This window comes from Brachyistius frenatus, unplaced genomic scaffold (genome assembly GCF_029030835.1).
Source record: "Brachyistius frenatus isolate BFR_SWC_R1_liver_20210118 unplaced genomic scaffold, ASM2903083v1 Contig_116, whole genome shotgun sequence".
In the NCBI taxonomy this organism is placed as follows: Eukaryota; Metazoa; Chordata; class Actinopteri; family Embiotocidae; genus Brachyistius; species Brachyistius frenatus.
The window spans coordinates 20807-81754 of record NW_027210715.1 but is presented as its reverse complement, the minus strand read 5'-3'; the positions used below and the strand labels follow the sequence as shown (position 1 = coordinate 81754).

At 42.7% G+C, this 60948-nt stretch overlaps 2 protein-coding genes across 2 annotated transcripts; one reads left to right on the top strand and one right to left on the bottom strand.

The window, feature by feature from the left end:
• Window positions 1–1859: 1859 nt before the first annotated feature.
• Window positions 1860–35617, top strand: zdhhc17 (zinc finger DHHC-type palmitoyltransferase 17). The gene is made up of 17 exons (XM_069713160.1): window positions 1860–1957; window positions 9577–9680; window positions 10180–10302; window positions 13608–13685; window positions 15345–15489; window positions 15726–15790; window positions 16801–16963; window positions 17213–17338; window positions 19321–19463; window positions 21976–22078; window positions 29361–29483; window positions 31784–31846; window positions 31936–32029; window positions 33777–33860; window positions 33969–34126; window positions 34237–34331; window positions 34917–35617. Exons 1-17 carry the CDS (start codon window positions 1895–1897, stop codon window positions 35053–35055), a joined length of 1869 nt encoding a protein of 622 aa, XP_069569261.1. The 5' UTR covers window positions 1860–1894; the 3' UTR covers window positions 35056–35617.
• A 2324-nt stretch (window positions 35618–37941) lies between these two features.
• On the bottom strand, window positions 37942–50669 carry csrp2 (cysteine and glycine-rich protein 2). Its single transcript, XM_069713184.1, has 5 exons — window positions 50552–50669; window positions 46748–46916; window positions 44760–44889; window positions 41678–41771; window positions 37942–38505 (listed from the first exon to the last, which is right to left on the bottom strand). The coding sequence occupies exons 1-5, from the start codon at window positions 50661–50663 to the stop codon at window positions 38429–38431; spliced, it is 582 nt and encodes a 193-aa protein (XP_069569285.1). The 5' UTR covers window positions 50664–50669; the 3' UTR covers window positions 37942–38428.
• Window positions 50670–60948: the final 10279 nt, after the last annotated feature.

Sequence of the window (60948 nt, the reverse complement as noted above, 5' to 3'; positions counted from 1 at the left end):
TGCATGTGTGTGTGTGTGTGTTGGAGGAGGCGGGGGGGGGGGGGCAATTATTAAACGAGTATATTACCCTACATTGCATGACATTGTCTTATAGGCTTTTATGATATATATGGAATTATCTTATTGCAGGTGTATATTTTATAATCTCCTAAAAGTTTCATAATATTGGAACTACAACGCCTAAATCTGTAGATTTGTAAACCCCATAGGATTATTTTAGCTGGTATGATTAGAGGAACTCTGCATGTTTGGGTAAACGATGACATCTGGTGGCTATTTGAGGTTTTGATTTGGTAGAAATGTGCCTGATGGGACATGGAGAATATTCAGAGGCACAAATGAGTAACTGCAGTGTTGTCCATATTTTCCTTTGAATCAAACAGTCAATTTCTGTAATTATGAGGGTTTCCTTGTGACAATATGGTGGGAGAACCTTCAGAAACTGTATTTCTGCTTTGATGTATTCCTACAACCAGTATTACTATCACTACATATTACTTCTACAATTATTTCTTTGTCTTGTGGAAAATACAAAAATACTTTGAACCTTTTCCAACTTGCTAAAAGGAAAATCACAAACTTGCACACACCCTGCACATATAGCCTACAGTGTGGTGCACTTCCGTATGAGTGATATCTTTATTTTTAGCACACTTTTGTGTGGCCGTGTGAATATGCATATTCAATTCAAACAGTTTCTCAGAGATGTTTCAGATTTGATGGAAAAAATGAATAAAGGATGAGTCGATAGCAGAAATTGTATTACTTAAACTGCAACTCAAATGAGTGGAACCAGATCATGTTTCTGATTTCAATCAGTGCGTCTGAAAATTGTTCTTTAAAAGCAAAAATCCAAATAGTTCTAAATAGAAAATTGTCTGTGCACTTCATGTAAAATGTGAGCATGAGTTAGCCTTATTGCATCATAAATAATGTAAGACTGACATGTCTTTCGACTTTATTCAATAGAAAATAATGAATAATGAACGAAAGACATCAAAGATGTATTATTGCTCATAGGTAATACCAGTATGGCCCTCAATTGATTATAAGGCAAAATCAGATTAAGAATGGAGACACATCAACCACACACAACATCTACAAAACAGAGGATGTGAGGCAACACTTGAGCTGTTCAGATTGAGTGTGCTTTGGTCAAACAAATCAACTACAGAGGAGAAAAAAAATAAAGACCCTTTTGACTCCCCTCTTGCCTTCTTTGTACCGAGTCTCCTTCACATATCCTGAGTGTGTAGACTGTGTTTTGTGTAAATTAACCAGTTCTCGAGCCATTTGTGATTAATGGGTCCCGGTGTAGTCGGCTAATTTACCCCAAGGGAACTAGTCCAAGTGTTACCCAGATACTAATATTCAAATGTTATTATAATGACTGTATAGCTAACCTTACCCAAGTTTTCCTTATGGGAAACAAGAGTGGGTTAAAATGAAGAGGGATACGATATATCTAATGTTTTATTCCGTAATCTGAGAAACAAACAATCATAACAAAGATCTAATAATGTCGTTTTTAGGGTTGTTACGCATGAAGCTGATGGAAAATCTATTTTTTCCATATCCTCTTTGCCTGTCTGTGACCTCATCGTGGCAAGAGACAATAGTCTAAGAAAAAAACCTGAGAGAAAATATATGCAAAAATGATCCATTTATATGTACTTGATAGGAGCACATGTTTTTGGCTACATAGCCATATAGACCCCCCCCCCCCCCCCTCCCAATATGATACGATGACGTGACCTTGTGAGTGACGTGTGCCCATCACCAGTGGTTTTGACAGCTCCTCCTCTCCTCCTCCTCCCCCCCTCTCCCCCTCCGTTTGTTTCCCCCCTACACAGCCTCTTGTTTCCCACAATGCTCAGCGATCATCACCACCAAGATGGCCGACGCTATGGAGGAATATGAGAAAGAAGCTGGCTGCGTCCCTATTCTCCATCCTGAGGTATGGTCCGCGGACATGACGCCTTCGCGCAGACACATGAACACACTCCAAACGCGTTACACCGGTCTGCGTGCGGGGGGCTGCGTGCTTTAGCCGCGGTTTTTGGGGGGAACTCCGATGCCCCCTGCAAAAGCACCGGTGGGGGGAGGAGGAGGAGGTGGAGGAGGAGGTGGTGGGGAGGCAGCCAGCTAACGATGCTAAAGGTGCTACCGCTAGCCCCCCCCCACCTCCTCCTGCTGCAGTCAGTAACCGCTGGGCAGATGTCGGTGTCAGGCTGATGTGGGTCGTGTTGTCCACCGCGGTGACGCCGTCGCCTCTTCAACGGGACGGAACCGGTTCAGTCTGTGACGGAACCGATGTCGTTCAACGGGACCCTGACGGTCCTGCGACGCTAGCTTCGGAGCTAAAGTGGCAGAGCTGCAGCGCCAGCTGCGGTCATGCAAATAGGCGGCGAGTGTTTGTGGTTTTATTATGTTATTAAGTTGATATTAACAGAAGGAAGCGCAGACACAAATATCCACATGTCGAAAACTGCATTGTTGTTTTTTTGTTGTTGTTTTTTTTTAGAATAAACCCTTGTAGTCTCTCAGCTAGCTAACACAGCAGCATCTCATAGCATTGTTAATGCTTTGTTATTTTGGGTTTAAATGATCTAATGGATTAAGATAAACCACGTGGTTGTTTTGGTTCATAATAAAGGACCATTTCTGTCAAATAACCCCAATAATCATCGAGGAACTATGACAACATGTAAACATTACTCGGCCGAGATAACTTGAAGTTACAAACCGTATTAACCATCAGCCATTTATCTTTGCCATGGTAATCTCAGGAAGTAGCTGTCCTACCACAGTCAGATAAAACCGAGTCTATACTGGTGGTTTTTATGCATTCAATGTGTGCACCTATGAATTTCACCCCTCCACCACCTGGCTACCAGTTCTTATCTTTACCTGATGGATAATCTATCCATGAGGAGGCGATCCATCTCATACATACTATAGTTTGCCTCCACATGACTTACTTGTCTCTTTGCACTCCTGCGTTATTTGCTGGTTTGTAGCCAGCAGGTCAAGCGGGTTAATTTACCTCCAGGCATTGGTCAGTAAATGTGAAACCTGGCAGTGTGCGGTTAAAAGGATTCGTGTCTTTAATGTCCAGTCGGTCCCCAAGATGCAGGAGAGTGTTAATGTACTTAGTGAAAATGGGTTGAAATGCATCCAGTGATTTATAATGTAATCTTGGCAATTATAAGGTGAGAGTTTCTTGAAATTATAGTTGGTATTTTAGCTGGGAAGCCAAAGAGTTATATTGAGGCATTGGACGGAACAGACTTCACATATTATGCCAGTAAAGTGCTTCATTGGTAACGTTGATACATCTTGAGCAGCCAAATTGCATCCATCGTGGTGTTTGGATCCCAAAACAATGAATGAATTAACCACCACGGCTGAATTTATGAAGACACAGTCCGTATAATATCACTGTGTTCTCGTCAGATTTGTTTTGGTTTGCACAAATGAAGGACGACTGCGTAAAGGGAGATGATGATTTGTACATGTTATTGTTATTCCTAAGGCTTTTGGTTCTGACTTGTGATTGAGGCGTGTTTCATTCTGATATCGTGAGAGCCTTTTAGATGCTGCAGTGAAACTTAACACCACTTCAGGTATTAAAGTTATACCCGCGTTGACAGTTGGTCTGATTCGCTCAACATATGTCATCTAACACACCTCCATTGTCCCTGCCGAGATTGCATGCAGTCGGACATGACATGGCTTTGGTGAACCATTGTCTGTGTTTGCAATGGTCATTTGATATCATGATATTATTGACAAATGTAATTTAACCTCTGACTTGACTTGTCTAAAAAAGAATAAAAGAGAGCAGCGAGCGGGCAAGTGAGAGTGATTGTGTAAAGAGAACTAAGAAGTACATGTAGTTGGTATTTATATGATTGTTAGACACGAGTTGAACATTAGTAGCATATGAAGTAGACTACTATCATGTGCACATTTTCCTTATGGAAGCTCTATGGACTAAAAGGTTTATTTCAAAGCAGGATTAACTGTCTTAAGATCCATCACCTCAAATTTCACATGGTGCTCTGAGGACTATAAATTCACATATTTAAATAAATTCTAGACATTAGGTTTTCTTGAAAGGATGAAATGCAAATCTGACTTTTCGTTCAACAATGATTGGTCCAGAACACTGTTTTGTTCCTCTCTCCCTCTTGTGTAATAGATAATATACTTCCTCTTGGTGACACTGGAACAATGAGGCCTTCTATGCCACTATTGGATTACTGTTAGTCTGCGCTGATAAATATCAGGGTTATAATAACAGGGAGGGTTCTCCTCATTAATATAAATGTAATGAGGAGAACCGTCTGGACACAGTTATTTGTTGTTGATTTCTTCCTGTTTGTTTGAGTTGATGTCACTTGACCTGACTGAAGTCAGAGAGGCTTCCAACATTGTATGCAAATACAAGAGTACAGGAAGAGAAAGGTGTGTGACGGTTGTCAGCTTATGTTTGATAGACACAGTGGCACAAGAAGTCAAATGTGCCCAATGCCACTTTGGGGTGGAGCTGAGAAAGTTTTTCAACAATACAGTTCAGACAAGAATATGAATATGCTTTCTGTTTATCCAAAGGTTATTTTTTTTCTCCAGTCTTAAAAAAGATGCCATGAATTTAGAGGCACCACAACTTCCAGCTCCATTAAGTCGTACTCCAGAAATTTGCCGGACAGTAGCAGCTTCATCAGTAATGCTGTTAATTTCCTGCATGCTGCCCATACAGGCTTGGTTTTAAAGTTGCTCCTCTTTGCAGCAGGGGGCTGCTCTGAATCTGGGTCATCCCTCAAACTGTAGTGAAGCTAAATGTAAGAGGCACCTGAATTCGAGCATCAGAAGTTTAGATGCACATTCAGAAAGGCTGTTCACCTTTTTGCTTTTCTTTTGAACCGGTTCGGCATCTCAAATTCAAACGTTTCCTCTTTCGAGGATGAATGAATGTCCTTGTCCTATAATCTTATTGGGAAATGCTCATTTTATGTTCTGTCATAAAATGCACATGAAAACAGAGGAAATGATCGGTCACTTGATTTGATGGTTAACTTGACGAGCTAACTGGAAAACTCACATTCTATTTGCGTGAAGCATTGTGATTATTTCCTGGTATTTCTCCTCTGCTTCTTCCTGATCCACTGATTTAAACTGTCCTTTGAATATTGAATTAGCCCTTTCGAAATGGCTCTAATTTCACATCGAATCAGACTGTTGGTTATGGCTACAGCCAGCGAGCAGAGAACAATAACAGTGCAAATTAGTCTTTGCAACGACAGTGAGAAAAGCATTACTATTTTTGCTGCATGTATTCCAGATTAAAGTCTTAAATTTTGGTGTGAAACTGAGAATTAGTGACTCTTATTGCATTATTACCAGGCCTATATCCTCTGCTACTGTAATCCAATAAACATGCATTTTCTGTGGTCCTGTCAGGCACTTTTAGCCCAAAGCATGTGACCTCCGCCCCATGGGGAGTAGTTGCCATATGTCTCACTGACCATCTCCATTGACGAAAGCCAAGCCTGCTGCCTCAGTGAAAAGATGCGGTTCCAACCTAAAATCGATGGCTCGTGTAAAATGGATAATATGCTTAATTGGTCATTTAATCACAGCTTACTCACCTAATTGTCGTATTCTTCACCAGACAGCTGTTACATAATAAAGAGGCTTAAAAATGCACAGGCAGCAATTGTCGCTGCAGTTATAAATGCCATCGTCGGCTGTTTAGATGGCGAGAGACCGAGAGAGAGACTGCAGTGAGTGGCAAGGGGTCAAAGGTTAGAAGGGCATGGTGATTGGAGGCCGTGCTTTAACATCTGCTGTCTGAGGGTGCAGCGCTGAGCCCTCTTCCTCTTGTCCCTCGACTGAAGCACTTTCCCTGCCAGAGAATTGTGCGCACTTTCCCCCAATTGAATATCCAGATGAAGGAAGAGGCTTTGAGTTTCACATTTTTTCCGGGGCTTTTATTTGTCAGCCGGTGGGAGGAAAAAAAGAAAAGCTCGGTCACAGTCACGATCAGAACGGAGTGAGTAGCTTCATGTTTCTGCAGAGTTTGACACTAAAGGTTTGTACATTGATCTGCTTTAGGGAGGAAGGTTCCCGTCGCCCACCGAACATCTGCTTATAAGAAGCAGGCCTCCGAGCTTGATTTGTGACATCACAAATAGTTTGGAAGCCGATGTTAGTCCAATTTTCAACTTGTGTAAGTGTGATGTGAACACTTGAAACCTGCAGTTCATATACAGAGAAGGGATTTTACAGTTGAGTAAGAGATGCCTCATGTCAAACAATTTCAACTTTACAACTGAACTATATTGGCATATTTATAGATTCTGCAATTTGTTTGTCGCAGGAAAAAGAAGTTTCAAGAAGTTTAACGAGAGGCTATAACTTTTTTTTGTGGAAAAATTCTATCAGACACACGTCTCCTCTGCTTCTTCCTGATCCACTGATTTAAACTGTGCCTTGAATATTGAATTAGCCCCTTCGAAATGGCTCTAATTTCACATCGAATCAGTCATTGTTCCAGGCAGAGTGTTTTTTATATTTCTGGGTGTGTGTCGGGGGGGCTGTCGGTCCTACCTTTACCTCAACCATGGAGGACAGTGGAGTCTTTCTCGCTTTCCTCTCTTGTCTGCACTTCACACAACCTAAGAGAAAGGACGCGAGGAGCTTTTTCACCAACATTAGTAATTGGTAGTAAACTGACCAGGCAGTGGATTAAAAACTGAAACCTGCTTCTTAACACAACCTGCTTTTCCACTGTGTAAAATAATGTCAACTGATGTTAGTTTACCGTATTGCCTAGCAACAAGCCAACCGTTGCTTCTGTCACCTCGCCATCAGGAGTAAACATAATAGCATATGTCATGAGTTGAATTTTCAGTCTAGAAACCTCATGAAAATGTCACCCTTAATGAATTATTTTGTATTGAAGAAACACAGAAGCAGGTTAGAGAAGAAGAGCCGGCCGATGAGGAATCGGGTGCATCGTGAGGTCCTAATTATGAGTTATAGTTTGGATTTTAGGCAGGCATCAGCATTAAAGTTAGTCTAAGGATATTCAGCAAACATGTACCTTTGAAAGTCCACAAACTTGGTCATAAGTTTAATTTGAAAAATGATCTTACATTAGTTGGTTTTACAGGATCCTATTCACTCAGCATTTAAAACCCCAATTAAACCTTATATTTGTATACATATTATTCCTCATGGAAGTATTTTATTACGCATAGATAGCTAACTCAAGCAAAACTGCAGCAGGGCAGGTTGAGGGAGAAGCAGCTGGACCTTCAGGGATTCAGGTGGGATGGGGGGCGGAGGGGGGGGGGGTAATGTCAGCTGTCAATTTATGTAGCTTCAGCTGTTTTACATTTGCTCTGTAAGCAAAACAAAATTAGAAATATTGGCTGTTGTGTGCTAAATGATTTCTACATGCCAGTGTCTGTATTTTCTCTCTGAGCCAAAGATTGCTTTGTAGAAAAAGAAACTCCACTCTGTATCATTTTTTCCAAAAAAACAAAAATAGCAATCTGTGTGTTTTTCCTCGAATCAGCCCCACCAAGAGTTTCCATCTAACTGCGAAACCTGTCTGTTAGTTTTTTTTCCACATTCACCTTCTCCATTCTGTTTCTCCTCCACCGTTCCCTGATGGCGGCTGAGACGCCGACGTCCCCTCTGTGCTCTGCAGGGAAGCCTAAGGTAAACCCTGTGGCGACATGCTGCAGCTCGTAGACGCCGGGGCCCCCGAGCTCTCACCTCGGGCTCCCAGCAGCTCCACACGGGCCTGCCGTCCTCAGACCTCCGGAGGCGGCCTCGGTACTCCTCGCCGTTACACGCAGGCTGCAGCAGCGCATTAAAAAGCCTTCAACGGCTGCTTGAAAATTCAATAAAACACTGGGGATGTTTTTAGGTAGTAATGATATTGAAATACTGCAGAGTCATGTTTACAGTTTTGAATCAAAGTTCAATGCAAAATTTCTAAAGTTTTGGCCACGTCTACATTTCACGGGTTCATTCTGGTCATTACAAATAGAACCACCGGTGTTTCTTTGTAACAATAAATTGGAAGCGACTTAACTCGATTTCACATTTGCATCTCGCATTCGTTCACAAAGTTTGGAGTCAGAACAGCCGAAGGCGTTGTGGTTGCCCTGTGTTTACCAGATGCAGCTCTTGTTTCCGGGTGATGGAGCCTAATTGTGGTTTCCATGGTGTTGCTATAGGGGCTAATTGAATGTGAGTAGCACAGTCACCACATCTGTGTGACAGATCAGATCTTCAGCAGATGCAGGACTCAGCAAGCCTCTCTCCTGCTGCCTTTATTCTCCTGTTTTTAAATGTCATACTTGGATCAGCTTTTCATATGAAGGCTGCCATGTTCTCTCTCTCTCTCTCTCTCTCTCTCTCTCTCTCTCTCTCTCTCTCTGTGTGTGTGTGTGTGTGTGTGTGTGTGTGTGTGTGTGTGTTTGCATATTTACAACCCTGTTTTGGTGCACAGCAGCTAATGATATTTGCAACTAAGTAGTCAAGACCAAACCAGACTTTCCTTTAAGAAGTGGTAGTACAGTGTTTTGAGGTTTTTCCAGGATGCCATGGTACGCTTGTCATGTTTGACCGTGTTAAATTCCCCCGACATACAATAGAAAACTCTGAGATATGAAATTACTTTGATCTCGCACACAGAATTTTCTAATCTCTCCTTCAGATATGAATAGAGTATTTAATTAGCTGATCAATGGAAAATATGTTTTTGTCATTTGTTGTCATGGAAGTCCTTTTTCAAGCTAAAATACCCCCAAAAAAGCTTTTTCCTGCTCCTTCATTGTGAGGACTTTCTGTTTTTCTCTGACTGAAGACTCGGCATCTTTGGGTTTTACACCACTGATTGAACAAACAATAACGTGTCAGTTTAGGCCGGTCATAGACATTTCATAGACATTTCATGGACTAAACAAGCTATGAATTCATTAAGAAAAAATGTGTACGTTTCATGATTAAACTGATAAACTGTTGTAAGTTCCTTATATACCAAATATAAATTAGTCTGTTGTCATTGAATTTGTCATACTGTGTTTCTGTATTGAGAATGCTCAAAATCTCTGGGTGGGAAAAGTTGCACATCAAACAACAGGTCTGCTTATTAGCATTATTGCACTCATTAGATTTTTTTTATTCATACTTTACAATTGAATGTCTGAGAGCTGTCCCCTAAAGGGGGGACACTGCAGATTGCTTGCTTTTCTGCAGATTGTGTGATTGCTGAAAAGCCTAAATGAAAAAAAAAATAAAAGTAAAAAGTTGTGGAAACTTTATGTTCCACTTCAAATGAGAAAACTCCGAGTCGGTCACTGCCCGAGAATTTCCACAAAACACATCAGTGTGATGATGCGATCGAAGATTTTATCCATTTCGCCCACCACTTTTCTGTATTACGAATATATGCTGCACCCCCTGTGATCCCAGCACTCCCTACAGCGTACCGACCACCTCGTAAAGCAGCACAACTTATCTGTACCTCTGTTTCCGTCTGGTTCCTTTCAGGAAATCAAACCCCAGAGTCATTACAACCACGGCTACAGCGAGACCGTCAGCCGTAAAAACCATGTGGACGACTACAGCACCTGGGACATCGTCAAAGCCACACAGTGAGTGGATATATTGTGTGTGTGTGTGTGTGTGTGTGTGACTGTTTTGACTTACAAAGATGACATTGCAGCATGTTTACTTGTTTACTGCTGTGTTTTTTTGCGTTATCAAGATGCCACAGGTTTTTAAATCCGGAACGGACACCGCCATGTTTTCAACTGTGGTTTACCAAGTTAACGAATGCTGAAAGAAATCATTCGCAAGGTCAGGAAATGTTGAGAGAATTTATTGTCGGGAAGAGAAGGAGATTGGAAACGTCTCCCTGATGAGATAATGAAGGTTTTGTCTGAGCCGTTGTTGCATTTGACAACAGATTTATATTGTTTTGATTTGAGGTCGGGAACGTCCGCCCGCCGAGTGCTGTCCCAGCGCGGGCGTCTCGTTCGGGTCGCGGGTATCTGCGTCTGCACGTCTTGGTTTTACGTATTCAAGCGTGCGTTTGTTGACGTGTGCGTGTACGTGAGGAGACTTTAACGCCTCCCCGCTCCTCTTCCTCAGGTACGGCATCTTCGAGCGCTGCAGGGAGCTGGTGGAGGCGGGCTTCGACGTCCGGCAGCCAGACAAAGAAAACGTAACGCTCCTCCACTGGGCCGCCATCAACAACAGGATAGACCTGGTCAAGTGAGTCCGCTCAGATCATCTCTGTAGGAAGATGAGGATCGAGGTTAGCTTAGCTTCCCCCAAATAACTAATACATAGACAAAAATACACTTTTTATTTTTTTTTATTTTATCTTCTTACACGGGGTTTGTATTCAATCCCTCCAAGAGTTTTTTTTGGGGGGGGATTGATGCAATTATAAAAAAAAGAAAAAAAAGATTAAAAAAAAAGCTTGATTTTGCTGCGTTTATTTCTCAGTGTAACACAATGTAACTTGCGGAGTTATTTGAAAATCGTGTCCCATCCCTACTATACAGCTATTGTAAAGTATTTACATTAATATGTTCATGAAACCAGCCGATCGTTGAATTTGCTCCGACCTCACTTCAGCACCGTTTGACGTGAATGCAGTAACAGACTCCTGGACTTTACTTTTTGAGTATGCAGTCACTGTTGCTGATCAATTTAACTGTGAATTTATTTCACCTCGGCTGCGGCAGACTCCCATATATGAAGAGATTCATAGCCTATCACACTGCAGTTGACCTCCTTTCATGAACATACGGAGCGATCTGCCTGCTGCTTCATGAGTCCTCCTCTGTAGCCGCGCCGGCACAGCGGTGACTCAAACCCGGCGCACTTCCCCTCACAGATAAGGCACTGGATGCTTGAGTCGCCGTGGTTACCCTTCAGCTGTGAAGGTGGAACTTATTCAGTCTCAGAGTCTGAACATGGTGATGACAGACTTCAGAAAAAAGGTTTGCGATAAAAATCGACAACTTCTCGCACTGTAATCAGATGAAATGTCTCGTTCGCGGTAAGAACGGCGTGAAATACCTGAAAGTGTCGACAGCAGACGTTCTGTCACCACTCTGGATTCTAATGCGAGAATTTAATGGAGATTAATAGAAATGAAATGAACTTAACTTTTGTACTTTGGAATATCTGATATCGACCTGGGTGTAAGTTTTTTTTTTTTTTAACTTTGGTAGAGACATTTGTTTGACAAATGTTTTGCGCACGCTCTTAAACTCTTTGAATTTATCATTCAAATGCACACACATGCACACATCTGCACACACATATACACACAAGAATAGACTGACTACAAAATGTATACTCAATATGTATTTGCTCTTATAATTACTGAAAACGTTTGTAACTTGAATTCGCATTGATTGAATTTTCTTTAAATCAATATAAATTTGAGACTAAAATCTTTTACAAAACAGATTTTCTCTGTAAATGTTACACATAAATAGCCTTTGGGTAATGAGCTACTCGGTTTAGACCACCTGTCTGCTGCAAACCAGCTTCACACCTGACAGTGTTACAGAGTTTCTATAGAAACTGTCCTCTTTCCATCTGTCGGTGACACAACTCGCACGTTTCCTGAACGAATATACTTGCGCCACAAAAATGAGTAACATAATCACGATTTTGCTGTGAGCTTTTGTAAAGCTCTTAAAAACCTTCATTTATATTATGGTTTTTCCCCGTTTATTACTTCACTGTGACACCGGAGCTCACACGAGAGTCTGTGGAGCTCGAGCCACACATTAAATGTTTTACAGCGGGTAAAATAAGTATTGAACACGTCACCATTTTTCTCAGTGAATGTATTTCCAAAGGTGCTATTGGCAGGACGTTTTCAAGTAATCCATACATACAAAGAAACCAAAACAAATAAGTTCAGAAATTAAGTTATTTGTAATAATGTGAAATGACACAGGGAAAAAGTATTGAACACGCTTACTGATATTTCTTTAATACTTTGTACAAAAGCCTTTGTTGGTAACGACAGCTTCAAAACTCGTCGTATTCATTGCTCAGGTGTGATGTTGGCTGATTCTTCCACACAAACAGTCTTCAAATCTTGAAGGTTCAGTGGGCCTCTTCTATGAACTCTGATCTCCAGTTCTTTCCATAGATTTTCAATTGGATTGAAGTCAGGTGATCGGCTCGGCCGTTCTAGCGGCTTTATTTTCTTTCTCTGAAATCAATTGAGTTTCCTTGGCTTTGTGTTTGGGATCATTGTCCTGCTGAAATGTCCCCCCTCGTTTCTTCTTCATCATTCTGGTAGATGGCAGCAGATTTTGATCAAGAATGTCTCGGTACATGTTTCAATTCATCCTTCCTTCAATTCTGTGAAGTTTTCCAGTAGCGTATGCTGAAAGCAGCTCACACCATGATGTTCCCACCTCCAAACTTCACTGTTGGTCTGGTGTTTTTAGGGTGATGTCCAGTGCCGTTTGTCCTCCAAACATGGTGTATTATGGCATCCAAAGAGTTCAATTTTGCTCTCATCTGACCAGACTATATTCTCCCAGTATTTCACAGGCGTGTCCAAATGTTGTGCAGCAAACTTTAAACGAGCTTCAACATGCTTTGTCTTCAGCGATGGAGTCTTGCGTGGTGAACGTGCAGACAGGACGTGGAGGTTCAGTGCATTACTTATTGTTTTCTTTGAAACAATTGTACCTGCTAATTCCAGGTCTTTCTGAACAAGTGGTCCTTGGTTCTTGGACAACTCTTCTGATAATTCTTTTCACTCATCTGTCAGAAATCTTGCGAGGAGCACCTGGTCGTGGCCAGTTTATGGTGAAATGATGTTCTTTCCACTTCTGGATTACGGCCCCAACAGGGCTCACTGGAACATTCAGAAGTTTAGAAATGCGTCTGTAACCAACGCCATCAGTTTGTTTTGCAACAATAAGGTTGTGAAGGTCTTGAGAGAGCTCTTTGTTTTCACCCATCATGAGATGTTTCTTGTGTGACATCTTGGTAATGAGACACATTTTTACTGGCCATCAGTTGGGACTGAACCAGCTGATATTCATTTGCACTGACAAGAGGCCGGATTGTTTTCTATTTACTGATAGATTTCAGCTGTTGTCTTGGCGTTCGATATCTTTTTGCACCTCCCTTTCTTCATATGTTCAATACTTTTTCCCTGTGTCATTTCACATTATTACACATAAGTTAATTTCTGAATTCATTTGTTTTGGTTTCTTTGTATGTATGGATTACTTGGGTTGTTACCAACATCTGGTGAAAATTCCATGTCAATAGCACCTTTGGAAATATATTTACTGAGAAAAATGGTGACGTGTTCAATACTTATTTTAGCCGCTGTATAGTTTAGCGCGACAGCAGTTTGTGTGTCTGGTGATTTGTAACGGTTGTTCTGCTTCATTTCCTTCTCAGAAGAACGGCTAAACTCTCTGTCAGTTGTTGTTCGTACGAGCCCACCCCTCGATCACACTAACAGAAAGAGGTCGGACTCACGGGGAGACAAAGTGTTCACATGATGATTGTATGTGCAGGTTCTACATATCAAAGGGAGCCATAGTCGACCAGCTGGGAGGAGACCTCAACTCCACACCTCTGCACTGGGCCACCAGGTAACAAAAACAAACAAACAAACAAACACACACACACACACACACACACACACACACACACACACACACACACACACACACACACACACACAGACACACACACAGACCTTTTCTGACCTTAGGTCTCCCAAGAGCTCATTTATTTCTCTTCAGACTCAAATATAATATATTCATTCATCCCATTTACTTTTAAAGTCCACTTTATTACAGTGTATAAGTAATTGAATCTAAAGCTATATCTCGAATTGCATACTTCCCCCCCAGTGCAGTCAGGTCTAGTGCTCCTACATGCGAGGACTCTGACTTGTGTAGTGTTTGGAGGTCGACAGGGTTGCGTTGTCTCAAACACCTGCCAACATAAAACAGAAATCAACGTGTTTTCGTGCCCTCTGTTTCACACGCGCGACAATCAATACCGATGGTTTCTATCTCACAGCAGTGTGGTGGTACTCGGTGCACGATAAACACTTTTGTGTTGTGAGGTGTTCCACGACAGCTGCAGCTTTCATCCAACGCTGCCATTTAAAAACTCTTCAGGTCGTTGGTCCCTTTCTACGACGCAGCGATAAAGGTGACCACTGAAGATGAGAAGACTTTAATGTTTCATGTGGACTGTTTTTAGTACAACGCATGTTTTCATACTTGTCCATGTGAACTCACTTATTCTTTCAATATAAAATCCGTGTTGGTGCGTAAGTACGTGATTTGGAATGTAGAATAAGAGGCAGGCTTTGTTTCGGGGTTTTTTTTAACTTTTTTTTTTTTTGAAGATTTTAGTAAATTTTAGAACAATTGTTTTTATATTTCTCAGCATTGCAGTGTCTTTTGTAACAAAGTCGAGGATTGCTTTAAGAGATCAGAGCAGCTTCCAGAGTGTCTCTTTGCAGTGACCCATCACTATAAAGTGGTGGAAAGGGTCAGTTTACATGAGGTCCAGCCCCCCCACGTTTTACCCACCCGGACGGGTCGTGAATCCATCTCCTCCTGAATTATTGATGGGTTTGACAACAAGCATCATCGCTGCTCCGCAGACACTCAGGAGTCCTGTGTCGCCCTCCACTTCAACCCCAAACACCCCCCCCTTCCTCCTCCATTTGCCAATGACCTTTAAAAGGCCTCTGGCCTTCTGTGTGTGGAGGAACTCAGCCAGTCACACACATGCCGCAGAAAAGTGTTTTGTTTACTCTCAGCAAATAGCTGTCATGTTTTGTGCAGTCAAAGTGACAACACACAGTTTAGCTGACTCGGGGAATAAAATAAAACTAAAATCTTCATTGGCTTTTGGGGGGAAGTTTACTTTGTAGAGTTAATCAAAAACAAAAACACAGTTAAAAAATCCAATATAGTGTCTGCAATAAAAGCATGAAGACAGTCGCCTCGCTTCACCATGGGGACACAATTATAAGAAGAGACAGGGAGTCCGTCTGTCAGGGATACATCACTTCATGTGCATTTAATAGCAGTGTGAGACTCTGATCCTTGGACTGCTGAGTTTAGCTCGGTCACCCACTCAGCATCTCAGTGGGCGATCAAGTGTTTTTATCCAAACCTCTAAAACACTGGAGGTGTTTTCTCCTCCGTGCTGCTGGCGGTTTTCATTCGTCAGTTGCGGAATAAGATGTCAAGATAAGTTTGTGTTGTGTGTTTACCTTCTCTTAGACAAGGCCATCTATCCATGGTGGTGCAGCTCATGAAATATGGCGCCGACCCGTCTTTGATCGATGGCGAGGGCTGCAGCTGCGGGCATCTGGCCGCCCAGTTCGGCCACACCTCCATCGTAGCCTACCTTATCGCCAAAGGACAGGTAGGAAGAGGAGAGAACATAACTCTGAAAGGCAACGCTTTTCCCTCCTCTGCTTTATGATCTCTTGTTCCCGTGTGTGTCTGTTATTGTTTTTTTTATTTTGAAGCAGATAGTCTGTGTTTTGGTTCCGGTGCTCTCCATCAGGGGGAGCCCTGTTGCTTCTCCTCCCTCCTGTCAGCTCTCCACCGCTTCCTCAGCTCCTGCACTTGTGTTAATGTGTCGTTCCTCTGTAACAGGATGTGGACATGATGGATCAGAACGGCATGACTCCTCTGATGTGGGCAGCTTACAGGACACACAGGTGTGTGTGTGTGTGTGTGTGTGTGTGTGTGTGTGTGTGTGTGTGTGTGTGTGTGTGTGTGTGTGTGTGTGTACACGTACAGTAGATATGTAGCAGTTTACATGTACCCGACAGTAACTGTACTGTGGCAAGACAAAGCAAGCAAACCCTTTGGAATTACATGCGTCTGTATGTCAATTTGTCTTTATCCAAGTTACAATTATGTACAAACACAAACTATATTATTTTCTAACACACAAATTATTAGTTTAAATTGAGTTTTTCAAGGTATCTTACCTGATCCTCTGCATTGGTTCAGTCAAAGCCTAGAACTTAAACTAAAAGAGATGTCGTGGAATTATCTAAGAAATACTGATCAGAAACACTTGTTATTGCTGCCGAAGGAGCTTTAATCAGGTAATACATCCAAGTAGAATAAAGATGTTAAAGATTATAATTTTTGTGTGTTATTAGCCTGAACACAGTGTTTGTTTGTTGTTGTAAACTTGGGACCGAAAAGAAGATCAGATCAGATTTTACAACCAATAAATGCAGAAAATTAGGTGATTACTTTTTCTGCCACTGTAGCTATGACATAATTAAAGTGGGAGTAAATGTAAACCTTAAATGAAGAAGCTGATGCCCGTGGAACATGTGCAGCCTCGTGTTTCTGCTGACAGCAGCCACACACATTAACGTCTTCATGTTTAAATGAGCAGCCATTCATCAGACAAACTGCTGACTCGGGTAAACATGTCACCACTCAGATTCATATGAATATTCCCTGATAAGCAGTTTTTCTGAGGGATCATTTCTGTTTATGACTTAGTAATTGAACTCATTAATCCCCGAAGGGATAGACGTTATTAGTAGGGAAACATAAAGATGTAGCACGGTAATGGGAGTGATGATCAAGGATTATGTCACGATAAAGTTTTGCGTGCCATGCTTTGCGACAAGCCTGTTTATAAGACGGGATTCACTGTAGTGTGACTCAGCTGAACTTTCATTTCTCTTCTCTGTGTGGACAGCGTGGATCCCACCCGCCTGCTACTGACCTTCAACGTCTCGGTCAACCTGGGCGACAAATATCACAAGAACACAGCGCTGCACTGGGCCGTGCTGGCCGGCAACACCACCGTCATCAGCCTGCTGCTGGACGCCAACGCCAACGTCGACGCGCAGAACATCAAGGTAACGTCCTCGTCGTGGTTTAACGTGCCGTCCTCGGGAACCGGCACGTCCTGCTCATTTCTTGGTAAAAGTGAACACCGCTGGAAACAAATGAGACCGTTGCACTGAATGTCCTCAGTAATGTGTGAAAGCAGAGTGATTGAAAACTTTCTTCATCATCGGAAACTAAATGTTCAAGATGGGTTGTTTTTTTTGTGACGTCAGATGTGTGCAATGGGATGTCTTTTTTTTTATTGTGTCATTTTTCAGGGAGAAACACCGCTGGACCTCGCCAAGCAAAGGAAGAATGTTTGGATGATCAATCACTTACAGGAAGCACGGCAGGCTAAAGGCTACGACAGCCCGTCCTACCTGAAAAGACTGAAGATGGACAAGGTACAAACACATACACGGTTGATCTAGACAAACACCAGGAAGAAAGGCAGAGGCTTTGTGGATAAATTAAACTGATACTGCACTCAAAAACACACATTCATCAAGCAGACGGGACGCTGCAGACTTTTCAGTCCCTTTCAACGGTCTGAAGTTTGCTGCAAGGACACGTCGGCGTCTCCTCTTTTCAGACATGTTCAGGCCGAACTTGTTTCTGCACCGATGTGCCGTCACAGCATGTCTGAGGTAGTGATTACTTTCAGTCTAGTCAGTGTGACGGGAAGACGAGTTTTCAGAAAGGACCTCCTGCTTTTCACAAGACAGCTGCCGGAAAACAGAACAGAGCCGGGAGCTTACCTCTGTGTTTTTCTTTCCAGTCGACTGTGTTTACTCTGAGCAGGGAACTCACCTAATCCTCATAATGAACATTTTCTGCTCGTACTTTGATTGAACATGAATAGTGGGATGTGGGATGTTCAGATATTCACTTGGTTTCCTGTCAGAGTGGGTGATACAGGAAAGACACACCTTCATCAGTGGTTGGACATTTTCACACTCTGATAGATGATGTCCACTTTTTTATGTTTCTGTTTCTATCTCTGAATGTTTCTACACTGATTTAGTAATTTACAATTTGTATTAACTGTGCTACTTCTAACTCTGTTTTAATCCTCCTTAAATGTCTTGTCATCTCTCCACTCGTCTGCTGGGACATTATTAGTTAATTAAGGTAAATTAGATATAAACTATTTATCAAATATCTACCAAAATGCCTATTCTTTGCATAGAAGGTAAAACAGTGTGTCGCTATGTTTCTAGATTTGGCGAGTAGATTGTCGACTTTAGTTTGCATCAATGAGGGTGTGAGGTTTGCCCTCAGTAGTCCAGATCCCTGGTGTCAGGTCCAGCGTAGTGAGCAGAGCTTCACAGGCTGTTCATCCAATACATTCAACCTGCTTCATCCGCTGCTTACATTCCTCTTCATGCCTCCAGAGCTAATGACAGGTTCAGACTACACAATATTTGGGTCTCATTAAAGTGTCACTCTGTCAGATTAGGTGATTATAGAGTTGCAAAGAGACCTGACAGAATCCACCTTAGTTTTCCGACCAGTTGTCGTTTGCCATCTTTCTCCAGCTGCGTGATGTCATGAGGGAGTTTCCATTGACGCAAACAAGAATATAAACAAACAGTGGAGTTCGAAGTTACGTGTATGATTCTGAAAAGTTTTAAAAAGTCAGAAAAAAAGCCTTTGAACAGGCAGAGTAACTTTTTTTCCATTAGTTTATCTTTCCCTTCACAAGTTTACAGTTATGTGTGGAAGAGCGATCAGTGCTCCTATTGGTCAACGCCACAGCGATATTATTGAAGTTGTCAAACAAGGGGGGCGGGGGCGGGAGAGGGGGCGGACAGGCTTGCGAGGCATCCAGAATAGATACATCACACTGGATAAAACATTCATTCATTTAGACAGTTTCAGTCTAAACAGCCGATGTGTTTTGGATCAGTCTCATCAGTCATGTAGTCTGAACTCGCCATTCCAAGATAATTCAACTTACTCATGGCCATAAAAGCCATCATGCTTGGTTAAATCTCATACAGAGGCACATAAACCTAAATAAAACATGAATGAGTCCCGCCTGCTGTTTATTGTGGAGTATAAACTATAGTTCAAATCACATGTTATTTAACCCTGTAATTCTGTCATTTAGAACATACTACTGTTGGTGGGACAGCTTTGAACTAAAACTACTGAGAATGTACCTCATAGATCCTTAAAGTTCAGGTCAACATTCCCCTGATTATATATATATTAAGTATTAAAAACAGATTTTCAAACAAAATGCAAACAGTTTGACTGACCTGCCTTCTCCCCCGTTACTTTCTCCTGCTTTTCTGTCCATCAATTCCTCTTCTTTTTCACCACTTATCTCCTCTCTCTCCTCCTCCTCCTCCTCCTGCTCCTCCTCCTCTTCCTCCCGCAGGAGTTCAGGCAGAAGGTGATGCTGGGAACGCCTTTCGTGGTCATCTGGCTGGTCGGTTTCATCGCTGACCTGGACATCGACTCCTGGCTGATGAAGGGCATCATGTACGCCGGCGTCTGGGTTGCTGTGCAGTTCCTCTCCAAGTACGTCTCCATCACACAACTACACACAGAGTCATATCCAGATTACCAGCGAGTGCTGAGTGAACCATGTTTCTCTTCCCCCACGGCTTAGGGAATTTCAGGGAATATCAGGGAATTTTCAAAACTCTTTTCCAGACAGGGAATTTTGTAATTTTTTCGGTCAAGTTGTGGAATATCAGGGAATTTTGTTTGTTTGCCATTTCTCAAAATGTAATATTGTCCATCTATGTGGCTATAACGTTAGTTAGCTCGTTATTGTCAGTGTGTATGTTTGTTAATATTAGTGGTCACTGACCATAAAGTTGAAAATGTAGCTTATTAGGTTGCGAGATCATGACTGTCACTGTTAGATAAATCCTTTCCAGTATTTGGACATGTATTCAGTTTCTTTATATATCGGTGAAACAGAGGGGCATGTGCCACCCGTTTCTAACAGAAATGTCGCAGTGTTTTGTCACGACAGCCTTTTTTTCTGTTCATTATAGGTCAGGGAATCTGATATTTGACTTAGTGGGAACCCTAGCTACATCCAAACTTTGAGTTTATTTATAGTCTTCTACTGGCAATGTATTGGCTAAATAGTGAAGTTCTTTGGGTCATAGGCCGGTTTTGTCTGTTGAAGCTTCATTTAATGGTTAAACTGGATTTTCTTTCACTTCAGATTGAGATAAAAAGCAATTAGAAAGAAGTTAAACTGAGATGTCAAAGTCAGATTTCGATGTCTAGACACCACATACACACACACACACATACATACACACACATGCACATAAATTAAAAGGATTTTCTGGACCGTTTTTCTGAACAAACATCTGAATGTGTTTCACCAACAAATCGGTTGTACAAAAGTAATTTCCAGCATTCCTCATCAAGCAGTGACAAACAGTCATTCTCTTCCTCTGTCATCCTCAAACACACACACACACACACACACACACACACACACACACACACACACACACACACACACACACACACACACACACACACACACACACACACACACACACACACACACACACACACACACACACACACACTCTGTATTGCTTGCTTAGGCCCCATTAGCTCTGCCATCTGGTCCTGTTGCTGGAGTTTGTTGTGCCTCTCACTACTGTTAGCTGTCCGACTACAATAACACTCATCAGTAACTGCGTTAGCTTCATATTTCCGGACATTCTTGGAATACTTACTTGGTGAAAAAAAAACAATTGTGAGAGTGAGCACTGTTGAGTGCAGCTGCTGTGTGTCATCAGGTAACGGTTTGGTTTATTTGTGCTGCTGTTTGACTGCAGGGGTCAGATCAAAGCCTCAGGCTTGCATTAGTCAATATGTGCTCCGTCAGCAGGTTCACATCTGCAGGAAGAATGCTTTGATGTATGTAGTGGACACAGAAGTCATGAGTTGAGCAGCGTTTGTAGTAGGAATGATACACGATAAAGGAAAATGCTTATTACAGTTCCAAAACTAAGACGTTGTAATTAGCTTTCATGATCCTGAACAGCAGCAGTGAGATGGTTAATGCCTCCTAGAAAGTATGACAGTGGGTCAGTGGGATGCAGATTGTCTTAAATGTGCAGCTGTGGTTGGTGGCTGTGGCTCCTGTTCATAGTGCCCTTAGGCAAGACACTGAACCTGAAGCTACCTCCGATTAAAGGCGAGTGCCTTGGTTGCTGTGTGTGTGTGTGTGTGTGTGTGTGTGTGTGTGTGTGTGTGTGTGTGTGTGTGTGTGTGTGTGTGTGTGTGTGTGTGTGTGTGTGTGTGTGTGTGTGTGATAAATAACATGATATATCTGGGTATTTTTGTATTCTTGACAATATGACAAAAAAATTTAAACATATTTGATGATTAACTTTAACAACATACAATTTGAACAAAATAACATAACGTAATATTATACCTTCAAATATTCATTAAGAAAATAAACCAAAATGACCTCAGTTCTTGAGCTTGTAAACATCAAAGCCAGACTCAAGGCAAGGCAAGTTTGTTTGTACAGCACTTTATAACAACAAGGCAATTCAAAGTGTTTCACATAAAACCATTAAAAGTATCAAAACATAAAGCAAAAGAAAAGGACATTTTAAAAACAATTAAGAACAGTGATTCAAACATTACAAACAGTCAATAAAACATTAAAACAGCTAAAAAATAGAATAGAAGACTCAGAGTCTGCACGTGGGGGGCAGAGGGGGGATTTGGAGGTGCAGCCGTTCAGGAGAGACGTCGACAGGTTGTAAAATTGCCTTCATCACGATATGAATTTTTTCTATCGTCTTTTAAATTGTACCGTTATTATCATGAACGATATGATATGGCGCACTGCTAGTGTGTGAGAGTGAATGGGAGGCAAAGTGTAAAGGTACTATATAAGTTCAGACCCTTTTAATATTGAGCTCGACCTTAAATTGACAGGAAGCGTGGGGAAGTAAAGCCCACAGAACTAAACACATTACTACGCTAGGAAACTGCTGATGAGTAAAAACCTCTTCCTCTTCCTCTCTCTCTACAGGGCTTTTTTCGACCACTCCATGCACAGCGCTCTGCCTCTGGGAATCTACCTGGCAACCAAGTTCTGGATGTACACCACCTGGTTTTACTGGTTCTGGAATGATATCCTTTTTTTTTTTGTCGTACTGGGAATCCACGTTAAAACCCGAGCGTGAAGGCGACGCGTGAGTAGCACATCAGTAGGGCAGCAGCTAACGGGGCTCTGTTCGTACAGCAGGTCTGTGAGGATGCAGTGGAACTGCTCGTAAAGCGTTCGGTCCAGTGAATCCACACCAAGTGTCTGTCTGTCACACGGACACAGAGGAGCTGAAGGGAAACCAGCCTGTCAGTCAAACTGTCTCCACCAGGCTGACTGACAGCACACATTTACTGAGCACAAAGGGTTTTTATGTTTGTACAGAAGGAAAATACCAGCAGTGTTGTTACGTATGATTCAATGATTTTACCGATTTCACGCTGCCTGCTACAGAGGGAGGGGAAATGTGTAAAATCAGAAAGCTCACAATGACCCTGGCAGCGTGATTGCTCATTAAATATAGATACCAAGAGAGTAGTAGATGTATGTGAGAGAAACAGCTGTTGGCGTAAAAACCTCTGTGTGGATCGGTCTTAAACCACACCAGTTTGACATTGTTCTCTTAAAGGGGCAGTTCGAAGAGCTCACAGATTAACATGTCATAATTCATTTGTCATATCTGTAGAAAAAGAAAATATAGAGAGGTTTTGTGCCAGACTCCAAGAAGTTGTTACTCCCAGATAAATACGAGGATTTTGCAAGTTTTCAACTATTCTTTTAAAAAGTGTTAATCTCATGATGGTCTCGGATATAAAAACAGTCCTATTTAGTGGGACTGAGGCCGGAGATGTTCTGACGTTCGCGTTTACAACTGTTACTGGAGGGCTCCACCAGAAAACTCTGACGCCATTAGAACTTCCTGATTTTTCTGATATAAACATGGTGACAATCGAGGGGATCACTACTTTGCTCATTCGGAGATCACAGGGGGCCAAAACACGCTATCGGTGCCGTCCACTCTCCATATTTAAAGCATTTCCCGCCTTGCACGGACGTAACGGTCTCTGACTTCTGTATATTGCGTCTTGCGTACACGTCGCCTTCATTTCTGAGGACGTGCACAGCCAACACCCCAAACAGATGCAGGATACGCACGGACATCCGTCATGCAAACGCGTAGTTTACTGGAAGTAAATCTCCGGCCTCAGTGTGAGAGACTGCTTACTGCTGCTGAAGTTGTGTTTTGGCTGAAGATGAGGAAAGATTGGGACAAAACGTACTTGCATTGGCAGATGGGAGTTACAGGCCAGTTTCAGTGGATTAAAGGTGTGACCATGTATGTGAAGAGCAGAAAGACTTGGTGGAAATCACGTTAAATGCGTCACAACTCCCAGTACCAGTGTAAACATGTACGTCCTTAAATGAATATGCTCCCCAGTTTTCTGTCCGTTTCTGTGTTGATATCGCGAACAGGGAGTTGAGTGTGTAACAGCTGCTGGCTGAAACTCAACGGAGGCGCTCCGGAGAGTTCCTGTTGGCCTTCGCGTGGCTGCGCTCATGTTTTTTGTTGTTGTTGTTCATGAAAGAATTGGCTGTCTGTTCAGAGGCTGCTAATTGCAGGAGGTGAGAGCGCGGTTCTCGCTTGTGGAAGGCATTTCATTTTCCGCCTCATCGTTCCACTAATGGGAAGGTAGAGTACGAATCCTTTGACCCGAGCTTATTGAAGAAGAAAACAGCGCTCTGAAGATCGTTTCAGAAATTTGGAAGCCCCGCTGGTGCATTTTTTTTAAGCATGTTTTTCAGGGTTAATGTGTGTCTACAACACTTTAACATTAAACCTATGGCAGGCATCTCCCATAGTGACACGCATGCTCTTGAACTGCTACGTTTGCACGCATGCATTCATCTTCAAAGAGCAAAGGTTTGCAGACGTTGCGTCCCCCGTGCTGCTAAATGTTCGTACGAGGATCATTTACCGAGTTGAAATTTGCTCCTCAGGCAGGTCTTTCCTTGTGTGAAGTTAATCGCTTGGTCTTTCAGGCTTCTTCTTCGTCCTGCAGCTATGAAGTTTGTCATTAAGTCTGTGTGTCTGCCGTGAATCTCTGCGCAGTAGTGGTGTCCGTCTCCTGCGTGCCGTTTCATGTCCCTGAGAGCGCAGGGAGGTTCAGCTGGTCTCCTGCAGAGCTGCAGGCCGCCGGCTTATCTCTTTCAAACTGGGGTCACTCTCTCTCTCTCTCGCTCTCTCTCTCTCAGGTGGACAGCTGGTTCTTGTGAAGTCAACTATCAGTCTGTGGTGGCGGTCTGGTTCTAATCACATGTATTCATGTAAATCAAGCACGAGTTTCTGCTTGTTTTAAGTTAATAATAAATTCAGCAACTTTAATGTTAACAAATGAGGTCATGCTGTTGCATAACAACACCAGGAGTCACAACCAGGTTTTACCACAAACGTCTCTTTCAAACTGCTGCCTACAAAAGAAATTCATAGTTAAGAATGAACTCGTTTGTTTGAGCACATCTGAAGGCAAAAGTCACATTTGAATGTGGGATGAAAAGATTTCCATCAAAGACGTCATATGGGGCTACGAGACGATCTTTCCTGGAAGGAATTCATAGTATTGAATTCGTTTTTATGCACCACAAATGATAGAAGTTGTTCTGCTAAGAATTTATAAGACTTGACAGACAGACTTTTAAATATGACCTATTTTCTTATCAGTGCTCAGCTGAATCCAACGTGAATAAATGAATTTATAGCTGCCTGTTTTAATGTGCATTTTTTAAATTTGAAAAAAGGGCAAAACAGGACAAGTTGGTGTACCGCTAACAGGAAGGTGCAACAGAAACACACTTAAAGTGAAGCAAAAAAATCCACCACTGAAACATCTGCACCAGTGAAGGAGCAAAAAAGACAAGGAATTACCATTTCTGTTTGAGTATAAAGCAGGAATAGGTGCTGTGTAACCTTTTATGCCGTAGAAAACACAGTGTTCATTCTGTCGTGCAGCAAACAGCTACAACAAAGCTGTGATTGGCCTGCGGCGTGTGTCAGAAAGGAGTCGGCCAATCAGAAGAGAGGGTCATGAAACAGCCTGTTCTTTGTAGAGCTCCAGATAGCGGCTGAGTGTGAAGTGTCAAGATGGTTTTTGTTCTTTAAAACCATTAAGAATATATTATTTTGGATATCTAGACTCCAAATGAAATGCTGGAAAAGTTTTCATTACATCATCCCATTTCTCCATCGTATTCGGCGATGGTTTAAGGGCACCCGCTGAGAAAATAATTGCCTCCAACTGTATATGTTGGTCCACCAAACTCCTCCTCATAATGTTCACGTAACTGTAGTGCCCTGAAATGTACATGAATTTAATTCATTTCAGATTTTTGGGAAATGCGTTTGTAATTTGTGATCAATTTCAGTGCAAATTTGGATAGAAAACTTGGCTCTTGTCCAACTTAGCCCCCCTCCATTCCAATATCAGAAAGCAGTAAGGTTTCCTAAGCTCTTCCACCATTCAACAAAAGTTTTGTTTGAAGAATACTCACCCCTGTAACCTCCTTTTAACGTGCTCCTATGTGTTCTTCAGACCAGGTAGTCAGGGGAGGCTTCAGTTTACTCTCTCTGACCCCTCAGCGGCTACTGAGGACTGAGGCCCCGCATGGGTTGCTGGACGAGTCTCCCATTTCGTTCGTGACTGCAGCTCTGATGAACTTCAGTCGAACTTTGATTTGAAGATGAGAACATAAACCTTTCATTTGTGTAATGGGCTAAAATATTCCAGCATGTGGCTTGACGTTTCCTGGCCGGATCATATGGTCAAATGTAAAAGCAGATATTTTTACTTCACATTTTACTGTGTTGTCCGAGCCTTTTCATTGAGGGACTTATACTAAGTGAGAGATAACTATTTAGATTTTAACATTACACATCCTCATCACATGTCCTACAGGTAGCGCAGTATTTTGCACACCTTTGTTCTGCCTTCCAGGTTCAAGCTTCCTGTCTTTCAGTTCTGACCCACTTTCTCCCACTGTGAGCTCATTATCCTCCTCAGGCCTGTTGTTGAAATCAGATCAAATGACGTGGGTGGAGATGTGCATCGGCACTTTTATGTCTTTCCAAGACCTAGATCAGATTTCCCTCAGTACTCGGGAAGAGCACTTTGCTGCATGAATGGATTTCCAGCAGGTGAATTTCGGAAAATAACACATTGATGTTCGAATTAGTTGTTTGTGTATAATGATAACAATGCAGCTTTGTGCTTTATTAGTTTTATACCAGTTGTCCAGTATGAACTTAAGCAATATTTCACAAGAGATTAATTGGCATCAAATATGTAATCATATCCTCCTCCTGGGTAATTCGCTCTCAAAATATGCCACTAGAGGTCGGCTCCAAAAACACCTCTGACTGATTGACATTCAACTAGTCTCATAAAATTCTCAGTCAGTAAAATTTCTCCACCAGTTATCTCGGTTTTGTTAGCTAACGTTGCTCCTTGTTATTCGTTTTCTGGCAATCCATCTGAAAATAATGTCGTCATTAATTCGAAAATAAGCTTTAAAAAGTTGCATTTTGGGGGGCATGTCGGTTTGATTGACAGGCCTGAGGTGCAGTTAGGTAACAGCTATCGGTGGGTGGGACGTAGTATCGCCGGCTTTCCAATCAAATCGAGTCAGATCTACCAATCACTCCTCCCCAGCTCGTCCAATCATGGTCACGATCGGCTCCAAACCGCCTGGAAACATCAATGTTCTCTAATACATTGATGTAACCATTTCCTAAATTCACAACATGTTTTTATCTAACGAATTATTCTGCTTCAATCCATATTTACTGAATGGTGGAGTGGTGGTGATGAACACATGTCCAGTAGACCAATCAGATTTCTTTGTTGGAACTACAACACGTAGTTCCAACCAAGTAGTTGCTGTATTTATAGTCAAATAGAGCAGTGGTGAACCTGCCGCTGACCCTCGTCTGCTGCTGCCAGCTGTTACAGCAGCTTCGTCACCTCTCAGCCCTTCTGAAGATGAATCGGGTGCTAACGGGCGTCGACCGTCTCTCCCCGAGGAAGCGTCGAGGGCCGTTTGTCTGAGGAGTTGCATTGATCAGTGGGACCTTCTCGACTTCACCACGAGTCATTGAGTTAGTAGACTGATGAGGTGGTCCGGAGTAATTCACTTCCCATTTCAGAGCGTGTAATGTCAACAGCCAGTTCTTTATAGAGATACTTATGAAGATCAATGGCTTCATGTGGTCTTCGGGGACTTGAAGGGGCCTCTTAGTTAGTGCAGAGAAAGTGCTTATCGGTGATGTCATGGAGCTTCTAGGGACATGTTGTTTCCATGGTTATAGTGTGTCCATCACAGCTGCTAGCTCGCGTACTTTGCTTACAGTCCGGGCAAACCTCTCCGGTGATCTGCTGTAGTGTCATCAGTCACGATGGATCTGGTGTAACCTTTCGTGGCTGGTGTTTTCTTTGTTGTTTTGACCATACAGATCCCAGGCTACGGTTTGAAATAGAGTCTCTTGTTACCAACTTGTGGAAAACCAGTTGGCCTGGTAGTGTCGACCTCCTACAGTTCAGTAGAAGAGAAGAAGACGCTACACCTGAGCATTTTCATCAGAGGATGATCCAGTTTGGTTGAATGTTATTGAAGAACCAGTAAAAACAGGAAGCTACCCAGTTTCAGATGTCCAGTAAATAGTAGTGATGGATCTTTGCAGCCGTGCTGGTGGTTGGTCCACTACGTTGGTCCATATTGAAATACATTGGATAGTTTGGTATGAAATTTGCAGGAGACATTCATGGTGCCCAGAGGATATATCCCGTTAACTTTGTTGATTTCCGGATTTTTCTCTTGCATGACCATGAGGTTTACATTTCTGGTTTTAAATGAAACGCTTCGACACATTTTGGATGGATTTCCCTGAAGTTTCAGATGTTCATTTGTCAGCTTGTTACTTGTTGCACAAGTTAAGTATTCATGCAGCATTTTTTTGTGGCATCCACTGCATATATTAGTTAAATATAGATTTCTGATGAATATGTTGTTATTTTGTAGTTATTTCTATCTGAAATCTTTATATTGTGATGAAATTTTAACTCCATAACTGCAAATAATTCATATTTTTAAGTGTTGACTGGTAACACTGTGAAAAAAAAGCTCAAGGTGAAAGTCAAATTTGACTCTTCGTGGGTATTAATGTTTGAACTCCTACTACAGTTCAGGTTTAAACTCCTGAAAAGGGTTCAAAGATCAACTCCCAGAAAAGATTGTGATCAAAACAGCCCACAGCTGTTACCACCGACACACACATCTCTGAAACACTCCCACAAGCCCGGCACTCGTCTTTGTGCAGACGGTTGTGTAAATGCGATGATGCGGATTGACGTCGCCCCGGTGAGAGCGGGGTTGCTTCATGGTGTCTTGTACTGTATGTCATCCTGGCAGGAAGTCACAAAGAGCTGCTGTGACAGGATGAGACCGAGCTGCTGCCTGCTAGTCAACTCGCTACGAAGATAAAAGTCTGACTCAGGCTGACATCATGGCGTTAAATAAACAGGGAATGGTTCCGTGGAAATTTGTTGAAAAGATGATAAATAAATTACGCGTTGTGTTTGTCCTCCAAAAAATGATTACAGGACCAACATGCTCTTTGTCTTGCTTATGTCATTTTGTTAAAGTAGACAAGACTGTATGAGAAGGATTATTTTTGGAATGATGTGAAACATACTCAGTAAGAGGAAACATGGACAAAGGAATAGTTTGATATCTCGGTCAGCAGAGAGTTGAGAGTATGATGCTCCAGCAAGAAGTTGGTTTTCTTAACTTAGACTGGAAACAGCAGAGAGCAGATGTGGTTTATGTGAAGCTGCTGCCAGAGGCAAGGTAGCCTAGTTTGGCATAGTGACAAGTGTAAATCTGATCCATTGTGGTTTTATGAAGCAATGCCCAGACTTGATGACAGAAAGAAAGAAACTCACTCAAGAAAATCACAAGTTTTTACTGGTGCTTTTGCCTGAAGTGAAGAAATAAGATGCGAGATGCAACTCTGTGAGCTTCAGAGGTGCTCGTTGGTGCATTTTGCTCAAATTGGAAAGAGTCCGATTATTTATCTGCTATCTGTTCAACTCGCAGACATAAGAGCGGTGTCATTGTTCTCATAAATCTCACAATAAAAGTGAATTTTACATTTGACAGTTTTAAATACCTGACACAGATCAGAAGTCAGGAATTGAACTGAAGTTGCTTGTCATCAGTTGTTAAGCCGTTACAGCAGGTTAAAAAAGAAAAGGAGCTGATTGTGGTTGAAAAAACAAACTGGCAGTTTGTCGGGCAGCTTCCTTAACCTCCCTCCACATCTTCCCTTCGCCACGGTCCACGTGCCCTTCCTGATCAACACCCTGGCTCTGTTCTACAACTTTGGCAAATCCTGGAAGTCTGATCCAGGAATCATCAAAGCGTCAGAGGAGCAAAAGAAAAAGGTAAAACTAACGTCCAGATTTGTGATCATTTCAACGAGTTCCGGTGTTTTTCCTCCACTTTTCCCTCCCGATGTAAACGTCTTTGGTATATACAGTGGGGCAAAAAGGTATTTAGTCAGCCACCAATTGTGCAAGTTCTCCAACTTAAAAAGATGAGAGACGCCTGTAATTTTCATCATAGGTATACCTAAACTATGAGAGACAGAATGGGGGGAAAGAATCCAGGAAATCACATTGTAGGATTTTAAATGAATTAATTGGTAAATTCCTCGGTAAAATAAGTATTTGGTCACCTACAAACAAGCAAGATTTCTGGCTCTCACAGACCTGTAACAACTTCTTTAAGAGGCTCCTCTGTCTTCCACTTGTTACCTGTATTAATGGCACCTGTTTGAACTTGTTATCAGTATAAAAGACACCTGTCCACAACCTCAAACAGTCACACTCCAAACTCCACTATGGCCAAGACCAAAGAGCTGTCAAAGGACACCAGAAACAAAATTGTAGACCTGCACCAGGCTGGGAAGACTGAATCTGCAATAGGTAAGCAGCTTGGTGTGAAGAAATCAACTGTGGGAGTAATTATTAGAAAATGGAAGACATACAAGACCACTGATAATCTCCCTCGATCTGGGGCTCCACGCAAGATCTCACCCCGTGGGGCCAAAATGATCACAAGAACGGTGAACAAAAATCCCAGAACCACACGGGGGGACCTAGTGAATGACCTGCAGAGAGCTGGGACCAAAGTAACAGAGGCTACCATCAGTAACACACTACGCCGCCAGGGACTCAAATCCTGCAGTGCCAGACGTGTACCCCTGCTTCAGCCAGTATATGTCCAGGCCCGCCTGAAGTTTGCTCGAGAGCATTTGGATGATCCAGAAGAGGATTGGGAGAATGGCATATGGTCAGATGAAACCAAAATAGAACTTTTTGGTAAAAACTCAACTCGTCGTGTTTGGAGGAGAAAGAATGCTGAGTTGCATCCAAAGAACACCATACCTACTATGAAGCATGGGGGTGGAAACATTATGCTTTGGGGCTGTTTTTCTGCAAGGGGACCAGGACGACTGATCCGTGTAAAGGAAAGAATGAATGGGACCATGTATCGTGAGATTTTGAGTGAAAACCTCCTTCCATCAGCAAGGGCATTGAAGATGAAACGTGGCTGGGTCTTTCAGCGTGACAATGATCCCAAACACACCGCCGGGCAACGAAGGAGTGGCTTCGTAAGAAGCATTTCAAGGTCCTGGAGTGGCCTAGCCAGTCTCCAGATCTCAACCCCATAGAAAATCTGTGGAGGGAGTTGAAAGTCCGTGTTGCCCAGCGACAGCCCCAAAACATCACTGCTGCAGAGGAGATCTGCATGGAGGAATGGGCCAAAATACCAGCAACAGTGTGTGAAAAGCTTGTGAAGACTTACAGAAAACGTTTGACCTCTGTCATTGCCAACAAAGGGTATAGAACAAAGTATTGAGATGAACTTTTGTTATTGACCAAATACTTATTTTCCACCATAATTTGCAAATATATTCTTTAAAAATCAGACAATGTGATTTCCAGGAATTTTTTTTCTCATTTTGTCTCTCATAGTTTAGGTATACCTATGATGAAAATTACAGGCGTCTCATCTTTTTAAGTGGGAGAACTTGCACAATTGGTGGCTGACTAAATACTTTTTTGCCCCACTGTAAGTACTGGTGTTCTCAGTGCCTGCTTTGTGCAGTGTTACCGAACATCTCAGCTCCTCTCTATCCCCGCCGGCCGGAGTCCTTCACCCTCTCTCCCCCCTCGGCCTCTCAGTCCCTCATTATCACACTCTAATAGAGGACAACAGGGACTGTCTTCTTGCCAGCCCCCCCGATTCTCCATCCGGTGATTGATGAAGATCTAAATATACAGTGCTTTGTTAGCGCAGCGCGGTGACTGGTCAGCCACTTCAGATCAAAGGACACTCAGCCCTCCAGTCCCCGCAGAGGATCCACTTCCACCTCTCGTTGGTGGAGATGAAGAGCTTTCTATCTTTAGTTAGTCTGCACCGAGATAATGCTGTAAAATATATCTCACAAGAGCACAGAGGAGGAAGAACACGTGTGCAGATTAGATAAAAGATAGAAAAACATACTCAAACTGGTTATAAATTTATAGCAGGCTTTTGTCCTGTAAATCAGCCGAGGCTCTTTTGTTGCGGTGCCAAATAGACCTCGGAAAGATGGACTTCTGCGCTGTTCGTTCAGCTTTCTGCCATCTCTCTGTTTTTTTCTTTTTTTGATGCTATTTTTCTTTCCCTCCTCCAGACAATTGTGGAGCTGGCGGAGACAGGCAGCCTGGATCTGAGCATATTCTGCAGCACCTGCTTGGTAAACTCTCTTTCTTCCACGCAGCAAAAGCGGTCGATAGATACGGCAAAGACAGACAATACAGGACTCGTTTCCGTCTTTCCTCACAGATACGGAAGCCCATCCGGTCCAAACACTGCGCCGTATGCAACCGCTGCATCGCCAAGTTCGACCACCACTGTCCCTGGGTGGGGAACTGCGTGGGTACGTTAACGACACCGCTGATTTATGAGGAGGATTACAACACATCCTTTCACAAACAACCAGCTGTCCGTGATTCTTTTTTCCTCCCTAGACGGAGGGTTGTGGCTTCGTATTGTGTTTTATCAGCTCCGTATCCCTCTTTAAGGAGCAACATGTGTTTGACTGAAGGTTCTGCTTCCAATTCATCCTGGTTGCTGGTAAACAACAGAGAAGCGAGCTGAGGGAAGCTGTCGAACATACTGTATTTATAAGAGTTGGACACATTCATCAGGGTCTTGCCTGGATTTTGAGTTCCACATGAAGCACCTGTAACACAATAATACTGGACAAAGTAGGGAAGCTAGCAGGGACACTTAAGGTTCCCTTTAATGGATGCATTCAGAGATGAAACGGTTTGAATTAACGTGACACTAATGCGAATATCACGGTCAAACCAGATGAGTGAGAATTTTAAAGAAATGTTAACCTAAAGTTGAGACTTATTTAAAACATCTTAAAACAACCAACCTGTAAACATGAGAAACAGTCAACACACGGCCTCGAGACAATGAAGTCGTGTGTGTGTGTGTGTGTGTGTGTGTGTGTGTGTGTGTGTGTGTGTGTGTGTGTGTGTGTGTGTGTGTGTGTGTGTGTGTGTGTGTGTGTGTGTGTGTGTGTGTGTGTGTGTGTCAGTCAGACTGTAGGGGAAGGAAGAAGTGCGTGGGAGAGGGTGGGTGGGGGGGTGTGGGGGCGCTTTTAAAACCAGGTGGTCAGGATGGAGCTTTAAAAGTGAGGAAACCATCTGAACAAACAGCAGATCGCTCCCCCACAGACGGCCCCGAGAAAAAATATACTAGAAAGTTCTTAAGAGGCTGTAAAACATCCTGAACGCAGCAGTTTATAAGTTCTTCTTTCCATGCGTGTCATGCACGTCACCGTTGTAACGCAGTATGTTTATACTGTGCATTACAGCTCTTTTCAATCAGAAATGGACGTCATGCTGTTTATTAGTGTCAGAAATTCAACTACAGGATACAACAAAATGTCTGAGGCTCGCGTCTGCAGCATGTTAGCTCATGTCAGCAGTTATTCAAGGATTATTTTTCTTCCTTGTTGTCTCTTATTATCTCTACAACTGTTAATTAAGCTCCTTAATGTGCACACATCTGGTGGACGTTGTGTTTTAAAGAGAGACTCCATTGCACAAGTCATTTTAGCCACGCCAGCTGTGTGGAGGATGACGGCGTCCACCTGACCTCCATCCCCCGCTCAGACTGAGCTGTAATCCCTTCGTTGATACTCTGACTTTACTTTTAGCGCCATCATTACGTCAACAGTGAAATTTATGACCAAACACCAGCAAAAGCTACTGACCTCTGCCATTATATGTGCTAATTATGCAAAAAATTTTAACATGCTCGCAAGCTAAGTTAAGATGGTGAATGTTGTAAACATTAAACATGCTTAACGTTAGCATTGTTGGCATTCAGCTCGAAGCTAACCCAGCTCCGCAGAGCATCGAGCATGGCTGCAGACTCTCAGGCTAGTGACCCCTGCAGATGTTGTCCTATTACTGCACAGCAACATTTTTAGTAAAGCTAAAGGTTCAAAGGTCGAGTCAAAGTTGAGCAGAGACCTTCGGTAGCTTCGCCGCCTCATCCTGATCACCTCTGGATTCCTTCAAGCGTCTTACCTTCAGTTCAGTAGGAAGAGACAACAAAAACATGATATCTGAGCAACATGAATAACACGTGTTTCTCCTGTGCAGGAAGTGGGAATCACCGCTACTTCATGGGTTATCTGTTCTTCCTGCTCTGCATGATCTGCTGGATGATATACGGCTGCATCTCCTGTAAGCAAAAAAACAACAATCCTGTTTTAAAACGAGTATTTCCAGATTTCACACGTCACCTGCTGGATTCCTGTGCTCACTCCTTCTTCTTTTTGTTTTCCTCCCCAGACTGGAGGATCCACTGCGCCACCAGTTACGCCAAGGATGGTTTCTGGCTCTATCTGACCCAGATCGCCTCCTGCTCCCCCTGGATGTTCTGGATGTTCCTCAACAGCATTTTCCACTTCATGTGGGTGGCCGTGCTCATCATGTGTCAGCTCTACCAGGTATCGGTCCACTTTCCAGAAACGGCTCCGATATTAGTGAATCGGTTTGACTCTCGGTAGTTGGTTGTGTCTGGGAATTTTCTCTGAAAATGTTGACTGACCTGTTGCAGATCGCCGCTCTGGGAATCACCACCAACGAGAGGATGAACGCTCGGAGATACAAGCACTTTAAAGTCACAGCCACGTCCATCGAGAGCCCCTTCAAGTAAGTGATCATCCAGCATTCGCTCTGCTGCAGATGTTAAAGAAAGATTGGAGCGATGCATGTTGTCCTGTCCACCCGAGCACGCTGCAGCTGGAGGGAATTCCTGATGCTCTTTAAAACGTGACAGCGTATGTATTTCATTGTATGTATGTATTTGACGTGCACTCGACAAGTATCTTTGCTGCCTTCTTCACGTCACCATTTAAAAAAAGAAATGTTGTACCCGGTAAAATAACGGTTAAAAAAAAAAAAGAAGAAAAGAAACGACAACCATTCGAAAAGAAATCTACTCGCTTAAAATGTCAAATGTTGAAAAAGATTTGGATTATGTAATAAGGCAGGCCTTTGGTTATTTGTCATCTTTTGCTTCCACCCTGTGCAAATGTTGCACCTAAACACCTGCACCTAATGTTAACCTCACCTGACCCGGCTACAACAGTGAATCCCAGAGGGCTGGATGTCTGTGGTGTTACATGTATGGAGCGTTTAGACGTGTTTATTCCATCAGCAGCAGTGACACCGTTTCCTCTGACTGACGACCCTCACCTCTGTCTCTTTCTCTCCCGCCCCCCCTCCCCCCTCCAGTCACGGCTGCATCAGAAACCTCATAGACTTCTTCGAGATCCGCTGCTGCGGCCTGATCCGGCCCGTGGCGGTGGACTGGACCACGCAGTACACAATAGAGTACGACCAGACGTCTGGCTCGGGCTACCAGCTGGTGTAGAGGAGGACGAGGAGGATTGAAGAGGAAGAGGAAGGGGGTGGGGAGGGTATGAGGAGGGGGAGGGGGAGAGCGGAGTGGAGCGTGTCTGGATGAAAGAAGAGTCTTGGAAGGATGGACCCCCCCTCCCGTCCCCCCCGACCCCACCGACCCCCCACCCCGACCCCCACCGGCGTTCATATCTGAGTGATGCTGTTCTCGGGAGCGCTTGCTTTTTTGGGCCATCTCTCCCTCACCGATCAAACGACAACGGGGATAAAAAAAAAAAAAAAAATCAGCCAGGACTAGCATGCTGTTACGGGGCAACACCATACCTACGCCCCCCTCCTCCCCCTCTCACTTCCTCCCTTTTGCCCTCAGCACCACCTTTACTACTATTACTACTATTATTCTCCAGCATCAGACTTCATAACTGTACCTGCACCGCTATCCCCCCCCCACACACACACACACACACTCTCTCCTCTCCTCTCCTCTCCTCTCCTCTCCTCTCCTCTCCTCTCCTCTCCTCTCCTCTCCTCTCCTCTCCTCTCCTCTCCTCTCCTCTCCCCCTCCTCCCTCACCTCTCCTCCTCCTCCCTCTCCTCTCCTCTCGAGCCCTTCGGACGGTGCGTCGCTGCCAGGCACGAACGGGAGAGGAAAGAGGCCAACGGACGAGCGGGGATTTCAAAATGAAAGCTCTTCTGTTTGTACCGGAGACTCGACGCTGCAGACGCATGAGCGCCCACGAAGAGTCAGCGTCGTTCTTTCCCCCCTCCCCACTTTATATCTTATTTATGGTGTCCCTGTCCATGTGCCCTCTGTGTGTTTGTGGTTTTTTTGGATTGGTTTCAGGAACTCTGCTGTTCCTGTGATTATTAACTGTGGTGGCCAGGGAAGCTAAAGGAAGTTGTTTTTGTCTTTTTTAATTTTTTTTTTATTAAAACATGAAATTGTTTCTAGTATGTTAGAAATAAGGGAATGTCTTTTTAAGGTCTTGATTTTGCACCGTGATGAATTGCGAGAGGAGCTGATGAGGATTTGCCAACGTTGCTGAACTGATCAGAGGAGAGTGTTGGGTTCCAGGTGGAGCCGCTGGACGAGTCCTACTTGTCACCTGCTGAAATGAAGCTGCATCCACTCGAAACACAAGTTTCATAGATATAGGAGTGTTTGTTTTTGTTTGTTTTGCAAAAGTAATAGCCTGAAAACAGTTGTTGTGCAGTATTAACGCAGGATTATGGGCCTGAACTGGGACTCCTTCAGCGGCGACCACTTTAAACATGACAGATAATATCCTACAGACAATGTGATACAGGTATATTTATTTTAAAACTATTTATAGATAAAGTAACTATGTTCGAGCGCCATCATTTTTACATTTCACATCATTTTTAGCTGAGTAGGTTTTTATGAGGAAAAGAAAACTAAAAGAAGTACCTGTAGCTGTTGAGCATGGAAGCCCGAGAACTTCACCTATGTAACTGTAAGCAGGTACAGCGAGTGTATTTATTAACAGCAGAGTCGAGTAGAAGAAAACGAGAACGCCACAGAATGACAGACGAGTTTACAGGAAAGCTTCATTCCATGTGTTTTTTCTCTAGAAGCTGTAAAGTCTTATTTGTTTTGTGTGTTGTTTGTCTGGCTACAACATTGCACTGATCCTAGATATTTTTTGTAGTTGTTTTTTTATTTTTTATTCTTATTTTTTTTGGCCGTGACTGAACAGAAGGCCCAACAGCGACGCTTCAGCAGCGACGCTTCAACTGTTTACAGAGAGTAGAAGAAGGAGGAGCCTATCAGACATGGCCGCCTCCCATCACTTTCTGTCTGCCCCCCCCCCTCCCTTCCCTCCGAGCTGTCAGCTTCACAGCAGCAGCAGCAGCAGGATTGACGAGTGTAAAGAATGTGCATTTGTACATAAACACTATCTTTCTCTGGTTTGTTTGTTTGTTTGTTTGTTTTTCCAGTGTTAGTCGCAGGTGCTCCTGGATTCATTTCTTTGGTTTTTGTTTTGTTTTGTTTTCCAAGTTTGGGGGAAATTTCTTCCAGCCAAACAGAAAGGAGAAACTCAAGTGACTATACTCCAAGTGTATGACTGTAGCTTTTAGTGATGTCCGACACTGCTGTCTATAGAGCATTTTAACCCCTGAATTTACCCCCCTCCCCCCCCGCCCCCGCCAAGAAACTCCACTGCATGTACGATGCTTGGGACCGCTGGGCTCTCGCTGTCCCCATCCGACCCCCTTCGTCGTCACCATGGTGACAGCCCGGCAAGCCACGTGTCTGTATATAGTGAATGTTAAGTATTTGCAAGTACTTTTCTGCATTACGTTCATTTGTCTTTTTTATTTTTTTTATTAGGTTCTTTCTCTCCAATCCAGTGTGTTTTAGTGGAACTTGTCCTTCAGGTCAGGATCTCCCGTGCAAGTGTGTAATATATTTGAATGTTCCATACTTGTGGACTCTGTAATCATCCAAAACAGGTTTGTTTTCTTCTTTTTTTTGTTTTGTTAATTTCTGTGATATACCGCTGGGTTTGTTATACCACTGGATGTACAAATTGTAAAGCAAAGACACTAGAGAACTAAAGGCAGACGCCAACTTTTTTTGTTTGTTTTGTTTTCTAAAAGCTGAAATGTGATCATGCAATAGTTTTAAAGATAGAGGGAAGGTTATATTATATAAAGGCCTCCGAGACTTTTGGGCCTCATGTTTGCATCATCAGAAGGGAATGGTTATGTCATCACTCCACGTTTTCAAACCTCCATCTTACTAACCACTGATGTCACTGCTGCCCTACGAAGACGACGCACAGCAGCTGCTTTTTTTTTTTTTTTCCCCCGTGCGCTTTCAAGGTCAAAGGATGAATGGACGTTACATTTCATATCAGTACCAATAACTAGCCACCTTTGTTCTAATGATGCCTTTTTAAGTGACCCAGAGGTAAATGTGGGGGAAGTGTTCTTTTCTGTTTTTACAGGGCAGAGTTTCACCACTTCGGGCTCATCCAGGACACCGAAACCCTGAATTTAAAAGTCATCTCAGTCCTCACTAGTTCTTCCAGCAGCCTGAAACGTCCGTCTCCCCCCTCTCACCTCACCATGTGGGATAATAAAAGAAGAAAAACAAAAAAAGAAAGCACATAATCATCTCCAGTGCCTCTCTGCCCACCTTCAGACATCACTGTAACTCCGCTTCAGATGTAAACATATGGGCATGGTTCAGTTTTAATGGCTTTAATAATAAAATACAGTCAAATGTGAACATTTAGTTTGCTTTTCTTCATGGTTTTTATTTGTACCTGTTACAGCATCAAAGCATTTGAGGAAGAAAACGCAAGCAAAAAGTCAAAAAAATGTTCATGTTGAGTATCAAAGTTGAGTCCTGCTGAGTCATCACTGAGCGTGAACCAGAGCGCCGGCTCCTTGGCCGTAACCAAACCCTTTGGGCCCGAAGTTCTTGGCGTAACATGCTGCGGAGGGAAAGCAGGAACATTATGGAGCTGCAGGTAAAATGTTGTGCCAAGATTGAATTATCACATTACTGATATGAAAGTTGATCAATGCTGCAAAGTGAGGTCGGTAAAAGTATGACAAGTCACTGCTATCGATTGGGAAGAGATTGAAGTAACTTAAAAGATGTATTTGTCTTAATAACCGATTTGCTTGCCCACGCAGGGCAGCAGAAACAGACGGTACAAAGTTGATGTGGCACATCAGTTAGCTGTTTACACACAGGCAGCAGACGCAGAGCAACAAAGTCCGACATTCAACCCGTTCGCTTCAGTTTGGTTCCAACTCTCCGGGAACATATCCGACTCTTCGGCTGCTAAAAGCTCCACAGTGTTCACCAGCTTGTCACTACCTGAGTCAGTGTGCCATGTGGAGCTGGACAGGCAGGGCTTATTTTCTAATAACACGATGTCTCCTTATTTCTACTGGTTGGGGGCAGAAAACCAAAACAACCGGCTGAAAGATGCTAAAATGCTGCGTAGCGCTGAAGAGAACATCATAATGTGAGTGAAAGAGCCTTTTTCGTAGCGGACACTTGATGTGAGCCAGCATCTATAAAATGTGTGTGTGCGCGCCCACTTCCACAGCTTCAGCTGTTTATCTCACACGGACATGTCAAGTCTAAAATAGCCTCAGTACTGCAGTGGTGGCTCCAGATGTGCAGAATTTGAATTCTCTTTGTACCATTTCTAGATTTCTATCATTCACTGAGGCCGATTGTCTTCAGGTTGTCCTTCTGTCCGCCTCACCCTGGTTTTGTGAAAGCGATATCTCAGGAACGCCTTGAGGAAATTCCTTCAAATTTGGCACAAATATTCACTTGGTCCCAAATATGAACTTATTCGATTTTGGTGGTTGAAGGATAAAGGGCAAGGTCACCGTGACCTCACATCCATGCCCAATTGCTAAAGCAATATTTCAGGAACACCTTGAGGAAATTCCTTCAAATTTGGCACAAATATTCATTTGTTCCCAAAAATAAACTGATACGATTTTAGCAGTCAAAGGTTTTTGTGACCTCAAGTTCATATTTAATTATGAAAGCAAGGAATGATAATTTTTTTTTAAAAATGCACATAAATGTATAATATATTTTCCTTGTCTGATACTCTCAAAAATCTTGGTCTTAAAATTTCATGAGAAGTTGAATGGGAGTCTATGCAGCTAGTTTTTTTTTTTTTTTTTTTTTAAATAAAAAGTTAACATTTTGAAATCACTGACTTTCTTTCACAAACTTAATGCCTCAGGTCTGCTGACCACATCGGTCTTTACAATGGTCATGATGAGACCTCGTGACAACATCCAGATGTTGCTCAGATAGAGACAGGATGTCCCAGATGGGGGACAGGAGGAGCAGCGGAGCTCGGCCCGTTTGGTTTTTACAGCCCAGATGCAACATTCCTGCTCATCAGGCTTCATTATGACATTCAGCAAACTGTTGGTTTGACAGAGTCGCTGTCATCCGACCAAACCAACACACTCAACGTGAAACAAGCCTCGTGGGAGAAGGCAGCGAAACCACAGCAGCACATGTATTTCAAGGGTTGGTAACAAACAGTCCATTCAGTTCCGTTTTTATTGATGTGATCAGATCAGCTGCTAAAAGCGACGTCGCTGTACCACTGGATAATACAGTGGGAACAATTTAGCTCTTTTACACTATTTGTCAACAACTGATCCATCATTTATTCCAGTCACAAAACTAACTAAACAGTTAATAGTCAGCGGCAGTCAATTTTAATGATGAGACTAAGAAGTAATATATTATTGTCATTGTAGGGTTCGAGCGTTACGATAACAGCAGCAATCCAACACCTCCATTCATAAACCTCCGACTTCTCAGTCCTGCTGATTAGAGGTTTGGGGACGAGGTGGGAACCTGGGGACTCCAAACAAACCCGATGTTACGGTTCGATACGGTTCGACCAATTTTCTGTTCGTTATTTCAGTTTGAAAGTTGCTTTTGTGATTGTTTGTGCCTGTTTTTTATGTTCTTTACTTCAGTTTGTTTCCCGTCTTTTTCCTTTGTTGTCTGCCCTGTTTTTTTTTACTTCCTGGCCTGATTCCCAACGTCCACCCTCACCGACTCACCGACTTTGAGTCACGCTCCCGGTAAGTCAAATCTCAGTCTGTCACACATGTCCACATTTCTGCAGATTTAGGAGAAGGGACCTACCCGCAGTTCATAGCAAAATAGGAAACCTATTAAAACGTGGTTGTCCTGCCGCTGACAAAATGTGAACAAACCAGGCTTCCATCTGGAAGTGACAGAACCGGCTGCTCGCTGCTGTGGTGATTTATTGCATGTTTGTAAAGTTGTTTGGATCTTTCTTTTGCAATGGCGATACAAGCAGCGTGTGATGTCACAGCGGAGGGTCCCATTTTGTCTTTTATACCAATTTAGCCCTTTTTAATTCAAACACTGCAGCTCTGTCCCTCTATGTCGTCTCTCTCTCTTCATGTCATGTCGCCCGCCTCACCTGCTTTCACTTCCCTAATCAGCCCCGGCTGCAGTTGCTTTCCAACCCCCCCCCCCCCCCCCCTCCTCACCCACCGTGCATTCCCCCCAGCCTTCACTCCTTAATTGTCAGCCTGCGTGTTCTGTCCCAGGGGTATATAGTTCACTTTCCTCTCTAAGTTTGTTTGTATTTAAAGAATTGGTTTTATTTTTGGTATGTTTGGTTGAAGCCTTTTCGAAGTCAGCTCAGCTCAGTTTGCTTCTTGTTGTTTTTTATTTTTCCTGTCACAGCTCCTGTTCTTCTGTTGTTGTTTTAATAAACCATTTACCCATCTTAACCTCATGTACCGCCAACCTGCTGCTCCACAGCAGCCCACCTGACTCCAGTCTACAAGAGCAACTTCAAGAAAGCAACATAACCCTGTATGTGTATCCCCTGCTGTACGCGACCTTCTCTGGTGTCAACATGTCAACTTGTGTGTAGCACAGGCATTAAGTACTTTTTCACTGCCAATACATGTGTTGTTAGAAGCAACTGTTTTCCTGTATTGTTACTGTCTGTCAGTAAAATCTTAGTAATGACAGTCATCCATCACAAGTTGCATCAGAAACATTCCTTTTCCTTTTTGTTTTATGCTGTGATTAAACATCAGACTTCTTCAGGCTCGTCTCACCTTTGCAGTAGATCTCTCCGTCTTTCTCCGTCTGGGTGGTCGACTCCAGGCTCTTGCCACATTTTGCACAGCGGAAACAGTTCTTGTGCCACGGCTGCGAAGAGAAACACAAAGAATTTCAATTGTAAACCTGCGATGGCAGCTGCTCCAGTCTGTCTTCATGTTTTAATGCTACATTTACCCCAAATAGCTGGACTTTTATAGCGTTAAAGGAAAACTCCAGAAGAAAAGATTTTTGTCTTTGCAGTTTTATTTTACAGCTGAGAATGACAGATGTTCTTTAGATCATAAATCATCATTTCCTTCATTAAATCTCATCAAAGCTGCTCAGTGTTGCCACAGCCCGGGGCATTTCTCAACATCTTCGCTATGCAGAAAATTACAGGTCACGCTTCGGTCGATGAGAAGGAGCCTCTCCTCCCGTTAGGAAACACGTGAACCGCTCTCTGTCTGATGACATCACCAGCTCCTGTCAATCCACGAGCGATCAATGACAGGAAACGGTGCACTCCCACTTCTAGAGGAAACACAAATCCTGCGCTCTCCTCTGCAGACAGGTTTTCATGTGAACAACTGCCCTGAGACTCTGATTTTCATCCTAAGAATTAAATCCTGACTTAATCTACTGTAAATCACCGTGGCAACAACATCTGACAGAGGTCCACGCAGCCTCATGCGATAAACGCCAGCTGTTTCGGGAAGCTCCGAACTTTATGGAACGGCTTCAATCAGAGAACCGGGATTTGTGTTCTCTCATTAGGAGAAACCGCAGCGAACCTCCTGCATGTGGCTCAGCGCTGTGAAAACCATGTGTGTTCAATCCAGTCAGACAAGTTTCCCCCCCGCGGTTTCTCATGTAGATTGTGATCCTGGGCTAGAGGGCTGAACTCTGATCATGATGAAACTGTGAACACTGATAGTTTTGTGAAGCTGCACACAGTAGAGACATAAACTATAATTTCATGAATTATACTAACTGCACACTGTCACAGATGAAGTTTTGTTGTTAGTGTAAACATGACGAACGGCTTCGACGTGCAGGAGCAGGATCTTAAAGTCTGTGGTGTAAGATCAGTTTCCCAGATACATGACTTACTGTAGGCTATTTCTGGACTCTCCGTCAGTGTTGTTGTCATGACAATAAATTTGTCCTCACCTGAGCCAAGTGTCATCATTTTTGCAACTCGGCTGAACAAATGAAAACCAAATGGTTGACTTGGCTGATGTCCTCGCCACAGACTGTGTGTAAAAATGGGCGAAGACTCCGGTTGTGAAAACTGAAGCCAATGTAAAGTGCAATAAAGTGCAATACCTCTGGAGACCACTCGGGGCCGGGCCCAAAAAACTCTGTCAACTTCTCTCATGAAATAAAAGTGAATAAATGTTTTCAGCAAATAATTATGGGAGTCATTTGCTACATTAATGTGTTCTCGTGGTCTTTTTGAAAATAACGACAGAACTAATGCTGCTTTCAAATGGAACTCGTGAGTTCATGGTGACGACATGGGAAGTCGTGTGCACCGTTTGCTTTGCGTTCAAGTGGTTAAGTTGTAAAAACACAGTTGCTAAGCAACGGAAACATGGACGGCGTCTAGAAGCCACAGAGGGTAACAGTTTAGCGACCTAACAGGGGAAAATGTAATGCAGGAAATACAAAGGCACGGAGAGAAAAGACGAGGCCTGCGAGGATCAACATTCTCCTCAGACGTAGGCTGTAATCTAAACTATGAGCATGACTAAGAATTACAATATATTAGCTTAACATCAAACAAAAAAATTAACTTCCATGACCTCTAACATTTCCGTAAACATCAGCAAACACTTCACAACTCATGAGGTTTCTCATAACCTCATGAACTAACTTCTGAAAATAAGTTCTGACGTTGCGAATAACACAATGTGGGGGCCGTTCATATGGACTCTTCTCGTCCCCATTTGAACGCAGTATTAAATATTAACCCTCAGAGAGAGGTATGTTTAGGGGCGTGTCTGGTTTGATTGACATGCCTGTCATCATAGCTGCTGACCTTCAGTGTCTTTTTCCCGCACTTCCCTTGTGTTTCTCGTCTTTGTCTGTTTTACTTTGTGTGTGTGTGTGTGTGTGTGTGTGTGTGTGTGTGTGTGTGTGTCACTCTGCTCCTGCCTCCCGACCCCTTCACCTGTTCCAGATGACCTCACCTGCTCTACAGCTGCACACCTGCAGGTGATCACCTAATCAAGACTCCTCAGTTCAAATCCTCTGGTATTCCAGACAATCTTCATCAGTTTGTTTATTCAGCCAGTGAGGTAGTATTTATTCTTTAGATTTAGTTCCTCTGCTGCCATGTGTTTCCTTGTATCCAGGATCTCAGACCTGCCTCAACTTCTAAAATCCCCAGCTTGCTCACCGGCCTCTCGTCAGCCTTCTCCACTACTCCACTCCACCTGACTCACATCACCCGAGCTCCTTCAGCCCTCACCTGCCTCCACTCATCCTCCCTCAACTAATAACTTCCTTCATACTTTTGATTCCCAGGTTTTGTCTAATGATTGAAGACCTGATGGCTTATTAGAAGTTAAATGGGGAAACCCAAAGTATTCTTGCAGTAATCCAGAGGGCTCATTTCAGTCTATGTCCAGGTTGGCCTAAAGTCAAGCTTGTGAAATTCAGGTTTATTTAAACCTGTAGGAGGCCCTCACTGCTTGCCCCGATATTATTTGAGTCCTAGTTCTCTACAATAGACGCCAGTAAGAAATTAGCACGAGCCATAGAGACACAACAGGTGAATTTATGGGAGATAAATGTGTTGAAATAAACTGGAATTACCAAATAGAAAGACCAGATGACAACCAGTGGAATTTTACACAATTTAGCAATCTAATGTTCTTATTAATGTCTTATAATTTTACATTATTTGTCAGTAGTTAATTAATCTGACAGGATAGTGGTGCCAAACACTTTGTTGAAGCAATAAGAGGGCATTGGCTGAAACTTTGAGCTATAATTAAAATAATCATCGGCTGGTTTACAATAATACGGCTTGAGCAGTGTTTCAGAAGTGTGAGTGAAGGTCTGTGGTGTGGTTTGAGATAAACCTCCCACCTTGCCGGCTCCCATGATCTTCTCAGCTGCGTAGACGGAGTCTCCACAACGGGCGCATTTCTCCAAACCTCCAAACTTCTGGGCAAATTTGGACGGGTTGGGGTTGGTGGTGGGTCTGTGAGTCTGGGTCCTTTGGGGGGGCGGGGCAAAAAAAAAAAAGAACAAATAAAATATTCGACAAATTGTCTTTGAAAAATGTGAAACCAGAGAATACTACACATTATTAAATGTTCTCAGAGACTCAGAAAATAAAAATGTAGAAATAATAGATGCATTTAAGATGGTGAACTCAATGAATGTTGACAGGAAGGAAGCTCTAAAATTGACCATTTTAAGGTTCTTACGCTTAACTTAAATCATAACATAGACTGTTGCTGGTAAAACATTTACTTCTATTGAACCCACACTAACATCCGCAGTAATAAATACCTGCAGGGCAGGATCTAGTTAAGAGTCAATTAAATATTAATTCATGTTTAGAGAACTTTATAAATTACTGCCAGAATGTAAAATGTAAAAACAAATCTGCTGAACCTGACTACTCTTCTATTCTCTGCCAGCGGTGGGAAAGGCCGCGGCCCCGGAGGAGTGCTTATTGAAGGGTGACTGCCAGCCCCGGTGGCCCCTGAATGAAGCCCTTTGTGGTGGAGTACAGAGTGATGGGTGAGCGGGATCCTTCTGGTTACATAACAAACTCTTTCATGACTCCGATCGCCTGACGTCCGCGGCAGGATAACCACTCCAGCTAGGTGTATGTGTAGGGAGGTGTTTTCCTGCTTTACATCACATCCAAACGCATGTGTAGAGTTACACATGTGCAGTCTGACACACTCTTTGGACCTCAGATTTCTAAGTGGATGTAATTTTGCAGTGTGAGTGTCCAGAAAGTAGACCCATCCCATCCCAGGGCCTCGACTGTAGGCTGGAAGTCTGCTGATCTGTCCGATGACCTATTTGACTCTGAATCTCGTTACAATCGTTTCCATTCATCTGTATAAAAACAGCTGGATTAAACTAACATGGATGTCATATTTCCACCCTCTTCTTCTTCTGCTGTGGTTTCGTAGCACGAGTGGAGAATCAGCAGCACCAACTGTCTCCGAGCTGTTGACTTCCAAACGACCGCATTTCCCCGAGCATCTGTTCACATTATTGACGTTGACATTATCATGTCTGTGCGCTGCAGGACTAAAAGGTTTAGAAGATCTTTTGTACCCACAGCCATCAGGCTTTACAACACCTGAGCCAGGGACTGTGGCTCATGACCTTTTGGTTTGAAGCCAAATGACGAAGGAGAGCCGAATAACTCGGAGGAGGTGATGTGTCACATTTGCAACAGAAAGGTTGCAGTCAAAGTAGAATAAACATGAAAAGACAATGAAATCAATAATTGGAATTATTTGTTTGACAGTTAATCATCAACTTAAATTTGATGATGGCGACAGCTCAAAGCAGCACGTTGTTTCCTAGTGAAGTTAGAAAGCTGCTTTACTGGTGCAGGTCGATAAGGACAAAATATTAATCCCAAATATTTTCAGCCATTTTACAATAACTTTGAATTTAGTGTGAAGTAGTTTATATAGTCACGTAAAGTTAAGTGCCATGAATCCATGCTGTTTATAGAGACACGAGTTCAGTCAGCAGCCACAGATACACGTCGTTACGTCACTGAACTCAGTGACCACTTCAACCTCGCTGCAGCTCCCGTGTAGTCATGCATGTTGAGATGCCATAAGTGTTGCAATGAATCCATTAAATTGCACAACCGAGTGAAATTGATAGTGTTTTCATAGCACTGAGATTACCGTTTAATTTCGATTTATTTAGTTTTGCTCACAAACAAACCTCCAGAGTACCATGAGAAAACCTTCAGCTGGCTCAGATATCACCGAGATCACGATCAATCACAGTTACTTGAAGGATTTTGCAGCTCTGTGCCGTGTCAGACTGTCTCTACACCGTCATTGTGTAACACTGCAGCTGCTTACTCTTCAGGTTTGATCCCCAGCCGCTCCCCTCGGTCCATGTTGAGCGTTCCCGCTCCCTGTCCGTAGCCGTAGCCTTTGGGGCCGTATTTCTTCCCGTAGCACGACTTGCAGTAGATCTCCTGGTCGTGGATGGCCAGTGTGGTGCTGTCTAAACCCTTCCTGCAGACCACTGAGGGCACAGACGGGGACAGATACATCAGTGGAATAGTCCTGTCAGATTGTTATTTCTACAAAAATGTATGTTTTTACTGCTTAAAACCTTCATGTGAAACATTTGAAACAAAAGAAGCGGCAGCTGAAATAAAATATTGGAAAAAACTTTTTAGTAGACATGAAATGGGAGGACTTAAAGAAGCTGAATTGCCTGGTGTCAGTTTTAATTTAAGTGTGAGCGCTTCAGAAGATTTTACGTTGTAGAAGATTCAGATGAACTCAAACATTAAAAAAGTTTAAATGTCAGCTAAAGTGTGAGACACACATTTAGCTGGACGGGTCAGTTGAGATATTGCTGTTGTTTAAAGGTGCAAAATCTGAAACCTAAAAGGGTTTTAAAGTTTCAGTTAAATAGTAAAAAATACAAATTAGTTCAAAGCAGGTGAACTGTGAATAATAAGAGATTAAAATAGTCAAACTACAAGTTGTTGTCGGTCAGTTTGACTTCTACTTTTAAGGCGCTGACTACGACTTTGGCCACTTCATTTAACCGACACTTCATACCACATATAGTCAACCATCAGCATACATGAGGGGACATATCCACACACCGTACACCAGAGAAGGATGAAATAAAGAAATAAAACCCACCCAGCTGGACATCCGACTTGATCGATGCACACTTTTTGTTCAGAAGCTTAACGGTTTGTGGAACAAATGGAAATTTGGATCTGTTTTTGGGTGAATGAAGGAGGACAGTATCGCCGCCCAGACGGCAACAGTTTGAATGATGAGGCGAGCCGGTGCCTCTCGTCTCCCAGAATGTTGTTTGCCTTATTAATGCGCCTGTCTCTGCAGATACATTTCATACTTGTTAATGGGATTAATAGCAGTTTACTGGCTGTGGATACCGATCTCCTGACAGACTTCTTCTGTGCCTCAGCGCCACATAAGTCTTCATCTTTGATTAAAAAACAATCCTTAAACTCTTCAAGATGCCACAACTTCCAGTGTTCGTACACTTTGTTTACTCTGTTTTCAGTGCTTCCTCAGGCACTTTTGACATTTCGACTCTTATATACACGTCGTTAACGTGAACTGTTTCGCGGTTTTCATCCTGCAGCTCCCAAGACAATTATGAGAACTTAGCACGATTTATTTTCCATCCCAAATGCAACAAGTGGCATATTTTTGTGTCTTTTTTTTTTTCAAAAAATGTGATGCTTTTCGAAGTCTTTGGGATTTTTCCGCCTCACCTTTTGTTCTAAAGTGTTTTAAACCTAAAAAGTAAAATAATAATAATAAAAATTTAAAAAAAATCTTAATATAGTAAAGAGTAACATTTTTATGCACATGTTGATGATCATAAGAAGTGTTCCACGAGTGTTGGATTTATTCTGATAGTTTACAGGAGCTGTTGGAGAAATAGAGAGATTTCTGCAGGTTTGTACTTACAGTAAAGAATTCATTGTCTGAAAATAAAAGCCAACCAAAGCCCCGCTGCTGCTTCGGACCGCCCACTTGTGCGCCTGCTGACTGCTGGGATTACTTGAATTCTTCACACAATGGCCTTCACTGTGCGACTGTCTGATACTGGTTTAAGATTTCACACAAAAAAAATTCTCCATTCTCTGAACTCCTGGCCGACACTTTTAAAATGAAAGCCGTTCGGAGATGTCCCATCAAATGGCTCTTTTAATACTTATATTTCCTCATCTGTCTTTGCTGCAACTTGATTTTTTTTTTTGTCACAATATTTCCAGTGTCATCGTTCAATCATGTGTTTCCACTGGCACTGACTATAAAGAAATACTAAAGACGAGACCACATTAATGTCCATAGAGTCACATGAGGCTCTGTTTCCAACTGTGTGACTTCACTGTCAGTAAAAAGCTGTTTTTTTTATACACATATAAAAGGTGGTGAATGTCAAACTGTGACCCTAAAAAAAAAGGGGTGAAAGAGAGCCAAGGAGTCGTCCTGCTCATCATCTCCTGGGTGGGAATGTCGGACAAAGCTGTCTTTGTAACAAAGTCTCTAAAAAAATAAACTCATCTTCTGAGGCTCAGTTTGGTTTCATCTCCTCTAGATAGAAGCTAAATGAATGAGAGACTGTATAATGCTGCTCTGTGTGTGTGCGAGGTCTTCTCTGACATTTGGAGGACGGTTCAACAGCGGGACAAGCCGCCCACTCGTCCAACAAACTGACAAAAATGCAGCGTGAACTCGAAAACCGAAGACCGAAGACAGCGCGGGCTCGCTTTGATAAGCCGAGGAGGTGAAACTGAGTTCAGGAGTTGTTCTCCTGAATCAGTGGATTTTATCCCGGATCGTTCACGGCTCTCAGTCGAATAGATGTCCTGCCTCATTACAGATAGTCAGATGTGCAGGTTAATGCAGTGCTTGCTTGAGGTTTCCATAATTATTGTAAAGTTGCTACTAAAACGTCTCATCTGTTGGAGACAGTGACTTTAAAGAAACAACACGTGTTGGTTAAAGTGTTACTGGACAAACTCATCAGGAGTTGACCTTTTCAGTGTTATAGATAAGTAACTAAGGGGTTGGAAATCACTCTTTAATGTAACTGCAACACCACGTGACAAAATCATCTTAAAAGATCTTACAGACAGTTCAGTGTTGCACTTTCATAACATTATGGGAGTCATGAGACATAGATTAAATCAGGAATGATCAACTTTAGTCTCTTTCACAAGGCAAACTCCAAGATCAGAGGATCCTAAAATTCCCATAAGGCCGAGCTCAGACTGCACAATATATTTGTCCTTCATGACGGTTACTTTGTCAGATTAGGCGTCAAAGTGCCATAAATTATTGTCGTATCTTTGTCGGGAGAACATCACCAGTATGACCCGGACCAATCGTCGTTCACGTTCGTGCGTGAGTTCTTGTGGCGGTGGGTCAAGAAGTAGTCATTCACGGAGGCACGGTGTGTGATGCTGGCGGCGCTGCGCTCTGCCGGACATCAACGAACACGTCGTAGGAGATGTCAAACTAGGCAGGTAAAAACAAAACAATTCTGACACGCTAGACTTTACGTCAGGGTGTCGAAGCATCACTGTTCTCCAACTATGACACACTACAAGGCCCGGTTTGTCGGCTAAATTTACTCAAAAGCGGGCTGAATTAGTGTGGTCAAGTAAGTTAAGTTTAAGTTTAAGTTAAGTTAAGTTTTGTCACGCAAGTCAGTTTTGATTTATTCAGCACATTTAGAGACAACAAAAGTTGCCCGTACTGCTCTTCAACCATGAAACAGGATTAAAACAATCAGAGAGTTGAAACTTTAAAAAATAGACTCTTTGCTCATGTCAAGTATTATTTTTTTGAATTGTTAAAAATCTCCTGTAGTGACAGAGAAGAAATTATATGCGTACATTAAATGGAAATTATACAGCTGGTACTCACGAGTAAACTGATGTTTATTACTCTGTGTATAATCAGTGTTGTACTCCTTTAACCAAAAACGAACACAAAAGTGATGATTTCAGTGGCTGAGAGAAGGGGGTCCATACAAAATACACTTTGTACACTTTGAAAAATGCTTTGCCGGTGATAAACAGTCTCTATTCGACTGGATAGAAAACACAGAGTAGCCCTTTAGATGTTTGGTTTCAGTGTTACAGCTGTACTTACTGCAGAGGAAACAGCACTTGTGGAAACTCTTCCCATCACACTGCACCTCCTCGGCGTGGTAAACTGTGCCGCTGCACGCCGAGCACTTGTTGCCTCCTCCCCAGTTTGGCATCGTGTGTGTTTCTAGGAAGAGATAGAGAGGTGATGTGAGAGGATGAAGCATCGTGTCTGTTCCTCCTCTTCTCGCTCAGATTCGTCCTCAAATAAAACCTGCAAACAAAAGACTTCTTCTGTCCTGGTAAGAAGTAATACATGAAATACTGTAATATCTGCAGAATTTCTAATCATAGAGGCCATGGGAGAATTAAAAAAAAAAAAAACATGCTCCGCCACAATTGCCGCCTTAAAAAAACAAACAACAACAACAACAACAAAAACAGCCCAAACGAGGTCAGCCCAAACAACAGGGCAGACTAATACCCCGAGGAATGTTTGCAGGGCGCCGTGCCTGAGGGGGTTGTAGCTGCAGGAAACAAAACGGCACACAAGAAGTGTGAGTGTGAAGTAAACACATGACGCACACCCAGTCACTCCCCGACTCACATGTACATCTGCCTGTAATTACACACTCACTCCCATTTAAAACGCCATCAATAAGAGACACATTTAACCTTTTACGCACGGCGAGCCCGCTGTGATGTCATACTTTGGAGACGGAGATTAAAAAGCATCGTGATCCCTAATGAATTGCAGAGGAAACACGAAGCAGTAGAGGCTATTAATCTTGAAGAGTGCCTGAGTTGTCCTCCCTGCTGGATTAGAGGCTGCAGAACAGGCCCGAGCAAGAGAGGAGAGGATGGAAGGACCACGAACATCACCGGCTGCGTTGAAGTGAACACACCGAGCCGGCTGATGTCTGCTTTGATAGAAATGTTTGAGTTTGTCACTCGGTGTTCAGGCTCTTTAAATGTGTCGCTCGGTGTTCAGGCTCTTTAAATGTGTCGCTCGGTGTTCAGGCTCTTTAAATGTGTCGCTCGGTGTTCAGGCTCTTTAAATGTGTCGCTCGGTGTTCAGGCTCTTTAAATGTGTCGCTCGGTGTTCAGGCTCTTTAAATGTGTGTCGCTCGGTGTTCAGGCTCTTTAAATGTGTCGCTCGGTGTTCAGGCTCTTTAAATGTGTCGCTCGGTGTTCAGGCTCTTTAAATGTGTCGCTCGGTGTTCAGAACTTTTACTCAGAGAAGAATCTGAGCTTTGAGGTCATTACTGGACACTCAAATGTTCCACTGCACCGAGACTAATAAAACGTCCCTATCACTGGACTCTGTAGATGCTCTGAACCTTTTCAGTGGGGAAACTGTATTCTTAATGAACCTGAATTATAATTTGAGTATGTTTTTCTGGCACTGGTTAAAGAACTGTTCATCTTTCCGTCCCGTGAAATCATATTGAACCAATAGTGGCAGCTGGATCAGGTGTCTCAGGTAAATGTACATTATACTACGTAATTATTAAATGTTAAACATGTTTTTTTTGGTTTTTTTTCAGTAGTACGTAAAACGTTGTCAGTGGATTCAGATTTTTTTTTTATTTTGCTCTCGCAAATGTAGTTATATTTCACCATGACGTTTGATATTATATGACAATAAAACAAAAGTTTCAACCTGTTAACTAAACAATTATAATACTGTAAATACAGTAATTTCGTCTGGCGTCTTTATTATGTTGACATTGCCCTTTGAGCACTGACTGCTATTGGGTTGGAACAAAACATTTTTTTTATTATCGATTAATCTTCGTTACTTAATTCATATAGATTATTCTCGACTGTTTGGTCTTTAAAATGTCAGAAAATGGTGAAAAATGTCGAACAGAGTTTTCCAAAGTCAAAGATTCTGCCTAAAATATCCTGTTTTGTCCCAACAGTCCACAAAACATGCTCAGTACGACAGGTCATGGAGGAATAAAAGAACCAGAAAAATATCCGATTTCAGAAGCTGGAATCAGAGGATTTTACCATAAATTAAAAAAATAAATAAAAAACACCTCAAGACGATTAATCGATTCTCAAAATAGTTGGGATAAGTTTTCTGTCAATTATTCGACTAATTGTTGCAGCTTTGTGAGGCACTTTATTTTCAACTTGCGAAAATCAATGAACACTGTCTCGCTATAAGCACCGATTTGTATATTAATACACTGACTGCTATTTTCTGTTAGTTGTTTTCATCTGTTTGCCAAAACACCAGCAAGTAACAGCAAACTCCAGCATTCCAGTTCTGACTGAAACTACTATCATGAATCACTGCAGCAGTAGAAACAGTGAAGGTGAGCTGCGTAGAACACATAAACACATGAGCATAATACATATCATCAGTTCAACATATTTACTGATTCAAATCATCAATATTTAGTTTTCCAGTAAATCGGAGTGTCAGAAAACAAAACCTACCTTGAAGTCGGCTGTAAAAAGCAGCTTGTGAGTATCCAGTGTTACTGCTCTCTCTCCCCGTGATGCCACATACTCCACATATTTACGTCTCAGTGGAAAGAGGGCGTCCAAGGGGGCGTGAACTCAACACTGCTGCCTTCCCGTGCAGTCGGAAAAATCCCCGATAGTTTTGGCACTGAAGGTACGTTCATAAAAAAAATAAAAAGGGAAACTGAATGATTGTAACGTCCCTTCAAACCAGAGAGAAGAAGGACGGATGGAAGACTTAGAAGAGCCTCACAGAGAGACAGAAAGTTCGTTGAAGAGTTCAGCTTTGACTGAAGAATACAAAATTATAGTTTTTTTAAAAAAGTATTTAAAATGTAATAACCCATTACTTTATAAACAGCTTATGAAGCAATGTGACAGATCATAAAGGCAGATATCTGATCCATGTATGAAGAGTACATGAGGAGTGTTGAGTTCGTCGTGTCAAACTCAAGGACACTGGAGGACACATCTTGTGGCTCCTGATTAGACGTATAGCTGCAGGACATGTCCTCCAGCTGTATGGCATGAAGTGGGAGCAACTGTGTGGTAGAAACTGGTGGATTTCAACAGGAAAAAGAGAACTTCCTGTCCAGATTACAGGAAATATGACAAAGACAATAGAGTCATACAAACAGCCCATCCTGCTTTCCACTTTGCTTTCATCCACCTACCCATCCGTCCAAAGTGAAAGAGTTTGGAGTCAATTAGAAATTCTGCAAATAAAGCACCACTGCTGCCCCCTGCTGGTCATACCATGTTTGTACGTGTTGCCTTGCAAGCAGGGAAAGATGGTGTACAAGAGTTAAAGCTGACATGACAACTACACTAGGAGACACAGAGCGTGTGGATGTTGTTGTGTTATTGTAGGTGAACGGAAGAAGACTGTTTACTTTGCTTTAACCACACAGTAAGACTCACAACAACACAGCTGCTTCTGAGCCTCACCACAGTGAAACTACATGGTGTCACAGGGAGCAGACTGCTCAATGAAAGTTAATTAAAGGGTTAAACTATAAAACTGACCTATTAAAAGAAAGCCTAGGTTTAAATGATACGTAATTAAAGACTTTAATGGAGAGATGGAGTGAATTCGGTTATCAGTTCAATTATTTTTGCAGCGAGTGGATTGTAGAGAGAAAGCAGACATCAACTGTCATCAACAAACCTCAGCTTCACTACTTTCCTGTTATGAAATGACCATAACAATAGAGTGCTTCAATGGGGAACAGTAAATCAGCTTGATAGCAGAGACAGTTATGTCAGAAGTTATTTCAGAGCGACCTGTGTCATGGTTTTGCTCAGATTTGTCCTAGTTTTTGCTCCTCTCTCTACCCACCACAGGTTCCCTGTGTGTCTCTTGTCCCTCTCTCTACCCACCACAGGTTCCCTGTGTGTCTCTTGTCCCTCTCTCTACCATGTCTCTTGTCCCTCTCTCTACCCACCACAGGTTCCCTGTGTGTCTCTTGTCCCTCTCTCTACCCACATGGTCGCTTGTTTTTCTCTGCATGTCGTTCCCTTTCTCCCCACCAGAGGTCCCCAGTCTGTTTCTCAGTCTCCCGTTGACCACGCCCACCTCATCTGTTTCTTAACCTGCACTCATTCAGTCATGAACAGCTCAGGATATATTCTCCCAGTGTGTCACCACTCTTTACTGGATTCTGAAGTCAGATCACAAACTAAATGTCGTCATGCGGATCTTCTGTTTGGAAGCAATCTTGTTTCCCTTGTTGTGTTTTTTTTTTCCAGTTGCCCGGACTTTGTCTTTCTGGACTAATAATTCTTGCAAGTGAACTGATTGTGTTTGCCTCATCCTGTCTGTGTTGTGCATTTAAGTCCTGGGTTCTGTAGAAACGCTGACATAGTGTTCATTTCAGCATGTTTCTATTCCAAATAAATGAGCAGGCCACTGATGGTGCATAAAGGTTGAGAAATGACCAGGAAAAAATATAAATAAAAGAAAGAATTTCCTTACTGACTGAATAATGTGCCGTGACCTTAAACTATACGAATTTTCCTTCTTACTGTACATTTGTATGGTGAGACACAGACAAAGTTCATCTGTGTTAGCACACATGTTTTTAAATTTCTAGCTTTTGTTGATGAGAAAAAAATATGTTGTACAAAGTATTTAGCTGCTTTTTCAATCAGGAAACCCAACTTAATTTGCAGTTACATTGTTGAGTACAGCCAGGCTTTACTGTCGCTTGAAATGAAGTATTGAACCTTTCAATCAGACAAGTTCCTATGAGCAGATTATTCCAAACAAATAATCCCAGGAATACTTCAAGCGTGAAGTGAACTGAAGGAAGTCTCCCTAAAGTTTTAACTCAAGCTGGTGTTCATGGATCCATGTTGGCAAACGTGGGGTTGTTATTGGAGAGTATGGAGGCTGGAAGTACCACTAACGAAAGGAAATAATCTGAATTGTTGAGCAATAAACCACCACAAATGCTCCCTGAGCCTTCTGGGATAGTGTTTGATGGACAGATTAGTTTATGGACATCTAAATGAAGTATTATACAGTCATAAATGGTGCTGGTTGTCTGGTTCTGCTGCTTTAAGGATTCAACAACTTCCCGTTATTGAAGGAACAATGACTCAACATCATCCATCCAGGAGCTGAAGGCTGAAACTGAAGCGTCGTTGATTTGTCCAGCAGACGGAGATCCCAAATGTAAAGCAAGGTAAGGGTCGCCATCTTTTAATGAGCATTTTAGCCTCTGAGCAGCAGAGAATGATGGAAGACGGGTGTTTGCTCAGAGACCTGCTGATCGGAGGACACCGGGATGCTTCCTCTCAGAACAATCAGTGTCTTTTGTGCCAATTCAATCAGTAGATGTTGAGATATTTCACTAAGCTGACCTGCTGCTGGTAATGGATGAAAGCTTAATTATCATCATCCTCTGTGGGAACCATAATTATCTGTACATTGTACATAGTATTATAGTTGTGTACATCAGGCGACGCTATTGTTCAGAAAGATTTTCCGAGAGAAGAAACGTAGCAGCACTGACACAATTCAGTTCAAAGCGTTTTAGAGCTGCTTTACATGGTCACAAACATGAAGGTGACGAAATCCCTGAGTGGAGCCGTCATGACCTCAAATGGAAACAGAGAGTTTTTGGCACAAAAATAATATGTTGAATTTAGAGTAAAGACAAAGAAACTTGTCCTTCTGAAATAAAAACGAGGTGAAAAACCAAGAAATGGCTGATCATTTAGAAACCTCTTGATAGCTCAATAAAGAAGCACCCTTTTCTTTGTCTTTTTGGCCTGATTGTCACCACAAAAATAGCCCCAGTCTTATTTTTGGATGTAATAAAAGCACTCACGACATTTTAGACCTCTTTCATAACTCCGGACGTGAAGAATCTGTGCTTCCTGCTGACGGGCGGGCCCGTCTCGGGAAGACATTTGGCTTAAGATGGATATGATCATTTGATGACTGGAAGAAAGTACTCCAACAACGCTGTGGAATAAAGTATCTTCTGAATCACTCTGGGCTCTCGTGAAAAAAACACATCTGCTGACAGCATTCAGCCGTTTATTAGCCACACGGTGTTTTAGAAGCAGCTGGACGGTCAGACGAGCTCGAGAGGCCCGACGTGTTCAGGTTTCACCGAGCTGCTCAAAGGGCGTCCGGCAGTCATGTTGATGCAACGGCAGGAAAATCCAACCATCACGGGCTCGGGCGACGAGGCTCGTCACTTTGTGTGTAAAATCTTCACCTGCAAAGTGAAGTATGCAAACGGTATTGAAAAAAATAGAATGAAGCATTTCAACTGAAAGCACTCGTAATCCATATAAATGGCAAAACACTTACGCTATAAGTAATATGTGACTATTGGATTAGTGGTGTCTTAATGTGAACCATTGATCAGGGTGACTCTTAATACCTATTAGTTTGGTAGTTTATTCTATTTCAACACTTTACAAACTCGTGTTTTGATGGATTTGTTTGTTTTTTTAAACGACCAAGTGACGTGCGACAGTAGTGTTTACTGAGTGTAGTTCAGTAAAAAAAAGAAGAAGCAATATTTCCTTCTGAATTGTAATCCTAAGTATGAATGAACTACCTGAGAACCTTAGAGAACTTCATTCCAAGACTGAAGTCAAACAATGTCTCGACGTTTTGGTCAAATCTGGGCGGAATTAAATGTTATGAGGGATAAAAAGCCTTTTTCACAATGTCACAGCAGGAAAAACACAAACGTTGAGGAATAACTTTGTCTGGTATTGTCTATGTGGGCTCAGTGGAATATTATAGGACACATGACTAGTACTGGTTTTGTCTTCCAGCTGCTTGATCAAGTCCTTCCGCTCATCCCAAGTCCCATATTTTCTACTGGACTTTTCCTGCTGGAGTTCTTCAGATTTGTTTTGAGCTGAACAGGAGCAGTAGAGTCCTGAGAATTGAGACCCCCCTTCCTCTTTTGGCTGGGCGGAGGCCTCCTTGTCCTTCTCCTCGAGGCTGCTGTTGCATCTATGGAAGCTGGCTGTCGGCTCCTCACACTTCTTTTCGGGGGCTTGATTGGCCTCCTCCTGCTCTTTAATTTTGGAGGACAGTTCAAGGCAGGAGCCGGTTTTGTCTTCCAGCTGCTTCTTCCAGTCCTTTAGCTCATCCAGACTCTCTTTCTCCCTGCTGGAGTTTTACAGCCTTCACCTCCCTCTCAGCGTTTCCATCTGAAACGCACACACAAGCTCCCCTGTGCTTCGTTTCATATCGCTGGACTCGGTCAGGCTGTCAGCTCTGGGCCACTTACTCAGATCTTTAACGATATCTTTGTACCTTCTTCGCTCCTTTTCTCTTGCGCTGTTCCTTGTACATTTGTTTCTCCGCTGCAGAGCTTTTTCCGGTTGTTCTTTCTTTTATCCTCTTCCAACATTCTCTTCTTTTTCTCTTCCTGGAGGCGATCATTGATCCTTTCTAGGCACCTTCTATGATTCTCCACCTTCTGTTTCAGATCGTCCACCTCCTTAAGGTTGTTTTGTGGTGGTGGTGACTGAACAGAAGCAGGAGCAGCAGAGTCCTGGACCCGGAGCTCCCCCTGGACCCGGAGCCCCCCTGGACCCGGAGCCCCCCCTGGACCCGGAGCTCCCCCTGGACCCGGAGCTCCCCCTGGACCCGGAGCTCCCCCTGGACCTCCTCTAGCTTGTTGGAGGGCTCTTTGTCCATTTCCTGGGTGCTGCTGCTGCTTTCATTGAGGATGTCAGCTCTTCAAGCTTCTTTGTCACAGCTCCGATTTCCTTGTTTACCATCAGGTTAAACTTCTCTTGAGTCTCTGGGGTCTGAATCTGGTGTTGTTCCTTTTCTGCTCCTGATATAATTCTGTATAATCTTTTCCTGGTTGTGTTTCACAATTTGTTGAAGTCACTTTCAACAGGCTTTTGTCTCGGATACTATTGTAAGTGTTTGGTGCTGGCTGGTGAGTTCTGATGTTGTAATGTCGTCACAGGGTATATATTTGGTATGTGGGCGTGGCCTTCTACAATGGGTTTGATCCTGTATTTGGTATGTGGGCGTGGCCTTCTACAATGGGTTTGATCCTGTATTTGGTATGTGGGCGTGGCCTTATACAATGGGTTTGATCCTTTATTTGGTATGTGGGCGTGGCCTTCTACAATGGGTTTGATCCTTTATTTGTTATGTGGGCGTGGCCTTCTACAATGGGTTTGATCCTGTATTTGGTATGTGGGCGTGGCCTTCTACAATGGGTTTGATCCTGTATTTGGGATGTGGGCGTGGCCTTCTACAATGGGTTTGATCCTTTATTTGGGATGTGGGCGTGGCCTTCTACAATGGGTTTGATCCTTTATTTGGGATGTGGGCGTGGCCTTCTACAATGGGTTTGATCCTGTATTTGGTATGTGGGCGTGGCCTTCTACAATGGGTTTGATCCTGTATTTGGGATATGGGCGTGGCCTCGTATAATGCTTTGGATCCTGTTTTCTCACGAGATGCCACTTTGTGCTCCAGGAAAAATGAACATTCTACATCTCTAATTTATGTATATTTCCTTTTAACCAAGGCCACAAAGAGCTTTACAGTGAAAATTCTAAACATGAAATATAAAAGACTAAATAATATAATCCTCCAGGGGTTTGCATTGAAAACTTTGTAGCTGCACCGGCATCACTTGAGATTATAACCGGGAACAAGTTCAGGGAATTTAACATATATAGTTTTTTTTTTATTTGTTTTAGCTAATAAATAACATCAATTCAAATTCCAAACATGTTTTCGTTTGGCTTTATGGTCTTATAACGGTTATTGATAGTTTATGGCACTCATTCAAACAGCCCAGTTACTGCTATATATCGGCTACTTGTTTGTAACTTAGTTCTGCATCTATAGTCCATATTTTTAGTGGGAGATTTGAGGCAGCAGGAAAATGGTGACCAAAACTCCTGAGATTTAAACACTTACCAAACAAACAAGTTAAAAGTGAGTTTTAAGGACATTTAAGAGAATATAAGGTGTTGTATTCTAAAACCAAATTAGCTTCTAGGTGCTTAAATTCTTTCCTGTGAAGAGGCAATAATGACTGTGGACGGAGGGCCGCATGCCAAAAAAGAAATTGTAATTTCTTAATGTAACTCTAAATCAACATTTCAAAAATAATTAAAACACTACTCTTTAATCTGCTCATTAATATTACTACTGCAGTGCTCATTGAAAATAGCCCGTTTGGCAGTATGAGTGCCTGGCTTGTGGTATGGCTGTGAAGCTGCTGGACGGAGTGCCGGTTGCCTGTTAATTAAAGCTTATAAATATAAAACCAGTCGCGTGTCCAAATCGCACCAAATTTAAAAATACACCTCCCCTGACAACACATTCAGCAAGTTTGAAGCAGATGGGACGAACGGTTGTCGAGATATATGAAGAACAAACAGAGTCTCTTATTTGGCAGAAATTATTATCAAAAACAAAAGTATCCTTGTGCTTTGGGAGAATAAGAAGAAGCTTATCAAATGCAGGGCTGTGGGATGGGGTGGGGTGGGGTGGGGGGGGGGGCAGAACAAAGAAAGTGAGGGCACCAAATTGTGCAGCTCCAAAAGTTATCTAAGAGGACAAGTGGCCTAATCATACCTAAGAAGGTATTTTTGAGTCTTTAGCAAAAAAAAAAAAAAAATTCTCGCTCTGCAAAGATCAAGCTTTTTTTTTTTTTTTTTTTTAAAGTAAAAATATATGAAGTGAGACTAAAATTATTTGCATTACAAACAAATTTGCCCTTACACTTTTGGTCAAAGAATATGAATTTTGCTTATGAAACTAGACTTTTTGGCTGCAAATCAAAAACCTTTAACCAATAGAGGTAGTAGTAACAGTCGTAGTAGAAGTAGAAATGGTACCGGTACAAAAAGAGTTGGTGACGTAACACGGTAGCAGCGGCAGCAGCAGAACGGGCAGCAGCAGGTCATTGGCATCCACACGTGTTTGTAGTAACGGTTTCGGTTCTGTTGTCTATATAAAGGCTAATTGTTCCGTTCTGCCTCATGAACAACGCTGCAAATTCGTTGAGGTGTTTTTTTTTGGTCTGGCCACAGGAGATACTTGGCTAAACTATCCGTCTATATAAAGTGAAATTGTTCCATCTGCTGAGGTTTAGTGTCATAAATGCCTCAAAGGGGCCAAACGGATCTATTGGCAGCGTCCCGCGCTCACATTTAGTGCCGATGATAAAGCTTTGATAGCTCCATGTTTATGTCTTCTGACAGATGGCGTGTGTGCGTGTGTTTTAATTGTGACTCAGTCAGCCTGATCTGACCCTGAGATCTCACTCGGCGTGTTGTTCCATTCGTCAAATAAGAACCTCACGGTCGCCGTTTTTACTTTGTGTGCGTGAACTTGAATTTCAACGAGCTCGCTGCCGTTTCAGTCTCGCACGTGAATCTTTTTTTTAAATTTTTTTATGAAGCTCGTTAGCCGTGCTTTCACCCTGACCATCAGCTCCATCATATGTTCTGTTTGGAGTGTAA

Coding starts and splice junctions, on each gene's coding strand:
- csrp2 (XM_069713184.1), bottom strand. CDS start 50,663: ATGCCAAACTGGGGAGGAGGCAACAAGTGCTCGGCGTGCAGCGGCACA. Junction 46,917..50,551: donor CAAGTGCTGTTTCCTCTGCA/GTAAGTACAGCT, acceptor CTGTGCCCTCAG/TGGTCTGCAGGAAGGGTTTA. Junction 41,772..44,759: donor AGATCATGGGAGCCGGCAAG/GTGGGAGGTTTA, acceptor TTCTCTTCGCAG/CCGTGGCACAAGAACTGTTT.
- zdhhc17 (XM_069713160.1), top strand. CDS start 1,895: ATGGCCGACGCTATGGAGGAATATGAGAAAGAAGCTGGCTGCGTCCCT. Junction 31,847..31,935: donor TATTCTGCAGCACCTGCTTG/GTAAACTCTCTT, acceptor CTTTCCTCACAG/ATACGGAAGCCCATCCGGTC. Junction 34,332..34,916: donor TCCATCGAGAGCCCCTTCAA/GTAAGTGATCAT, acceptor TCCCCCCTCCAG/TCACGGCTGCATCAGAAACC.